We start from the raw sequence: 72,089 nt of genomic DNA, 5'->3' as shown, positions 1-72,089 counted from the left end.
CGCCAACAGGCTGGCGGTGCATCCATGGGCATTCTGACCGCGGCGGTAAAGCTGCAGTCAGAAACGGAAAACCGGCGGTGTCCCGCCGGTTTCCCGCTGCCCTGTGGAATCCTCCATGGCGGCGCTGGGGATTCCGACTCCCTTACCGCCAGCCTGGCTCTGGCGATTTTGACCGCCAGAACCTGGCTGGTGGTAACGGGTGTCGCGGGGCCCCTGGGGGCCCCTGCAGTGCCCATGCCACTGGCATGGGCACTGCAGGGGCCCCCTAACAGGGCCCCACCAAGATTTTCAGTGTCTGCCAAGCAGACACTGAAAATCGCGACGGGTGCAAATGCACCCGTCGCACCCCTTCCACTCCGCCGGCTCCATTCGGAACCGGCATCCTAATGGAAGGGGGTTTCCCGCTGGGCTGGCGGGCGGCCTTCTGGTGGTCGCCCGCCAGCCCAGCGGGAAACTCAGAATAACCGCGGCGGTCTTTTGACCGCACAGCGGTATTCTGGCGGTTCCCGCTTGGCAAGCTCAGAATGACCCCCATAGTACAGAGTGATGTGTCATCTCTACATCATGGACAGAGTCAGCTACAGTCCATTATGCAGTTAGTTTGGACACTACTAACACTGAAAGCAGGTCGCGTTCCCTGGCAACACGTTAGTGCCAGGGAACAATTTTCAACATTTAATTTAACGTTACAGCAATAAATAATGGCTAAGAAGGAAGTGACTTATGTCATGCTAAACACTAAAAATGAGAAATGTTGCCTTTTACTGTGGCCGAAATACCATCTGCTGAATGGCTAATACATGGGGTTATAAATTTGCCTATTTCAACACTTCAAGTTACATTCTGTCTAAAAACACATTCCAGTTTGCAGATATGAAAGGCTGGGAGAAGTTACATACACGAGGTGTGGGAGTTGCCCTTTTTGGACAAGTGTTTCAATGGCATGAAAGAGGTCTTTCTAAGCGGTAGTGAATGAGAGACGTCTGTCAGCCATTTAATGGTTTGGAAACAGCTGTCCTTGCACGGAGCATGCAATGCCTCGGCGGCAAATTTGGATTGTCATCTGAAGGGAGTTCCAATCCCCTTGATTAGACCTGCATTCCAGGTGCTCTCAAATGGCAGCTATGAGCTCCTTAACAGTGAGAGCTGTTGTGGAATGCGAGCCGGAATAGCTTATGTTGTTTCCGTATCCCAAATTGTAACATGTTGTGGGAATGTCCTTTTTCCCCCTGCACAACAAAGAGGAGTAGCAGACATTTGGCCTCATGTTGCTACTTATGATGTGAATTTTGATAAATTAAGCAGACTCAAGGCTTTATTGTTTCAAAAGCATGTGGCATTTACATCTGCACGCAAGACCTATGCATTTCAGGTTGTGAGGTCATCGGCAAAGATTCAGTCCCTTTTAAGCACAAACTTTCCAAGACACTTTGGTGAACTCATGGGACAAATATTCAACGCGCCCAGTACTACTGGAATTGTGCATTTCTTTAAGGCTGTTGGTTCTGGTTTCATTCACACGTTCTCCTCTATATTTGGCTTAATACCTTCAGCCATACACTCAATATTTTCAAATATTTTCTGGGGAATTCTGATTACTTTGGCTATAATGGGTGGCATCTTGCTGTTGCTACTTTTTCTGCACAATTGCTGTCCCTTCACAGCAAGGAGGACTGACAGTGCCTCCACCAGCAAAACTGTGCGATGATTGCATGATGCAGTATTTCGAAGCACTACTGCTGGAGCAATTGGAGTGTGACTGGTCTTTGTCATTCCGACCAGTTTTGGATTGTGTGCAGCCCGTGTTTCAATGCCTTTAGTGCATTTGTTAATGTACACTGAAAGTCTGTCTTTCTACGAAATGCTTATTTTCATTGGATGCGGATCTGTTGATGTTCTCAATGAGGGCTCAATGCCAGACATGCGGGTTGAGTGTACTATTGCTAAGGGAAGCTGTGTTTCAGTTGCCCTTTATGGATACTGTGTCTCTTAACTCAACATTAGGCACAACACGTAATGCTGCTGCTCCAGCTGGAGCTCAGGCTTAGGAACAAGAGTGCTCTGTGGTTTTCCTTGGCAACGGTTTGTATACTTTACCACCTGCTGAAGTGGAACATTTCCTGGTGTTAATTGTCTCTGATATAATTGCCAATTTTCAAAATGATACTGAACTTTGAATTTGGCTTTCTTTGGCACCAGTATCCCTCTTTTCATTCATGCTCAAGTGTCTTTTAACTTGTCCTTATTGACAGTTATGCTTGTATGCTTTACTGATAGATTTTTGGCTTTCTTTTCTTTAATTTAGGCTTTTAAACCACCTTTTCATGCAAGGGGAGGGTGTTGTATAGCTTTTTTAGCCATATTTTAGATACATTATTTTAGTAAACCAGGCCTCTTGTTGTGCACTCTAGCCCATTTACATTTTATACAGCATTGTTTTTTGTTTTTTTTACCAATCTAATTGTTATTTCGCCTCAGAAAGCATTACGTTCTCAGGACATTCATTTCACTTTGTGCTTTTTTAAAATCTGCAGGGTTGCCAGCAAAAGTGGTGCGCTGTGTCTCCAACATTCATAGAAACACACATATTCCTACATAGGGACCCTTTCTTAGAATGTCAACTGTTTTTTTATTAAAAAAACTCCTTTTACCCACACATGTTAGATGGAGATTCTAGCCAGATGACCACAACTGCATGCTGATTGCTGACTGCCTCACTACAGCTGCTTGCTTAGACTGCCGAACCCCTGGCCTACATGGGGACGGTGTCTCTCTAGACTACAGGCTTCCTTACTCAGGTCTGAGGAATGATGTTTTCCCAGGGGAGAAACATGAAGGTCGGATTAGGCTTATTAAGCTGTGTTCCAACATAGCTTAGGTAGGAGAACTATATATCAATCCTAGTGACAGTATGGTGGGACTGTTTTTGTGTTTCACTCTCCTTGACACAACTTTGCTTTCATTGTTTTATCATCCTAGTCATTGCAATACATTCCATTTTATCTAAGATGCAGTTAGTTCAATAAATCCTTATTGAACTATATTCTGCCTCTGTTTGTCTTTGCCTGTATGAGACTAATGCAACTGAGAGAAAGGGATGAGATCTGATCGACCACGATTCCCCTGAGGAGTCTTTCTTGTCATGTGCCCATTTGCCACAATCATCCCTGTTCTTGGACAGAGGTGAGGTGCTGCTAGTTAGCCGGGAAACACAGATTGGGCTGACAGGTGTCACATAGGCCCTCATTTTAAACATGGGGGTAATGACCACACCTCCGGCAGTGGCGGTCATTACCGCCTACGATATGGCTTTGCAGACCGCCATATAATGATGACACACACCCCCATGCACGCACTCACTCAACAAACATCCCCCTCCCCATCTTCCCTCTCGGGCAGCACTTACCTTTTCCATGGCGCTGCTCCGGGAGGGAACAGGCTCCCTGGATGCTGCTCCCCCAGCAGCGCTTCATCTCCTTACACTGCCATGCCTTTTATTGCCTCACAATAGGCGTGGCGGTGTCTGGACTGACATGGCGGTGAGGGTGGAGCAGCATCCACCCCCACCACCGACCGCCAGCATGGCAGCCCTCACTGCCATCAATGGCGGTGAGGCTCCAGGTGTCATTATTTGGCAGGATGCCTGCTGCTGCCACTGGCGGTCTTCTGTCGACCGTCAGCACAGTTGTCGGCATGGTATCCCGCAAAATTCAAAATGACCACCATAGTGTGGAATTGTACCTAGTACCCACAGTCTATGCGATTCTGCCACCCAAATACAGTGGCCTCATTAGGAAAATAAGAACCTATGTAACAGTAGGCTCTGGTTAGTCTCAAAGGCAGGATGTACTGTATTTAAAAAGTTGGATATGCACATTTGAGTTTAACATGTTCAGGTAATGAAAAACTCTTAAATTCATGTTTGACTATTGCAAGGACAATCTAGACTAACATCGGGGTTACCTTGAAACATCTTTTTAGTGTAATTTCCCATTAGGGAAAGATACACAAATGAAATTCATTGTCTCTGGACTCACAATTTAAAAATACATCTTTTAGTAAAGTTATTTTTTAAATTGCAGTTCAGGAAATGCCACATTTAGAATGATGTTAAAAGAACAGATGATGGACGGAAAGCTGAACAATGCAAACATTCAACCCCAGTCACAAAGATCTGGGTTTAATCCATCGTTTTTTTGCTCACCACGCCACCCTAGTTTGGGCCCAGCCATATGCAATCAGTCTTGACCCTGTTCCTGATGGGTACAGTCCAGAACTGCCAAGCCAGTTCATCCCTGGACCGGAAACAAGCATCCTACGACCGGTTTCAGGGTATCACCCTTCATCAGCTAGGCTAACTTGAATCCGGTGGCGTAGTGACTTTCAACACAGACAGATCTGTGACTGGGGGTGAATATTTGATTGGTTCTACATTCTGTCGATCATTTGTGTTTGTTTACATTTAGAATGATGGCATTTTCTTAATGTAACTATTCTGTATCCCATCCTGTCTCTGACTACATGTCTGATTTTAGGTATTCTTTCCAGACAGCCACAAATAGGATGGACTGGGTGTAACAGGAGATACATCTGCATTCATCTACATACTAATAGTCATCCTGGGTATGGAGATGGAGAGGTAGTTCACACTTATATCTAAATAGGTTGTGTCTTGTCTGGAGCCAGGGCTGGGTAAAAGAGATCTTTGTGCACTTCAGAGAATTAGTTTGAAGTTATCCCTACATCTTTGCCTCTTTGGGTTAATGTACTGGGCCTCTGTCGCCATATATTCAGAACATTTCTGGACTGAGGACAATCAGCCAGGAAAAAGGACTGCTGTGCTATCAGGGGAGACTGCCACTTTGCTGTTAGCTCTCCTGTCCTGGTCGGCTGCCTGCAGCTTATTGCTTGGGAGTGAGAAGACTGTATCCCATAATCTCCATCCTTCAATCTAAAGTTTCTCCAAGGACCTAACTGAGCTTGCCTCCTGTTTCTGAAGTCTCAGTGATCTCAAAGACTTCCCTGCATCTTGTTACCAGCAGCTGGGCTCCTGTGCTGTGAGTCCTGCTCAGCCAAGTGGTGCCAAATTCAGTCCTGGGTCCTTGGAGATGAGTGTGGTGCTGCAACACATGAGCTGACGCGGCACTTGGAGCTGATGTATTCCGCTGTAGAAACAATGCTTTGCCACTGCCTGTACCAAAGCCATTGACACTGCTTTGACTACACGAAGCAACAACCCTGACTTTCAACACAGTCAACAACGCATCTTCAACAAGCATTGACGCAACAAAGGTACTGTCAGGAGGTCTTCGTGACGCCTGTACCCAGCCCCTGCTCTATCATGGTTGGACTGAACTTTTGGATTTGCCCCAATCCAGCAAGATCAGATAGCCCTGGTTTGAGCTATTGTCTTCTAAGCACTGCATTCTGATTTATTATTTGAAACTTGATTTATGTATGTTCGATTTTTGTCATTTTGGTCTTGTTTGACTCAGATAAATATTGGCTATTTTCCTAAACTGGTGTGAAGTACTTTTTGGTATTTTAACTGTGTTACTGTGTGTGTGTGTGTGTGTGTGTGTGTGTGTGCACAAATACTTTATATATTGCCTCTTTAGTTTAGATTGACTGCTTTGTGCCAAGCTACCCGAGGGTGAGCACAGGTAAACTTTTAGTGTGTTTATTACTTACCATGACTAGGATTGTGGCCCCTACATGGACAGAGTGCAAACCTCTGCCAACTAGAGGCCCAATTTCTAAAATACACATAATCCTCAGTAGTGGACAGACCGCCGCCTCATCCTCTTTGACCTTTCCACCACTTTAAACACCATCTTCCCCACATACTCATCCCCAAACTACGCACAATGAAAATACAAAGACCAGCACTCTAATGGATAGCTTGCTTCCTCTCCCGAAGAACAGAACGAGTCAGGCTCATGCCATTTACATCAGAACCCAAGAACCTTATCTGTGAAGTCCCACAAGGAGCATCACTTTTCAACATATACATGACTCCTTTGGCTAACATCATCAGTCCCATAGAATCAACATCATCTTCTATGCTGAAGACACACAGCTAATTTTTCCACTCTCACACCACCACTCCCAGGACAAATTTCAAACAATGCTTGACCAGTGTGGTTATTTGGATGGAAGAGAAATGACTCATGTTCAACACTGACAAAACTGAAGTGCTGATCTTTGGGCATAAGAGCTCACTTTGGGACTCCACCTGGTGTCTGCTAACCTTGGACCCACACTCACTCAAACTGACCAAGCTAGGAGCCTAGGCCTCAACCTGAACACCAGTCTTACCATTAAGTCCAAGGTCAGTGCAATTACCTTTGCATGCTTCAACATTGTTAGGCCTGACAGCCTTAGGGTAGTCTCCTCCTCAACATTTTTCTTACCACCTCTACCTTTCTGACCTTGTTTTTGATGGCTTTTAGATTTTGTGCACTTTACCACTGCTAACTAGTGCTACTGTGCTTGCGCTCTCTCCCCTAAATCATGGTACATTGGCTTAACCCAATTGGCACATTTAATTTACTGATAAGTCTCTAGCAAAGTGCACTACGTGTGCCAAGGGCCTGTAAATTAAATTCTACTTGTGGGCCTACAGCACTGATTTTGCCACCCACTTAAGTAGCTCATGTCTCAGGCCTGCCATTGCAGAGCCTGTGTGTGCAGTAATACAATGCCATATTTACCTGCCAAAATAATCATTTTACCAGGACCATTACTTCAGTTTCTATGCATATTAGTAACCCCTAAGGTAGGCCCTGAACAACCAAGAGGGTAGGGGGCTATGTATTGAAAAGTCAGGACATTTACTTTTAAGTTTTACATGCACTGGTAGTAAAACACTCCCAAAGATGTTTTTTACTACAGCAAGGCCTATCTCTCCCAAAGGGTAACATTGGGTTTACCATCCTTCATCTTCTATGTGTAATTCCCAATCTGGAAGAGATTAGTTTATTGAGTTTGGTGTCTCTGAACTCACACTTTAAAATCACAACTTATACCAATGTCAGATTTTAAATTGCATTTAGAAAAAGCCACTTTTACAAAGTTGGCATTTTCTTACTTGAGCTACTTGGTGCCTACTCCCTGTCTCCAATACACCTCTGGGGTAGGGTGACAGCTGGACTTTGTGCATTTCCTCTAGACAGCCTCATGGAAGGGGAGCTTAGGTGTGTCTGATGTGCCATCAGCATCCTGATCAGGATGGGGAAAGAAGCTGGCACTTACACCTGAATAGGCAGTGTGGAGCCAGGGCAGGAAGGGAGGACATCTGTGCACTTCAATGAACTGTCTTTGAAGTCTCACCGACTTCAAAGGTACAACTGGGTACAAGTACTGGACCTCAGAAAACACCAATACAGTACACTTCTGGACTTGTGGATACTCTGCCAGGCTAAAGGGTGGCTGTGCTACTACAAAGACAGCAACTCTGCTGAGCTGCTTCTCGGCTGGATTCCTGCTTTGCTGTGTTGACCTGCTGCCATGCTGCCTGGGAGTGAGAAGGAGTGAACCTACAATCCTAAAATCGAGAACCCAGAGTGGCTCCAAGGGCCAGATGACTGGTCTCCTGTTTTCTGTAGTCTCGGGGACACAAAAGACTTCAACTCATCCTGATGCAGTACCTTGACTTTGCTTGCTGCAAGTCTTGCTATGTCAAGCGGTACTAACTCAGTCCTGGGCCCTTGGAAGTGGGTATAATGTGCTGTCTCAACCAGAGCCCAAGCATCCTCATCAGAACCAGTGCATCCTCACCTTTGCCTGAGTTGGAAACAGTGCACCCTCTTCATTGTGTAAGGTGGACCTGGGGTATTGCCCTTTGAACAAGCGCTTCGCCGTTGGATTTGATGCATCACCTACTACAGGAGCAACAGCTGTGCATTACATTTGGAACCAATGTATCATACTAAGAACAGCCGCATCTCCACAGTTTCGTGGAGAAAATTGACGCATCTCGACCACTGCATGGCTAAACACCGATGCATGCCTTGCATCTTCGTTGACAGTGACGGATTGCACTTTTGTTCAGCGGGCCCAAGGGGGGTCCCGGTATCCAGGCCGCGCTTTATCATGGTTGGCCTGAACTTTTGACTTTGCCCAGGTCCAGCCCAGCTTATTGCTTCTAAGCACAATTTTTCTTTTACTCTCTAAAAATTCATATATCGGCTTTTACTTTAATTAGATTTAATTAGATTTTGTTGTTTTAAGTCTTGTTATAATAATATAATTTAGTTCTATTTTGTTTTACCTGGTGTGGCTAATTTTTGTGTTCTGTTTTCACTGTTTTACTGTTTGAAGTGTTACACAAATACTTAACACACTGCCTCTTAAGTTAAGTCTGACCCTCTCTAAAAGAGGTGAGCATGGGCCAACCTAGTATGTGTTTATGACTTACCCTGACTAGGATTGTAGTTACTGCTTGGACAGGGTGCATACCACTGCCAATTGGAAACCCAGAACCCAGCTTCTAACACACATCCTCATCATGCTATGTAAAATATTAAAGTGGTCCCCACTGGACACCAGACGTACCATCAAGCATGCCCACATAACCAATAGGTTGGATTATGATAATGCACGCTATACTGGCATCCCAACCTTTCTTCTTCACAGACTTCAAACCATCCAATACTCCGCCGTCATACTCGTCCTTGACCTTCCGCACCAATCCCATGCCACACCACTTCTCGTCACTGGCACCCCATCCAAAGGGTATTCCAGTTCAAACTTCTCACACATGCATTCAAGTCACTACACAATACAGAATCTGCGTACCTCATTTACCAGCTTCACATTCAACAACCTACCAGACAACTTTTCTCAGCATCACTCTCACTGCAAACACACATACCCCACATCCACAGAAGCGCAACAGGAGGTTGTTCATTCTCCTACCAGGCTGCCAGATCTTTGAATGACCTCCCCCAACACAACTCAATTACTCACTTCTTGAATTCTGCATGAAGGGGAAGATCTGACTTTTCAATTAGTCTTCTTGCAGTACCATCATGACTTCTTCTATTCATGCCCAGTGTTGGAAAATGGGTTATTGGTAAGGGCAGGTAGGTACCTACACTTAGCAATAGGCCACTAACCTCCACTTAGGTTCAGTTAGGTCTCAGTTAATTAAACCCAGCTCAACCCTTCTCCGGATACGCGATGTGGGAATCCTCGGTGTAGGTTTTTACCTTCGGACTTAGTCGTTTTTTCGAGGTGAAAATCCTTCGACCGGGGTAAACCTGGATCTTGATCCGACGTCCCTGGAGCCCTCCTCAGATATGCTGGCTGGGAGGTCCCGGTCAACTTTTTACCTTCGGACTTAGGGGGTTATTTCAGCTTTGGAGGAGGTGTTAATCTGTCCCAAATGTGACGGATATACCACTAGCCGTATTATGAGTTCCATAGGATATAAAGGACTTGTAATACGGCTGGTGGTATATCCGCCACTTTACCGTCACTTTTGGGATGGATTAACACTTCCTCCAAAGTTGTAATAACCCCCTTAGTCTCTTTTTCAGAGATTTTCTTTACCAGGACGAACCAGCAAATCAGGCCGGGTCGCGGTTGAGGCAAGCCGGCTACAGTTGCCGCGGCAGGTCGTTCCTTCTATGGAGCTTTTTTTCAAAAGTTCTCCAAACTTCTCCAAACTTCTGGGGCTTCTCCCAGATGTCCTTTTAAGTTTCTTTTTAGGTCCACAGCTCACCCCAAGGGTCCAGAAGTTCTGAGATGGTCCTTGGGGGGTGCAGACTACAACTCCCAGAATGCACCTGGCGCAAACTCCTTTTTGGCCACTGGGCAGTGGCCAGCTGGTTGATTTCCTCAGGAGTTGGTGCAGGGGACTCTGGTTAGCAATTTTTCACCTGTAGCAAATAGGGACTCCCTCCTTGAACCAGTTGAAGCCAGGCAAAGTCCTTCTTGTGGTGAAGCCCAAGTGTGCAGCTGGTGCAGTCCTTCTGAGTGCAGGTTCCAGGTGCAGGCCAGGGGTCCAGCAGGGCAGTCCTTCTTCTCCTTTGGTTCTTCCTTGTTGGAATCTGATGGGGATCTGAGGTGTGGATGCAGGTCTGCCAGTTTTATCCTTGCTCCTGGGTGAAAAGCAGGGGGGTCCTGGTTCTCCAATCAGGTGAAGGGTCCTTCCCCCTGTGATGACCACTTACTGGGAAGTGTGGCAAAAATCTATCCCAGGAGGCAGCATTCTCCAGAAATCCATCATGGCTGAATCTGATTTTTTGAGATTACATCTGGCTGAGCCCACCCACTGATGTGGCTAAAAATCATAAACACACCCCTCTCCTGCCCTCTCCTAATCTAATCAAGGGGGCACCTAGTTGTCTGGGGTTGCAGGATGTGGGGGTGTTGCTGGTTGCTCCAAATGTCCTTCTCTGCCTTTAAAGACCAGTTTGGCAGCCCTCCCCCTTCCTGCCTCACCATCTGCTGAGGGGAGATTCCCTCCCACAGGCACATTCCTTTGTGTAAAGCCAGGGCACTTCACATCTCATCAAGGCAGCCTGGCCAGGCTGCTAGAGGCTGGCCAATGAGAGCACAGCAGCAAAAACAATGCAGGGCTGAAATTGGCAACTTTTCAGGTAAAGTTTTAAACTCTTTACCTGAACAAGTTATATTAAATCCAACAACTGGAAGTTGTGGGCTTTATTACAACAATTAATTTGATACCAAATTCTTGGTATCCATCATTTAAGGAGACTTTAAAAATTAAAATAAAGTCTCCCCATTCTAGCCTATGAAGGCCATTTACTACTATGAGGGAAAAACGAATTTGGCTCTTTTTACCTCACCAGGGCTTATACAACTATTTTTATAAGGTCCCTGCTTATAGTTACATGGCGCCCAGCCCTAGGGGCACATAGGGCACACCTTAGGGGTGGCCTATATGTAAAAGATAAGGTAGTTTAAGACTTTGGAACTACTTTTAATTCCAAAGTCGAATTTGCATACAACTTTAATTTAAAAGCAGCCAGCAAGGAAGGCCTGCCTTTAAAATGACACTGGGCACCTCAGCAGTGCACTATGCTGTGGTCCCTAAACCTACATGCCCTACCATATACTAGGGACTTATAGGTAGGTTAACTTAAGCAATTATAATTAGCCTAATTTGCATATCCATTTTACACAGAGCACTGGCCCTGGGACTGGTAAGCAGTACCCAGGGCATAGCCAAGAGTCAGTAACCACCAGTACCTGTCCAAAAAGTGTGGGGATGACCAGGGCAAAAAGGAGGGCTTTCCTACACCCAGCCACACCAGACACCTACTCTCACCTACTAAACACCTGGATAACCTCACAGGTGACAAGCAGTGCTCTACAAATCCACCTTACCTTACAGACCTCTGCCTGACTGGTAATGGTTTTTGAAGATGAAAGTCTTTCTTCTGTCATAGGGTCTCCCACTTTATCATTCGCCTTTTCCTAAATAAGGCCCTTTGTTAATCAAGCCACCTGTTTGTGTTTTCCTTTTAGTTAGATATACAGAAACGTGCAATAAAAAGTGGCATTCTAGGTAAAAAAAAGTTTGATAAACTCCATACCCATCTTCAGACATACCAGTTACCAAACTCAAATTAAGGTTTTTTGTCAATCAGACCACTGTTTGTCTGTTTTCTTCCGCTTACTCAAATGTACAGAGACATGTAACCAAAAATAAAAACATCAGATAAAATTACTTGATAAATTCGAAGAAATGCTTGGCCAGGGTATAGGATAAATTAAAATGACACTGTTTACCTTACAGTAATAAGTCACATACAAATCATAACAAGCAGTTGCAATGCAGGGGGTCTCACATTTGCCTGCGTTAGAGCTATTAGAGGTGTCAATTCCTAACCGGACTTTTCTTGCCACATGAACTGAAAATGAAAAGTAATACAATTTCACATAAGGGAGCAAATTTAAAGCACCACTCCATGAGCATGACGGTGACTAATCAGAACAAAAATACTGGTCCCGTTTTGCCTTTGCATAGTAATAAAATAAACATACGTGATTGCGCTGCGTAAAACCTTGAATTCGCAAAGGAGCGCTAGAATAAACAATAGAATTAAACTGGTAGTCATGAAAAGCCCTCCATTAGTACCCAGAGAGATCACAATCCCCATGAAATAAAGAGAAAAAGTAGCCCAGAAACCATATGAATACATGCAGCCTTGTATGTTTTCAGTAGTTGGCCAGCGCTCTCGAGGAGGGCTTAACAGCGGAAAAGACATGATGTATGCATGCCTTTCACTAATGAAATCAAACGAATTTTAAAAGGCAAGCACACGAACCAACAAAACTGATGGGCATGAGATGGGCGTGGTTAAAAGCCCACAGAGAGATTACAACAGGGATAGAGCGCTTGCGCGCTCGACCCTAAAAAGAAAACTGAAATTTGTTTCTGCATTTAACAGGTTTGAGTAGGAAAACTGGCCATACACCAAATGTCGTTCCAGGTAATCTAATAGAAATTCATCAGAACTGAATAAAACTATCACAGTATTAGGATAAGGCACTAGAACACTATTGTTGAATAATTTCAATTAACTAAGAACATAATGTAATATTCTGTGTTTAAAAATTCGAATTAAAGCACCGATGTTGACAGAAATTAAGCTCCGAGTGTCACATTAAATGGATCACGTCAGAAAGAATGAGTATACAAAAGGAAGAGCATGGATATGTGCGTTCCCTTACTGTGGTTGAATTAAGATTCCAATTTATAATCTGAACATTTCTAGGTAGCTCAGAATATATAGAATTTGGCAATGAGCCACTGCTTAGCAGTGGGAAAGTTGACACCGTCGTGCATTTTATTTCCCTCTGGTAGCCAGAAACGTACTGCATGCAAGGGATTTCTCAAACAAATTAAAAATACTTACATTGAAAAACTCATCCATAACCGAATAAGGCCCACGTTAATAGCAGCAGAGAAAAATTGTAAAATCAACAGAGCAGGACACGTTTCAATGCTGGCCCAAACAAAGATTATACATCACAATGCTGCATGTTACAAACTGTATACCATACACATTAAGAGGCACTGGTTAAGTTAATCCCACCTACAAACACATTCGATTTTAGTTGCAAAAAGTAGTATTGGACGGATGGCTAAGTGACAGAAATAGGGTACCTTCCCTTTATAGTCACCATGTATGAGTGAACTTAGGGGCATACTTGCAAGAAAGTGGTGCATCAGCTATGATGCGCCACTTTTCTTGCGCCTCCCTAAGGTCACCATTTTAGCGCCATATTTACAATATGGCACACCATGGCTCACGTTAGCACAGTAGCAGCAAAATATTTAGGCCCGTATTTATACTCCGTTTGCGCCGAATTAGCGTCGTTTTTTTCGACGCAAATTCGGCGCAAAACTAACGCCATATTTATACTTTGGCGTTAGACGCGTCTAGCGCCAAAGTATGGGCAAATAGCGTCATTTTTTTGCGTGAACGCCTTCCTTGCGTTAATGAGATGCAAGGAAGGCGTTCCCGTCTAAAAAAATGACGGCGACGCAAAGTCGTATTTATACTCCCGGGCAAAAATCACGCCCGGGAGGTGGCGGGTCAAAAAACCCCGCATTTGCGCCACTATTTAACGCCTGGGTCAGGGTAGGCGTTAAGGGGCCTGTGGGCTCATTTTGAGCCCACAGGTGCCCTCCCCTGCCCCCAGGGACCCCCCCTGCCACCCCTGCCCACCCCAGGAGGACACCCAAGGATGGAGGGACCCACCCCAGGGACATTCAGGTAAGTTCAGGTAAGTATAATTTTTTATATTTTTTAATTTTTTTGGGGTGGCATAGGGGGGCCTTATTTGTGCCCCCCTACATGCCACTATGCCCAATGACCATGCCCAGGGGACTTAAGTCCCCTGGGCATGGCCATTGGGCAAGGGGGCATGACTCCTGTCTTTACTAAGACAGGAGTCATTTAAATGGCGTCTGGGCGTTGAAAATAATGGCGCAAATCGGGTTGAGGCGATTTTTTTGCCTCAACCTGACTTGCCCCATTTTAAGACGCCCTAATGCCATTTTCCCCCTACGCCGGCGCTGCCTGGTCTACGTGGTTTTTTTCCACGCACACCAGGCAGCGCCGGTCTGCTAGCGCCGGCTAACGCCATTCCATAAATACGGCGCCCGCATGGCGCTTCAGAATGGCGTTAGACGGCGCTAAATTTTTTTACGCTAAACTGCGTTAGCGCAGTTTAGCGTCAAAAAGTATAAATATGGGCCTTAATGCTTTTGTGGCGCATTGGTCGACTAACGCCCAAAATTATGCCACTAGTCCAGCAATGCGTGGGGAGGCCCTTTGGAAATAATGGTAGCGTCACTTTAATGCCTGCCTTGGGCAGGCATTAAAAATAACCGGAAAAATAGCGCAGCGAATTCTCGTAAATTTAACTGCACTGTTTTTCGTGGGCTCCTAACAGAGGAACGCCCCACCTTGCATACATTTTGCCTGGCACAGGCATAAAGTGGTGCAAGGGGTTACAAATTGGCGGAAAGCTTGCATTGAGCCAGTTTATAAATCCGTTGCATGGAAAAGGCCTCATTGTCACCGCCTTAGCGTAAAAACAAATGATGGTAGGGCGGCGCAACGGGCTTGTAAATATGCCCTTTATTGTACTGTAGAAAATCCCTGGAACACGGATGAATCCCCATCTTTATTATAAAATGCTAAAGTTACCTCTGTACGATTTAAATCGTTGTGCTAAAACTTACTTTAGAAATCCAGATTCACCTGAGAGTATCCATTTAAAAAGTTTAATTTAAAAATTGAAATTCACATTAACTTCAGAATCTTTTTTATCGAGAAGGGCTAGTACAGAGTTGTTATCCTTATGTTAGGGCTGTCTTTATTCTGTCTTCTTGTCATTCAGAAATGTGCGCACTCTAAGAAGCATGTTTACTTTTGGCCGTATGATTCTGACTATAGCTATATACAAGTAATACTGAGAGGTTTCTTAGTTTAAACATACAATGCACATATACATAAACGTTTTTAAAAAAGGTATGCAGATTTTTTGCAGTTTTTTTTTTTTTGGCGACTGATATTTTGCCCCTGAGTTGCAGCACCCAATTAAACTGCGCTGCTGCTAAAGTTGGCAAAATGCTCGTGGACAGGATGGGGAGTTGAGCGGCAGTACAGGGCACCCCCATAGAACAAACAAGCATTTGCAATGTAATAGCTCTTGCATTTTATTGAGTTAGAGCTACTGGCATTGTAAATTCATAACCAGACTTTTCTTGCCATATAAATTGGTTAACCCTGCCTCATAATTTCATCTTTTCCTGCCATATAATTCCAATGGCCCTGCAAAACCTAAACCACTTCCACGTACCTTCTTCACCTATCTGCAGCAAAAGATGAAAATGTTGCTATTTAGCAACGTTTAATTGGGCAATGCTTAATTGAAGCATGCTACTGTTGGGTTTACTGAAGGCAAATATGGGCTTACAAAATACACAATTTCCTCTTAAAAACTATAGTCGAACCACGGAACACATTGGCCACACGGAAAATAAATATTTTTAAAAGCTAATGCCTGCATATTAATACAATTGTGTCTTTTAATATTTATGTGTATGTGTTGTTTTACTGCTGTGCCCCATATGGTGTTGGCTGCAATTTACACTGTTTGGGTGTGATTCACTCCACAAAGTTTTATAGCATCTGATAACATCACTGCTGTCTACACAGCAAGCCAGACAGCCGGTCATTTACACTGTTTCTTCTGGGTGATGCTGCCCTTTAATGAACACATGCTAATGTTTCTGCTCTGTGTTTTTCGTCTCCCCAGCAGTCTTCTTTTAAGTTAATTTGCTGTATTTCACAGTGTTTACAAGTAAAGAGTGATTCATGTCCTTGTGTTAAAAAATGTTTTCTAAAACATGATAACATCTTGCTGTTTAAACTTCCAGCCTGGCCGCTTGTTTATAGTTTGGACCAAAGGACATTTTCACATGTTGGAGTTTGCATTTCTAATAAATTCTTCTTTATTTTGCCCACAGTAAATAAGTGAGGCAGAAACATAACTGATGGCCCTTTAACAAAAAGTGTTTGTGCCCTGCATCAGAACTCACTGGCTCAAATTAAGAACTGCGAACATTCTTTAGATCCAGCTGTTACTCTGCACAGAAGGCTGATTTTTATTCCTTGATAGCGAAGCCATAAGCTTTATGTTCTTAGCTTACAAGACCCACAATTGCCTTGTTAGCATGCACAAAAGTATGTTTTTTCTAGGTTAAGCTGTCTCTTTACACTGCACGCTAATAACTGCTGCATATACTTTTACGAGTACTGAATACTAAAGCAGGCTAATATGAAAGTGCAAAGAAGCTAATTTTCCGTGTTTGTGTTGCGCTTTCAATTTGTTATGACTTTCTCAAGTGTCTCTTTTGAACATACTAAATGCAGCGCTGTAAGCAAGAGATGAAGCTTGGAATTATTGTAAGGCAGTGCAGAGGATTAAGGTGGCTGCTGCAAAGAACGTGTTGTAGGCAGATCACAGACTGCATTCAGTCTTCAAATGTTATAATAACTCTAGTGATTAATGTTATTTATGAAGATAGAACGTACTTTTCTCTAGTAGGAGCTTGGACTAATTATAAAATAGCGCAAAAGGTTAATGTGCCTGCTGCGAGGAACAAGAACTAGGCAGATCTGAACGAGCAACTAATGTAACAAGCTCACACGAAAGGCAATATTTACGGGCTGCTGGCAAGCAGCTGAAACTTCACTGGAAGGACAGATGGGGATTGTTTTAGTTAAAGCTCAGGTGTTTCTGAAAGCAATTGAAACCAGGGGCCAGCTCAGCCCCTTCACTCCTGATAGCCGGGGAGAATTTTGGTTTGTGCGCCATTTCTAAGCACACGAGCTGCTCAGAATGAAATATTCCCAAAACCACAGGCTGATCGTCCGTGCCCTTAAGACCGAGGCTTTTGTGAGAGGAAGAAATGGCATAAAAGAGAAATAAGTACAACACACACAAAAGACATGATCAGTAAACAACTAATAAAAAAATTAAAGTAATACAGTTTCACATAAGCGAGCCGACGGCCGCCATTAGCATCAGCGTGAAGAGACACAAAAGGAAAAGGAAGTCTGCTCGCAGTCACACATATCGGTAAAAGTGCAATTAGCCATATAACAGGGGTGATGGCCAAGGTGGTAAAAAAATCACCCTAAGGAGGGACAAATGTAAAGCATTTAGCAACGAAAATAAAGGATTTTTGAAAAGCAAGCCCATGAATGAGTGATAGTGATGGGAATGCGGTGGGTGTGGTTAAAAGACCAGATACATACCAACACGTCGGAAAAGCAGCACTTGCGCGCTGCTATGCTCGGCCTAAAAAGCGGTGGTCACCTGTGACCACAGCGTGTCATGAAATGTCCACAAATCTGTAAAAAAGCAAGACTATGGAGGTATGTACAAATAATCTTACTACATGTTACATTGTTTGAAGTTTATATTTATGTGTACATGAAGTAGACAGAATGGAATGCAGCACACAACACAAATAAATTGAGTACCATTCTCAATGGGGTGGAACAGGACACTAGTCACACCTGACCACAATCACACACTAGGCAGAGATAGTCATCGAAAACATATGGATGCATCTTACCTTGAGATGCATGTCATTTTGGAGCCACATAGCATCAGCACCACTCAAAGAGGAAATTCACTGAGGAGGACTCGGATGTTTTGGTCAGCTTTGTTGTTGAACAATAGGTGAAATATGTGGTCTACCTCCAAATAACCTCAGTGGAGATAAGAAGCAGCCATTCGTCACTAAAAAAGTTAATGCATTGGTGGTAGAGGTACGCACTCATGGCAGAGATAAAAAACAAGCATTTGCAATGCAATGGGTCCTGCTTTTGCTCGAGTTGGAGAAGTAAAACAGTTGACATACGCAAGCCAATTCAAAGCACCACCATGAGCGTGAAAGAGACACACAAAAGGAAAAAGAAGTTAGCTCGTAGTCAAAGTTATCGGTAAAAGCGCAATTATCCATGTAACAGGGTCAATGTCCAAGGCGGTAACCGAACCGCTCTAAAGAGGGACAAACAGAAAGCAGTCATCAATGAAAAGAAAGGATTTTGAAAGGCAAGTCCACAAACCAGTGATAGTGATGGGCCTGGGGTGGGCGTGGTTAAAAGCCCATATACATACCATCATGTCAGAAAAGCACCACTTGTGTGCTGCTATGCTTGACCTAAAAATGGCAAGTTGAGATGAGGTGTGAGCATTATAGGTTTGCATGGGAAGAGGAGACTACAGTGTTTCCCAGTGAGGGACTAAGGTCATGCCTCCTACTCATCTCCAGGGACAAGCATATCCTCTCAGCTACGCATCCCTACCGGCTTCATGGTCTGGCAGTTTTGGAAACCTCAATCATCAAGGCAGGTAAGGTCACACATGTCCTGATATGAATATATGGAATGTCCTGCAAATGTATCAATGTCAGCATACAGTTCATGTCCATCAAACACACAGGTCCAAGGATCACACACATATTTGTCCTGGTGACATTTTAAGTATACTGGAAAGATCACCAAAATTCCTGAATTTGTAAATGTTTAAAAATATAAGTAATAAAAAACACCCAAAACCTCCAAATACCAAACTCCCTCAAAAAAGAAGTAACAACAATCAATTAAAAAATAATAAAAATGCAATGTAATACACTACTTACCCAAACACCCATAAAACCCAACCACACATAAATGAATTACATTTTCCCATTCAAACTAATATCTGAAAAAAATCTAAAACAAAAAATACATAATTAAATATATGTATTTTTATATATATATATATATATATATATATATATATATATCCAAAATAGAAACTCAGAACTCCAGGAAACTTTCTATTTATATTTATTAGATTCAAGAGTGAAAAATAATACCATCACTGATGCATTTCGATTTACAAAGTTTTGATCACACTTAGTGAGTGCATCTTCTAGGGCAACCATATATACGATCCCATCATAAGCCCCTATGCAGCATTCTGGGCTACGTGGTTCCAATCTTTTCACCCATATAAAAAATATATGTCTCTGTAACATAAATTGACTGACAAATGCTAACACATGCTCAATGCCCGTTTTCTCATTTTCAGACATCACATTGTTTTTTTTTCCCTCTCTTTGTCAGCAGAGTCATAATACATCAATCATAGACACAGTATATTTTCTATGCACTGCACATCCAAAACTGTATTCCACTTTTTTGTTGTTTTTTTCATTTAGCAGGATGGGTTCTAGGTGCCTATTTGAGCCCTTAATGTAGATATAAACAATTGAATGTGTTCAGAGTATCTCTGATTGAGCAACATTCCCAGATACTTAGTTATATCCTATAGATGTCAGATGTTATTGTTTTCATACCCATCAATGATTGACCTGGTACCTGCAGAACTCAGTTATTTGCATTCTGATCAATTTGTTTGAAACAGACATCGGGAATAGTACCCTGATCATACAGTACTGATGACATATGACTCTCTATATCATCCAATATCTAATTCGACAGCGTCTCCCAGCTCTTAGTTGAATCCAATAGATGTCAGATGTCGTATTATTTTCATGCGACATCTTTCTATCTATCTATCTATCTATCTATCTATCTATCTATCTATCTATCTATCTATCTATCTATTCACAGTTTTCATACAAGATCTCATCAATGAAATAATAGGTGGAGTAATTAACTGTGCATGGCAAAGGTGTGAGTTATAGTTACCTTAGGGTGTGAGTTATAGTTACTTAAAAGAACTCGAACTATAACTACTCAATTTCTATGGCTTTATATGAGTAAATTCAGAACCTAACTACAACGTCCTTGTATCCTTTGTTTTTTTCATTGAATTTCTATGGTTTTTTAATGTAAAGCACATGTTATTCCAATCGATGACCGTGGATGGCAGGGATTGGTCACAAATCCTGGCCTCCAGCCAGACCTTGCAGCAAAGCCCTTATAACCACCCAACCCCATGCAACAAACGTCCTTTGGCTGCGGGCAGCAGAGATTGGCCACAGGGCGTGTCTCTGTCAGTGGATCTGTGAGTGCGTGTGTGAGTGTTTGAGTGGGTCTGAAAATGGGTGTCTGAGTCAGAGAGGGTGTGAGGGGGTGCATGATTGCCTGAGTGGTTGTGTGAGTGGACGCATGAGTCTCTGAGTGCATGTAAGAGTGAATGAATTAGTGTATGAATGAGTCTGTGGTTTTGCTTTCCATGATCCATATTTGCAAACAATTCTCAAATTTTTTTGAATTTTCACGAATATCATCCATGGTGACACAAAATTATTTTAAACCCATAATTTGCACCTAAACACATCTATACCACACCCCTGGGGTCAGGGTACCTTCACCCTGACCCCTTATGCCACATTTAATTTGGATTTTCACCTGGGGGGACTGTGTCCCTTGAAATAAAATGGCGACTGCAACTTTGTAGTAAGGTTGCAGTCAGCTAATTGCAATGCTTTTTTTCGCACGCGTATTCTCAAAATATTTGTGAATTTTGTGAATTATTTATAGCCAGAGATATACACATTTATTGTCCCTTTCATATGTCAAAAACTACTGAACAGATTCACACCAAATAAGCGAAATGGTAATCTGCGTACCAACATCTAGCTTTCTGCCCAATTTGGTGTAATTCTGTCCAGTGGATTGACCTGTAGTCGTGTCTAAAGAATCCTTTGAAAATTAACATGGGAAACACAACCTGTTTGAACCCCCTTTTTCTCAGCCTCTGCTTGACAGATCACCCCAAACCTTTCCATGAGCAACAGGAATCAGCGCAACACTTTTTTGGGAAAGTTTCATTTTCATGCCGATTCGTCAAAAGGTGTCAAAGATATAGGCAAGTCAAAAAATGCTTTTCCTATGGAAGCATGGTCCTAACTGAAGCTACATAGTGACGACAATATATATGTATATACATATTATATATATATATATATACATATATATATATATATACAAATATATATATATATATATTTATGGATATATACATGTATGTGTGTGTATATGTATGTGTGTGTGTGTGTGTATATATATTTATTTTTTATTATAACAGCCCTGCAAAAATGATGGCGTCACGAAACACGTGTTGGCTGTGTGATTTAATTTTATATATATATATATATAAAATTAAATAACACAGCCAACACGTGTTTTGTGACGCCATCATTTTTGCAGGGCTGTTATAATAAAAAATAAATATATATACATGATGGCGTCACGAAACACGTGTTGGCTGTGTTATTTAATTTTTTATATATATATATATATATATATATATAAAATTAAATAACACAGCCAACACGTGTTTCGTGACGCCATCATTTTTGCAGGGCTGTTAAAAAATAAACATGTTTAAAAGCTCATACATATCCTTCTCCACATAAAAAATGCATGATTATTGTTCAAACTAAATAATCTTGCCACACCAAAATCCTAAATATGCAGATTGAATATTCACAGATGAATTTCTTCATAATTAACATCACCACTTTATACTTTTTTCTTGCAAAATGAATGTGTGCTTTTGCAACACTGTTACATAAGTTTGATCAACAAAATGTGATCACAACCATTGACATTAAAAAATGGATACCCCAAAAAGACGAATGCATTATAAAACTATATCTATCAAAGTATGAAAATTAAATATAATTAATAATTTAAAGTACTTTTGAAATATTATCATACATTTTTTAAGGTTTATATATAAAACTTCAATATTATTGTATAAAATACAATACCAATCATAATATATACCTCAATTTAATCATACAATATTCTGTCTTTTTTTTAGTATAATATTCTGACTTTGTCATCAAAGGTACACACTAATTAAATTGTATTTATAAAATGACTTGAACATTTTGAGAGAGCATGTTAGACAGTGAAAATGTTTAATTGCTCAAGGAATATTAAACAAGCTATGCATCCAGTAGCAAAAGCACACTGGTAAAGATTTGTTAAGGGTTGTGTTAATAGTCATGTGGCACTGAGCAATTGTGCACTGTGCCTGCAGGTTTTCCTAACCATAAAAACCAATGCCTTGCATCAAAATGACACATCAATGACACAAGAACTCTCTTTCAGGAAGGCCCTAAAAACATGGCTGTTTAGAGCCTGATTTCCAGGGTATTGTTGTGTGATGTTACTGTTCGGTGGTTCTGTGCACTGTGAGGCCCCTGGGCAGTCAGGCGCTATATAAATCGATATAACATAACATACCATAACAAAATGAGGGCCTTTGCAAAATATTAATGTCAGATCAAGAGAAGACCCGACATGGCTTGGTGTCACACTAAATTGCAAATATTTAGCGTTGATGTGATATGTATGTGGTGTGTTAATGAATTTCTGAGCGGTGGTTTGAGTCCACTATGCCACAGGGTCACTTACTGTTTGACACCGAGAAGGGCCATGACAGCCCTTGATTCCAACCCCAACCAGAGTGTTGTATACCTAATGTATTGAATACAGCAGGCCTATGATGTACCTCTTTGCTAATACAACTAAGCGAAGCATACATGTGTTAGTACATGCTAGCAGTGATTACAGCTGTGTAGTATGTTTCAGTTAATCATTAATTGTACTTTGTCTTCCACTAACTATTTGGTTGGACATAGCTGATAGATCTACTGTTGGACTTGGCTTTTTGACAGGGACATCCCCAAACTTTTTGCCTCCTTCCTCCTATTTTTTCTGACCTGTTGTTGTTGGCTTTTGACCTCTGGGCCCTTTACCACTGCTAACCAGTGCTAAAGTGCATATGCTCTCTGGGTAAATTGTACTACTGATTGGTTTATCCATGATTGACTATTTAATTTACTTGTAAGTCCCTGGTAGAGTGCACTACATGTGCCTAGGGCAGGTAGATTAAATGCTACTAGTGGGCCTGCAGCACTGGTTGTGCCACCCACCTCAGTAGCCCCTTAACCCTGTCTCAGGCCTGCCATTGCAAGGCCTGTGTGTGCAGTTTCACTGCCACTTCGACTTGGCATTTAAAAGTACTTGCCAAGCCTAGAACTCCCCTTTTACTACACATAAGTCATCCCTAATGTGTGCCCTAGGTAACCCCTAGAGCAGGGTGCTGTGTAGGTAAAAGGCAGGACATGTACCTGTGTAGTTATATGTCCTGGTAGTGTGAAACGCCTAAATTCGTTTTTACACTACTGTGAGGCCTGCTCCTTTCATAGGCTAACATTGGGGCTGCCCTCATACACTGTTGAAGTGGCAGCTGCTGATCAGAAAGGAGCAGGAAGGTCATATTTAGTATGGCCAGAATGGTAATACAAAATCCTGCTGACTGGTGAAGTCGGATTTAATATTACTATTCTAGAAATGCCACTTTTAGAAAGTGAGCATTTCTTTGCACTAAAATCTTGTTGTGCCCTTCAATCCACGTCTGGCTAGGTTTAGTTGACAGCTCCTTGTGCATTCACTCAGACACACCCCAAACACAGGGTACTCAGCCTCACTTGCATACATCTGCATTTTGAATGGGTCTTCCTGGGCTGGGAGGGTGGAGGGCCTGCCCTCACACAAAGGACTGCCACACCCCCTACTGGGACTCTGGCAGACAGGATTGAGCTGAAAGGGAACTTGGTGCATTTCTTAGAGACTCTTTGAAGTCACCCCCACTTCAAAGGCACAACTTAGTATAAAACAGGGCCTCTGCCCTACCTCATCAGACACTTGCTGGAGAAGAAACCTGAACCAGAAACTACATCCTGCCAAGAAGAACTGCCTGGCTGCTCAAAGGACTCACCTGTCTGCTTTCTACAAAGGACTGCTGCCTTGCTGTTGCCCTGCTGCCTGGCTGAACTCTTGTCTGGCTGTGAAAGTGCTCTCCAAGGGCTTGGATAGAGCTTGCCTCCTGTTCCTTGAAGTCTCAGGGCCAAAAAGACTTCTCTCTTTTACTTGGACGCTCTGTGCGCCGAAAATTTCGACGCACAGCTTGTTCGGCGGCGAGAACAACGCTGCACACCGACGCTGATCGACGCGACGCTCATGGGACGATCGAAAATCCGACGCACGGCCTCGCAAGGACAACGCCGCCCGACCTCTAGAGGAGAAATCGACGCGACGCCTGCCGTGAGATCGTAATTTCAACGCGCAGCCCCGCAGATCGACATCCGGAGGAGAAATCGACACGACGCCTGCCGTGAGATCGTAATTTCAACACGCAGCCCCGCAGATCGACATCCAGAGGAGAAATCGCTGCGACGCCTGCCGTGAGATCGTAATTTCGACGCGCAGCCCCGCAGACCGACACGCAGCCGGAGAACAAGCAGGAAAATCCACGCACAGACCCGGGACATCTGGTAATCCCCGCGATCCACAGAAAGAGACAGTCCGCGCGCCGGAAAACGACGCCGGCCTCCCCGCGTGGAAAATAACGACGCAAGTCCGTGTGTGCTGGGGAGAAATCGACGCACACACCCTTTTTCCGCGCACCTCTTCTCTTGTGGCCCTCTGAGGAGATTTTTCCACGCTAAACCAGGTACTTGTGCTTGAAAGAGACTTTGTTAATATTCTAAAGACTTAAGACACTTTATATCACTTTTCAGTGATATCTTTACAAATTCGTATTGCAACTTTGATCATTTTGACCTGAAGATACCCAGATAAATATTATATATTTTTCTAAATACTGTGTGGTGTATTTTTGGGGTGTTATGCTATGGTGTTGTATGATTTATTGCACAAATGCTTTACACATTGCCTTCTAAGTTAAGCCTGTCTGCTCGTGCCAAGCTACCGGAGGGTGAGCACAGGCTGATTTTGGATTGTGTGTGACTTACCCTGACTAGAGTGAGGGTTCTTGCTTGGACAGAGGGCAACCTGATGCCAACCAAAAACCCCATTTCTTACATCTACCTTCCTACATCAATAGATACAGAAAAAGGCAGTAAGGAATTTCATCAGCAGTGAGCCTCCCAGCCCCTCTCTCTTTCTCTCTCTCTGTCATGTTCCTCTTTCCTGTTTGGCTTCTCAGACCACCACCTGTGGGGGGTTTTGAGCTGTTTGATGGAGAAAGGCTAGGGTGGTGTCTTTTGGTATAATGAGAATGAGTAACTTGAGGAAGCACTTGGTTGGATGTGTTTATCCAATGATCCATTGATTTGGGTTGTCAAGATATAATTTATTGATCTCATTCTCAGATGATTAGGAGTGTCTAAGATGAAGCAGAGTATTGTCTTTGTACTGCTTGATACCCATGCTGCCCCCTTTACTACTGGCCCCGGGTGTGGTATTCAGCCCATCAACCCATTGAGTAGTTTTGCAACCTGTATTATAGGAATTATGATGGTCCTGCATGATTGATCAACTTTCCCTGCAACTGCTCCTTAGGAAATGGGCTGGTGCATATGAGAATAAAAGTTTCATGATTCAATTCAGGCCACTCGAACAGGAGAAGATGAAAAACAACTGTAAGTGCACTGAAAGATCAGGTGCTCAACTAAGTCAGAAAACGTTAGTACTGTCAGGCAGACAGGTTGTCTCTGACACGAGAAATAACCACCTCAAAGGTCAAAATAATAATTTCATGCCAGCACCTGTACCTATTTACTATACTTCATACTAGGCAGGAAGGTGGTTAGGAAGCCAAGGCTGATTGCTCAGTTGTTCAGTTGGGGCAAATCAGGAATGGGAACGAAGGAGTGCACCACCCATGCAGAACTATACAAAGTAGCTTCTAGGAGTGGACATTCAGGGAGAGTCTGTGCACACTGCAGATGCCCAAAAGGTGCACAGAACATTGCATCTAGTCATGGTCAATTTAATGAAAGTGAGGGTTTGAGCAGCATTATTGTACTTTTTTTTACATTTGTTGATGCAAAAAAAGCTTCAAACACAGGTGTCTTTTGACTGTAGCACTGTTTCATGTCTAAAGGAAGTTGACAACATTTCAAAATGGAAGCTAGAAAAACAGCAATATTTAAAGAAAAGAAAGCAACAGGAAATGTCTCTGGAGTCATTTTGTGGTTGAAGGAAGTTGACAAAATATCAAAAGGAAGTTTGAAAACATCAATATTTTGATGTTCAAGAGCAAGATAATTTTACTTTTAATGTGTGATCCCTTCAAAAATCTCGGGAGAGATTTTAGAAGGCTGTTTTTTGTCTTGTACGAAGCAGTACCTTCAATTTGCTGCCTTGGCTGCAGCTTTAGCAGTGCTATTTTGAGATATAGGGTGATCACAAACTGCAGACGTGGTCCTTCCTGTATGCCTTTTCCTGCTTTAACTAATTGACTTTCACAGGATTGTGTGCTGCTGCAACAGAATTCAAAGCCAAAATGTCACTCTCAGATTCCATGCATCATTCAGCACCAGGTAGACAGTCCAAATATTGCATTAGATATAACAGTCTTTGTTGGAGGTGTAGTGGTCTGCTTGGCTGGGGCAGGATCCTAGCCAGGCAGAACCCACCACTCCTTTCAAGGGTGGGTGATTACACTTACTGTATTACTTGTGCTCAACCTTGGGTACCTTGGCACAGAGCAGTCAGGCTTATCAAAGAGGCAATTTATAAAGTAAAAACACATCACTTCCCTATCACAGCTGCTCTGTGTGGCACAAAGGAGACTTCACACACACTGTATGTATAAAAAGATTGTATTCAACACACACCCCGTCAACACAGTACGGGTATAATGTAACTGTGGTCCTATGCCCCATTTTCAATAGAAGTCACGATATCAGGCCCAGTTGTGTTAAACACTACTACTGTATGTACACATGAGGAAAATGCTACATTTCCTCCATGCACCCACATAAGGTGCCAAACATCAGCACAAGACCCATCCTAGAATTCCCCACAATCAGTGTACCATATAATTTTCAGGGAGCAATCCAGTTCCCAACATTAGCAGGAAAATGTACATACAAGGTTTCCAACACTTTTGCGTGGCATTCTGGCTGAAGCCAGACTGTAAGAACTTCCTGAAAGGATAAATGTGACTAGCAGCAACACGGTACTGCCTTTGCATTCACCTGCACTCACTCCCGCACATCCACTCTGCACTGCTTTGCTGGGCCACAGGTTTCATTCGCCATGTGCACACACTCACTTGTACATACTCACTCCCAGCCCCCTAATATGGTATCCTAATAACCAGATAGTGGATGTCACAATATTTTCAAGCACCCTGGGTCCCTAACCACCACTCCCCCACCAACCAGCTGCAGCTATCCCGCCCCTCCATGAACCAAAGATTGCATCAACCTTCTCCTGGTAACTATGCTTCTCATAGCTAAGTCACTGGTCTCAGGGTTTCGGGGTCAAGGTGGGAGAAAGGAAAGACAGCAGTTGGTAAACAATTAAGGTGTTCAGGCTCCACACACGAGGTTCACTCAGAGGTCTCCAAAGCACAGGTGGAGGGTCACTGGAGCCACCGTTGGACACTGAGGCACCCAGCCCCGCCAGACAGTTCAATGTTACTAAATAGTTACCAATTTCAGCACCACACCAGACCCTCCCGGACTCTCCCATAAAGGATGTAAATCCTGCATCACTCTGGGATGCCCAAAGTCTAGCACACAATGACTTGAGTCACATTAGACCATCGAGTCACACTAGGAACTTGGTTTCTGTACCTCTCTGGGAAGAGGCACACTATCTAGAACACGATGACTTGTGGTTGCACCGGACTCCCCAGTCACACACTTCAACGTAAATTCAGTTGTGCCATATGAGGCCAAGTACACCACAACTCAGGTTCCAGCCCCACCTTTGAGTGTTGCAACCAATGAACATGGCACCTCACACAATAAGCTTGCACCCGAGGCTCACACAAGAGAAATGCAACATACTTGACAGAAACGTGCCCCGCAGGGTCCTACACCAAGTGATACTGTTCACACCAACAAAATGTTTCGGTGCGCAGTAGTTCCCACAATGAAGGGCCACTCACCTGAAGTTCAGGCAGTCCTTTGCCAGCTTCACACCAGGCAATTCAGGTCTCCATACACGATACTTAGGCCACGCTACTGCTGCTACCACAAGGTGAAGTCCAGCATCTGATGTAGATGCAGCAGAGGGCACCGCTCTCCAGATATTACCGGTCATCGATGTAGGTCCCTCCCAGCAGGTCTTTGATGTCCCTGAGACCTCCTCAGAGAACGGAGGCAAGCCAACCTGCCCTTGGAGAGTTACCCTTCGGAGTGCTACACAGCAGCAAGCAATCAATCAGCCTCAGGCCAGCCTCTAAGTGGGAAGGGGAGCATGGATCCCCTCCTCAGACAGTTATCCTCCGGGACACATCAGAATTATGTGGCAGTGTGCCCACAAGGTCAAGCAGCACCAGTCCCGCATCACCGTAAAGGTTACTCTGCCTTGTAGACATTGAGTACCCCTAGTTATACTAGATGGTTCCTTTGACGTTGGGGAGGTTCAAAGGGTTCTCCTTTGAACCATAGATGTCCCCTTAAATTTCCTCCCTGTCCACCCTGAGGCTCTGAAATGCAGATTTTCATCTTTAGCGGGGCCATGCCCCTGCTTTGAGAGTCCAAGTGTCAAATGCCTCTCTCCCCAACTTATCTATCCAGGCCCCAAATGGCAGGGATCTGTCATTCTGGATGCCCAAGTTTTATAGCGGTCACTTGGGGAATGCACAGATCTGCTCTACCCCCTTGACCCGTAGAATGAAGCTGAATTTACGAGGCACCTGAACCAGTTCAGCACCTAGAAATGCCCACTTTCTAAAAGTGTCATTTCTAGGGCATCATTGACACCTTTCCCCTCAGAGGGGGGTTCGTCATTCTGAACTCAACAATACTAAACATCATGAGGCTGCTCCCCTGGCGCACAGCCATGCCTGCTGGGGCATGTGGGACACTTTCTTTAAAGTCATCACAAAGGAGCAAGTGTGCCAATACTGGCCTGGTTTATCAGTCTCAGTTCCTATCTTAGACTACCCTTGCGCAAATGTGCACACCCTGACAAGCAATGCCTGCTCCAGTACCTATATAGGAAAATCATTAGTGTGCAAGCTGCACACCCTGGCGAGTGTTACTTTTAGGTGGATGGAAGGATGGTGTAAGCACTTTCACACTGTAGTTCCAGTGGGGAAGTGTCCAGGGACTGTTGGTCCTTTGCAAGAACCACCAAAATCATCTTAGAGCAAAGCAAAAGATTTGGAGGAACCACTACCTCCACGTGTCATGCCTAACAGTCTTTCTCACTGATGTATTAGAGGTAGCTGCCATAGCTCAGAACCTGGAGATCCTTACACTACTAGAAGACACCTAGGTTGACATAGGGCTGAATGTTAAATTGGTTGCAAAAACTCTGCAGATTAGACTCCATCCAAGACTATTTGTGAGATGTTTTAGCGTTCAGCACCATAAAAGAGTCATAATACTTAACAGTTTAGAAGCATTTGTAAGCACTCATTTATTACGTAGCACCTTCAGTGCAACAAAGTGCAAGAAGATGTAGTGGTAATTGGCCCCAAATCTAACCCAAATTGATGATTAAAAAAGCAATTGAAATAAATTACAATTGACATTGCTTTTACATAGTGTCTACTACACCTGACAAGGTGTGAGAGTGCTTTACAGTGAGTAGCATGCTACCCAAGTGCACAAAGTTGGCGGTCAGTCCATTGGTTATTGGGGTTAGTCTTATATGATATAGGAAAACCATTCCATGCATTTGCCCCAGTTTCCTTGGGCTACATTAATTACTTAGGTGTTTTCATCAGAGGGGGCTATGTGAGAAGCAGATATTTGCTGGAAATAACAGATTTTGTTAGGTGGCAGGGCTATACTTTCACAAAAAGAGATTAAAACAGAAAGCATGAGATTTAGGGTAGTTTAAATACAAAAAAGATCGGCATAAGGTAGACGAAGGGAAGAGGTACACTCAAAATAAATAAGAGAGGGAAAACGTTAAAGTTGAATGACCAAGGTCAAATTTTCATGAAGGATTTTACGGAATATGGCAAGTGGAGATAGTTTGCGATAGCATGCAATCTATACCTATAGTTTTACACTGTGCTCTGTATGGATGGGGCTCCTACCAGTCATTCTCTAGAGACACTTTAACTCTTAGAGTGGTGGCCGATAGTTTACTCTTTACAAAAAGCAATACCAACCGTTGTTGAGTTCTCTTTGTGAGTGACCATCAGGCAGTGTGATATTTAAGCACACCCCAGGGCTCATATTTTCAATATCTATACCACCATTGCCTCACTGTATGCAATGCAAGCAAGGCTTTCAACCCAGAAAAAGCTCTGTGTGTACCTACAACAGCAGTATATTCAATACTAAAAAGTACTATTACAGTTTATGTAAATGATTTTACACCAATAATAAACTAAGCATGTGATATAAACATATCTTCTGTAAACATCTGCCAACTTAAAATGTAGTAAGACAGTTGATACACACGTTGCAGCAATCATAAACAGATAACTCAGTGCATGTTTATCTTTAACATTCACTATGTGGTGCGGAAGGGTTGATCCCCTGTGCCCAGCAGTCCACACAGAACGGATAACATGCTCTGCAGAATGGATATGTCTGTGGTCATTTTGCGTAGCCATCACACATTTGTTTTCGCTTTGCTGAGCAGTGGGCAGGACACTTGCCAAGTGTTCTAGGCTTTGCTGGTGCTCTTAGGCTTCCACTGGAAGCTGACTCGATGGCTGCTGAGCTCTGAAATGTTGGAAGGGCTCGGGACTAGTCAGTAAAGCTGGTACGAGCAAGCCTTCTGGTAAACTTGAAGAACAGCTGCAGCTGATGGAAGTTACTACATGCTAGAAAATACATGTTCCCTTATTTTGTCAGTGACCGGGGTTGTCAAGCTGACCTTTACACCCAAATTAATGGCCCTGTCCCCGGAGGCCTACTCACTCTTAGGAACCGTGTTGAGTTTTAAAAGATAGCCCAGAGAGGCAGCCCCTAGTAATGATTTAGAATTGGACCTGTTAAATGCTGAAATAAATGCACAGTGGTACACAGCATCATTCCTGAGATCTGCATAGCTTCCCTACATTCAGGATGTCTTTCTTTGTCTAATATGTTACGACCAAGTGTCAGAAAAAATGGCACGATTTTGAGGGAACAAATTTATTGTGAAATGCTGCAGCAGAGGGGGCAAAAAGTGGTCGTAGTAAAGCAATTACTTTTATGCCCCACCACCTTCAAAAGTCACAGGCTGTTACTGAACTAGAGGGCTCTTACATTCGTACAATTTTCGTTCACATAATATTGCGACATTTCTGCAAAATTATGTGACATTACGAATAATCATGTAAAACGCAAATTCATTACTTGCCAAAATATTTTAGTGAAAAATGCATGGTTGCATCAATTTCGATACAAGGAGCCTGAAAATATAGAACGGGAAATATAAATTCTGTGCTTGCGTAATAGTTGGTCGTATCATTCCTGTGCTTCTGTGCTACAACATAATCACTCAATGTGAAATAATGATGTACTTTCACCAAACAAGCATACTGCACAGTAATGTTTCGCTTCCTGATCTAGGAATTGCTTGAAAGGAAAATAGTTTATTTCATCAATGTAGTGTGTATTTGAAGACACAACTATATCAAGAAATAAAGGGAAGCAGCATCAACAACTAAGGCTAAACAACGGGATGCCTTTAAAACGAAGGCTTTACAGTGAAAAAACATTTACCTCAAACAAAGGTACTGTGCATAATGCAGCACTAGTTGAGCTGGTTTGCCACTTATAGCCCTCTCCCTTTTTTAGGTCGAGCCTAGGTAGCATGCAAGCGCTGTCTCTCCACATGTTGTAATCTACATCTGTGGGCTTGCAATACGAGGATCTCATGCCCATCATTTTAATTCGGTCCTTGGCCTGCTTTTCAAAATTCCCTTGATTTCGTAGGTAAATGCTTTCCGTTTGTCCCGCCTTGAGGCTGCTTTGTTACCGCCTTTGAGATGGTCCCCGTTACATGGATTATTGCATGATTGGCCATATACCTTGGTGTGGTGCACTGCTTTTTCCTTTTGCCTCACCGATGCATGGCTGCATGTTGTTTCTTCCTCTTCCTTGTTTTGGGAATTCCGCTGTTTCTTTGTGGTGTCTGTGCACAGAGGATGAACGCTAGGGGGGTGTTCTTTTTTATTTGTTTAGTAAGTTTTCTTTAATGTTCATATAGCGCAAACTTGATTGGAGGAGCGCTTTACGTTAGGTAGTGAAGTTTCATATAGTGCAAACTTGATCGGAGGAGTGCTTTACATGACTATGTGAAGTTTCGTATATTACAACCTTGATCTGAGGAGTGATATGCATGAATACCGCTTAACAAGTTTAGCTGTTGAAAAATATACAACCTGGAACATTTACAACAGAAAAAAACACAAAAATCCTCAAACTGGCTCTCATGGCACAGCAGGAGAGCCGATCCTACCATGCTCAATGTACTTGGGAAATTTGAATCATAATACTTTGCGGGGCATTTTCCATCAAAACGTTCAGCATGAGACACTCTTTCTGACTAGGTCGTCTATGGGTCCCCACACTAGGTTGAGAGGGAACCCAAAATAGTAACCTTTCACACCATTCAATGTCTTTTTAAGCTCTCTCATGGCTGCAATTTTTGTTCTACAGCTTGGAACAGTTTGTGTTTTAGGGGGCTTATTTGTAATAGTATTGCAGTAGGCCTGCTAGGCATGAAAATGTGTACAGCACATTTCCCTTTAGGGACTACATACATGGTTACAGTGCATTACTTTCTGCCATTCTGTTTTCATGTCGTTATGCCAAGGGACTGACCACATGCTATTTTTATTATGGTGTCGTATAGGGGCTTTTTTGAGCATTGCAGTCAATATACTACAATATTCGATGCACTCTAAAACTCATCCATTAATGCTTTGTGGACATTCTATTTACAAAACATTTTTGCCCGTAACTTACTGCACTATTTGCTCTTTCTGTCTAGGTCATCTCTGGGTCCCCCTACCAGGTCAGGGGAACCCAAAATATTAATATAAAAATATAATAAATAATGGCAATATTTTCTTTTTTACTGCATATAAAGGAAGAAGATAAATGGAAGTAGTTTAGTCATATTCAGGGACACTGGAACTATCTGGCAGAGAGGACCAAAATATGCAACTGGGTTGACCAATTTATGTGGCAAGAAAACTCCAGTTAAGCATTTTCAATGCCAATAGTTCTAACTCAAGCAAATGCAAGACCTATTACATTGCAAATGCTTGTTATTTTTGCCTACACATATCCTTCTACACCTTAGTACATAAAAAGACTGTAAAGTTTCCTGTTCATGATTTTTAACACTATTTATAACACTATCCTAAAACGTCAGCAGTGCAGAACGTAAAACGCAGCTGGGATATGTAAACATCATCTTTCCACCATCGTCCATATTACAAGGGATGTTTTATGCACATTAATACGTAGGAAATAGTGTATTACTCCAGTTGTATTCACTAGTTTCACCTCAATCTTAATAGTCATAATTACCTTGAGTACTAAAAATAAAAATGAGTTTTAATAAATGAATGGCTCATTGTGCGGATATCTATGTTTCCTTTACTAGCAGTCCTGGATCTATAAAATAAATGAAAATATTACAGCTTTCTCCAATACTTAGTACACAAATTTGAGGGTAGTTAATTATAAAAGGACTGACTTGTTCTTCAATAACCCACATCTCAATCATTAAATTATTTATAAATGAAGTAGTGAAATACCGGGCACTATGGGGCATTCCATGGATGAAAGGGCATTGACTCCTGGACATTCATTTTCTCCACAGCATGGAGGGGAGAGAGTGCAGGGAAATGTAGAGTTCTAATTTACAACATATTAATCACAATAATCGCTGCAAGGAAGTAAACATGCTGCATAAGACGTGTTCTAATGCTATCAAAGTTTCCTTGGCAGAGGCTGCCATTTCAATGACCAGTAATCTGGTGAGAACTTCTTTTCTGATTTCTTCTTTACAAAGGTTTAAAATGTGCACAGTTCGTATCTGAATGGGTGAGAAATTTGAGCACAATATGGAGTCCCCTAGACTTAGACTTTGAAGAGCAGGGAAAGTACTTAAAATAGAGATCATGCTACTTATAGGGACAGTTAGTTCTTTATATGAGTAGATTAAGATAAATCAATCAGTAGGTTTGTAAAGTGCTACTTGTCATCAGTGAGAATATCCAGCCCCTGGCAGGGTCCAGTTGATTAGCCAAATAGCCAGGTCTTCAGGGACTTTCAGAATTTTGTCAGTGATGCGGAGGTCTGTAGATGAAAGGGTAGCTTGTTCCATTTCTTCGCTGCCAAGTAGGAGAAGGAGAGACATCCACATCTGCGATGTCAGATGCTGGAAGTGAGGGTTAGAGAAAGGGACGCAGAGTGAAGGTGCCTTGTGGGCTGATGGAAGTCCATGGGGTAGTAGAAATAGGCCGGTCCGCAGTTGTATAGGGCCTTGTATGCATGGGTCAGGACCTTGAACTAGTATCTTTTCTATACAAGGAGCCAGTGGAGTCCTGTGAGATAGGGGTTGATGTGGGTTCAGCTAGGGAGATCCAGGACGAGTCTGGCTGCAGCGTTCTGTATGGTCTGTAGTCATTGGAGGATGTGAGCTGCAATCCCTGCATAGGGAGCATTACTGTAGTCCAGTTAGCTGGAGATGAGGGACTGGGTGATGGTGCATCTGGGGTAGCCATTTGAGTATCTTATAAAGAATGAGAAGGATGAAGAAGGAGAAGGAGGCAACAGAGTTGACCTGAGTCATCATGATTAACTTGCTGTCCACAATGATGCCTAGGTTCCTAGCATGGTCAGTGGAAGTAGGTATGAGGTCCACCAGGATGTGTCCTATGGGGATCTTTTGTTTCTAAAAACCCATTCATCTGTCTTCTTCGTGTTGAGCTTCAAGCAGTTGTCGTTCGTCCAATTGGCGACATCTGTCTTGGAATTGTGGAAGTTGAACCTGGTGTTGGCGGTGTCTGTGGAGAGGGATGGGATGAATTGTGTGTCATCCACATTGGATATGTTGTTGAGGCTGTAAGTTTTGGCGATGCTTGCCAGAGGGGTCAGATATGTGTTGAAGAGTGTGGTGCTGAGCAAGGATCCTTGGCAGTACTCCACAGATGATTTAGTTGGGTTTGGAGGTGAAGTGGGGGAGGCAGCCTTTTTGCACTTTTCTGGTGAGGACAGACGCAGTTCATCTGAGGGCAGCTCCTTCGATGCCTATGTTGTGCGGCCTTGTGATGAATGTGTGGTGAGAAATTGTAATGAAGGCTGCCACAAGGTCTAGGAGGATCAGAGCCGCAAAATCTCCTCGGTTGAATAGGGCTCAGATGTCCTCCGTAGCTGCAGTGAGGGATGTCATGGTGTTGTGGTTGCTGAAGAATCGAGATTGGGAAGAGACGAGTAGGAGGTTCCATTCCTGAATTGAGGAGAGTTGTTGGTTGATGTCTTTTTCAAATACTTTGACTGGGAATAGGTGCAGGGAGATCAGTCGGTATTAGTTGAGTTCACAGGAGTCTGCTGATGGTTTCTTTAGTAGGGTGTTGATTTCTGCATGTTTCCAGTTCTCTGGGAAGGCATCCATGGCAATTGAGGTAGTGAGTGCATGACTGATTCTGGCTTCGCCTAGGTTGAAGATGTTGTAATGGCATCGGTTGATTGGGCCCCCCCGAGTAGACCGAGTTCATGATGGAGGTGGTATCCTGTGCAGCGAACTGTCTCCTTTTGGTTAGTTTGATGTTTGCGGTGGTAGTGGGGTCGTTGTGTTGCTTGAAGAAGTCAGTGCCCTTTTGCTGGTGGTTTGAAGTTTCTGTAGATGTTAGTGATCTTGTTGTGGGTGAAGTTTGCAAGGTTGTTGCAGAGTTCCTGTGAGAGGGTAATGTTGTTTGTTGCAACAGAGGGGTTGGAGATTCTTCGATGATGGTGAAGAGTTCTTTGTTGTTATTGGAGCTTAATTTGAGGCATGAGGCTAAGGCCTTTTTCTTCTATTCTCTAAGCTGTCTGTGGTAGAGGTTGAGGGCTGTCTTGAAGGCAGTCTTGTCAGTTGTGTCCTTAATGGTGTGCCATTTCTTTTCCATTTGTTTCCAGCAGTTCTGAGGTCTTCAGTGTAACAGTTAGCCTGCTTGGTGTACCTTCTGTGGGTGTAATTTCCGATAGGAGCAACCCTGTTGGTGCAGTTGGTGATCCAATTGTTGAAGTCTCTGACGTTCTGGTCTAGGTTGTTGGAGGAGATGGGATGGTTGATGTTGAGAGCATTGATCCATGTGTCCTTTGAAACTTTGCTCTAGCTGCAGTAGGGAGCGTTGGGCTGATTGGGGACAGAGTACTGTGAGCTGGTGATGTTAAAGTGGACGATGGAGTGGTCCAGGTGAGTTCCGTGGTGTGCCTGTACCTGATGCGGACACTCGAGGTGAAGATGGGGTCTAGCATGTGCTCTACGGTGTGCATGGGGTCATGGACTAGTTGGGTGAGTCTGATTTTGCTGTTGAGAAGAGTGGTGGTGTTGATATAATTGCGGTTATCGAGAGAAAGTTGAGGTTGCAGAGGAAAATGTAGTTGTTGCAGGCTATGGCAAGGGGACGTTGAAGTTGGTGATGAAGTTGCAAAAGGTTGGACCTCATTCTGGAGGACAGTAGGCGAGTTTGAAAGTTGCATGTTTTAGTGATTAAATAAAGAAGGTGGGGATGTTTCTGATGGAGACAGGAAGTAAACTCCAAATCCTCAATGCACTGGTATAACAATGACATTTTGGAAGAGATGTATGTGAAACATGAATTAAGGCCTTGTTTTTTGACGGATGGAATACTCCATCACAAACTTGGCAGATATCCCGTTAACCATACTATAACCTATGGTGATATGATACAGCGGCCATGATATCTGTCAAATATTGATGGAGTATCACATCTTCCAAATTTTAAATAATGCCATTGACTTTTTCTTTTAAATAATTTATGAACTCTCAGTTATCTTAAACGTTTATACTAGGTATATAGGAATATTTCATGTTTGTGCATACTATATTATGCAAAGCATTTTCAGTGAACATTAAACTTTAATTGTAGACCATTTGAGCGTAGAAGAGACATCAGTAATGTGATAGTATATTTTTGGATTTGGTTCACCGTCAAGAATTGCTATTTGAATGAAAAGGTATATTTTAAAGAGTCCAACAACAAAAACACTTCGGTAACCAAGAAAAGAGGTGACTAGGACTAGGTTCAGATAACATTTCAGAATCCTGGTGATCTGCAAGTAAAATCTTGCTTGTTTGATTAGTGGCAAAGTGAAAGCAGTGGAGGCTCTCATTCAATGAGAAGCCAAGGATTTTTTTCTACATGTCTGCTTTCAGAGAGAGGCCAGCACCTTTTGCTGAATTAGTTCAAGGGTATGTCATGGTAATATTGGTAAGGGTAAATGGTAGAACCAAAGTCAATTTTTAATCTTAGTCATAGTGGTGTGTTTTTCTCACTCATTTGAATAAGAAACTACTCAGTTTACCAGGGTCTAGGGCTGAATTGCACAAAGAAGAGTGTGTAAATATCCTCAACCATCTTATTTATGCCTGGATTGCTGGCATTGTGGTGCAATGTGATGGACAAATGTGCTCTTTAGTGACCTCTTAACATGACAATGAACAACCAAACAGGGTTCTGTTATTTCAACTATTAGTATAGTCAGTGTACTTCTCTTTTGTGCCATTCCCTAGACATATATTTATTTCTATGCTTATTCATGGTTGAGTATTAGGACTTCCCCAGTGCATTTTTAGTTTTGTTCCTCAATTGGGCCCAATATATTAAATAGCAATTTTCCAATAGGTTAGCTGGTCAGTGTCAAACGAATATCTAACAATATACTAAGTGCAAAACACACACCTAATAATTACCTTTCTCGTCTTATTGCACTGACAATACATTTAGCTGAATCTAAACTACTTAATGTTGACAGTGTGAGAGATATTTGCAGGCAGACTTTAGACTCTGGTTTTGCTACTTGACAACACTCGTGCATTGAAACAAATTGATAGACTATTACATTGATTTCCTAATTAATAAGCCCCATAGTGAAAATATCAATATCATCACATTGGCCTAGTTGACAATTTTGCTTGAGAGAAAACGTAATTGGACTCAGTATACACATATGACAGCTGTCAGTTTCTTTGTGACATTCATACTGCCCTTGAAAGAAATATTTGCTGGCAATGCCTCATTGTAATTCTTCTGATTAACTCAGGTTTAGAGTTCATTCAGTCTCACTAGTTTCTTGAGTCCCATGACTCTTTTGAGCGTTCTACACTAAAGACAGCTTTTCATGTCTCAAACTGCTGAAGACAAGGCTGGAGCCCTTGTTACTTCCCTGTCAAGAACCCCAGTGTCACAATCTGAACCATATGGAATTAAAAGTTGTGTGGCATTAAAATCCCCATCCGTCTAGCTGTGCTTACTGAATGCTGCACAGTACCTGAAGTGCATCTCTGATCCACAAGTATGTCAACAAAACACTTTGTAAATGTTCTTACAACTGCAACACAGTCATACTGTAATCACCCTCAACCCTGTTACATTTTGGCTGCTACAAGGTGTTTCTGCTTAATGGACACACACCGCCCAGCAATAGTTCAGTCATGTAGGGGCTGTACCAACCATCCTTGTTGGACTTGCTATCTCTGCAGGGTCATCTCCAAACTTTTTGTCTTCACCCTCCTTTTTGCTAAGCCCATTTTTGTTGGCTATATGACTCTGTGCACTTTACTACAGCCAATGTGTGCAAATGTGTTTGTGCTTTCTTCTTTAAACATGGTAAAACTGGCTTATTCCCAATTGGCACATTTATGTTACTTGTAAGTTCCTAGTTAAGTGGTACTACAGGTACCCAGGACCTGTAAATTAAATACTACTAGTGGGACGGAAGTGCTTATTGTGCGACTCACTTCAGCAGCCTTTTTAAACAAACATGTCTCAGGTCTACCATTGCAGCTGGTGTGCAGTTCTAAACTGCCATTTCGACCTGGCAAAATAAACGTTTTGTGAGGCCTCAACTTTCCTTTTTTAATGCATATCAGTCAGCCCAAGAATTGGCCCTAGACATCTCTTAGGGCAGAGAAGAGTGTATTTAAAAAGTTGAATATATACTTGTAGGGGAAAGTTCTCAAATTCGTTTTTCACTGTTCTCTGCCATAGGATAAACTTGGGTTAGCTTCCTACATTTTGTAAATGATACCCTTTGTTTGAGAAGAGGTCAAATGTTGTGTTTGGTCTCTAATGAATTGTAGTGTAAAACTCTCTTTAACTGTAACATTGAGTTTGACTTACAATTCTGAAAATCCCATTTTTAGAAGGTTACCATTTTCTTGTCCTGACCAATTGCTTCCTGTATCCTAGGTTACATGATGATGTGTAGTTGGCAGTTGACCTTTGTATATTTCCCTAAGACAGTGATTCAAAGAGGTCAAAATAGTTTCTCCCACTTCAAAGCTAGCACCAGGTATAATTATTGGACCCTGAGAATGGCTAATCAGAACAAATATGGACCTTTAGATACTACAGAAGAAGGACTGTGATGCTGTCAGAGAACTGTCCTGATGCTTGAGGCCCGTTGCAGAAGAAGAATGGACATACTCCCTCCATCCCAGGCTACCTGAACAATTCCAAGTGTCGAATAGGTGACCTCCTTTCTGAGCTACAGGGATACATCAAGCTCAAGAGGCCACAGTGCAACTGCCCAGCAGTCCTGCTACAATTGGACTTGCCTGGAATTCCCTGAGCCCTGTTGGCCTTTTCAAGAGGAAGTCCTTGATCCCCAAGTGATGCCTCCCCAGATCCTGGACCCTTAGTTGTCATCAGAGTGCACTCCTCTGGACACAAAGGATAAATCATGAAGTTTTTAGCTCTTTGTGACTGTGAATAGGCCTGTTCACACCAAGATTCTGCTGCCTGCAATGGCAGCAAACACAAAACTCCAGTGAACCTGGTTCTTTGCACTACACTCCTGTAATGACTGGCAATGTGAGAACTGCACTTCACTACAGCATCCACAGCTTGTGGTGACCACCAGTGCAAAGCTCCAGCAATGACCATCTTCAACACCCAACAGGATCTTCATGCTACCGCGGTGACCATCTGTGACACTCTTTCTGCTCCTCGTGGCCTTCTCCACTGTGAACTGGACTCTCCACGACAGATTTTGAGAGGTAATTTTTTCTGTGGGACTAGCCCAGGCCTTCGATCCAGACTGCTGTCTATCATGGTCGGCCTGAATTTGTTACTTTCCCAAGTCTATCACACATGAGTAGCATTTTGTGCTTATATGCACTATACTTACCAACATTTTTGAAATTGCATGTCCCTAGTTCTCCCGATTGGACTTTGGTCATTTTGGTGTCAAATCATTTAATAAACTTTACTGTTTTATTTTTAATTCATGTGGGAATTTTGTTGTGATGTGTTTTCACTTTATTACTGTTTGTGTGTTGCATAAATACTTTACACATTGCCTCTAAGTTAAGCCTGGTTGCTTTTGTGCCAAGCTACCAGAGGGTAAAGCACAGGATAATTTAGTAACCCTTATGGTTCACCCTGACAAGGATTGTGGTTGTTGCTTGATTAGGGTTTCATCCCCCCAACCAAAGACCCTAGTTACTCACAACAACCCTCTAATGAAGATATGCATGTGCCTAAATTCTTCCTTGAAGGGCTAACAGTGCTTAGAAGCCATACTTTTAGTGATAGCTGTGCTCAAAATAAATGCAAGGAAAATAAAAATAACAAGTGATGCTTCAGTGAAATGTTTCTCAATCAAGAGCAAACATTTGAGATTACAGCCAGGCAGTCCTGGAAAATAATACAATTATAATGACTGAACACTGCTCTGACGGCAGAGTTTGTGGAATTTAGGCACTTTGTGATACGCAGAATAGCATGGAGTTCCTGAATTCCACACTCCTGTGCGGAGCGGAGTTTGTTTGCGCTTGCAAGATAGGGTTTTGACACTCTCTCACGCGAAGACACTCCTGAGCTGCTAGTGAGCACAGTGGTGTGACTTTACGTTCACTTGTGCTGCTTCCAGCCGTGCTGGTGGCCAAAACAGGGTCACTTGCAAGTGCGATCTCACTTCTGAATTCGATTTTCAACTTCAGAGCCACTAAATCTAGTCAAAAAGAGATTTTGACCAGATTTTTTTCCCCAATGGGCCCTGCAATTTGTTTTTTTCAGATTGAGAAGCCTTTTGTTTGCATACAGGAAGGAAGTGTGTCAGAGACTCCAACTTCGTGTTCCTGTCCAGCAGGCTTCTCCCAGTGCTTTATCAATCTCCTGGTCATTTTTAACGTGGGTTCCAATCACTCTCTTTGTCTCCTGGTAATACCTTTGGGTTTCAGGACTTTTTTTGTTGAATCACACAAGTAAATTCAAAAACTTTTGTGTAAGTGTGTTGTTTGTTTGCTTGGGCATGCACGAGTATTTCCTTGTACTTTAATTTGATATTTGATTTTAAAATTGTATAGTGTTGGTTGGGCTGGAGTTGAAGAATGGGCCTAGTTATTATTTACTTTGCATTTCATATATTTTTCACCTTCTGTAAAATAAAATGTTTGCATTGCTCAGTACCTGTTCTACGTTAGTAACAATTGCAATAACAGTTTAGTATGTGGCCTACATTTCCAAAGGGCCATTTAGTCAGTAGGCCCAGTACTAGTAGTTATCAGTGCATGAAATAAATGTTACATTGGCATGTGTTTTTAAAGCTTCATTTAAGACAGGGATGGCATTGGAGTGCATTTTAAATGTTGGCTATAGTTTGCATTTCATTTTGTTTTGCAAAAAGGGTATATATTGTTGAGTGATAATATTTGATGGCATAGGAGGATGATTTGTGACCAGGTGGCTGGCAGCCATTTTATACACTCAACTACTGTCCTTTTGCTATAGGCTTGCTTGTGTTCTTCTTTGTTCTCCTTGCTTCTTCTTGTTGTTGATTGGCTAGGTGGTTGGCGTCCATTTTGTGCATGCAGCCAGTGTCCCTTTGTCATAGGCTTACTTGTTTTCTTGTTTGCCATGCCTCCTTGTTCCTTGTTGTTGTTGTTTGACCATGTGGCTGGCAGCTATTTTGTGCATACAGACAGTGTCCCTTTGCCAAAGGCTTCCATGTGTTCTTAGTTTGCCATACCTCCTTGCTCCTCTTTGTTATCTGATCATGTGGCTGGCAGTCATTTTGTGTATGCAGCCAGTGTCCCTTTGCCATAGGCTTGCACGTGGTCTTTGTTTGTCATGACTTGTTGTTATTGTTTGACCATGTGGCTGGTAGCCATTTTTGTCCATCCAGTCAGTGTCTCTTGCCATAAGCTTGCATGTGTTCTTCGTTTGCCATGCCTCCTTGCTCCTTGTTGTTGTTTGACAATGTGGCTGTCTGGCAGACATTTTGTCCATCCAGCCAGTGTCCCTTGCCATTGGCTTGCATATGTTCTTTGTTCTCCATGCCTCCGTGTTTGCCCTTGTTGTTTGACCATGTGGAAGGTGGCCATTTTGTGCATGCAGCCCGTGTCCCTTTGCTATAAACTTACATGTGTTCTTTGTTCCCCATGCCTCCTTGTTGGCAGTTTTTAACCATGTGGCTGGCATCCATTTTGTTCATCCAGACAGTGTCGTTTTGCCTTAGGCTTGCATGTATTCTTCTTTTTCTCCTTGATCCTTGTAGTTGATGTTTGACTATGTGGCTGGCAGCTATTTTGTGAATGCAGCCAGTGTCCCTTCACCATAGGCTTGCATGTGTTCTTTGTTCCCCACGCCTTCTTGTTCCTTGTTGTTATTGTTTGACCATGTGGCTGGTAGCCATTTTGCCCATCCAGCCAGTGTCCCTTGCCATAGTCTTGAATGTGTTACTTGTTTGACATGCCTCCTTGCTCCTTGTTTGACCATGTGGATGGCTGGCAGCCATTTTGTCCATCCAGCCAGTGTCACTTGCCATCAGCTTGCATGTGTTCTTTGTTCTCCATGCCTCCTCCTTGCTCCTTTTTGTTGTTTGACCATGTGGCTGGCTGGCAGCTATTTTGTGCATGCAGCCAGTGTGTTCTTGACGTAGGCTTTCATACAGACATCGTTAATTATTGATTATTTGTTTTTGAGTTTCTATTTTTTTTTTTTCTAAATTAATTTCTTTTTTTATTTTTTATTTACATTTGAATGCCATTTTTATAGTTTTACTTTTTTTTAACTTTTTTTTTAATTTTAAGATTTTTGGTATTTTCTTATTTTTTTTTATTTTTTTTATATGTTTTTATTTTTATTTAATTTCTGCATCTTGTCTTGATCCATCCATCCACATCCATATGATCCATTCCTCCATCCATCCATCCACCAAAGATTCACTGCTACACTACAGCATTCAGTTTCCTTAGGTGTAATTCCATTTTCTTCAGGACACCCTGGCTGCAGATTATGGCAGACAAATCAACAGCATAATTCATTGTGTTAATGATTATTTCATTTCCCCTGGACCACTTTGCTGACACAGGTTATTTAAAGGAATATTCCATCTACCCATGCACCTCTCTCTGACTACCCCAGGTGTCTACTTTAAAAGAGATGAAGATAAAGCAATGAGCTAGATCTGCCTGTTGTGCTGAGAGAAGACACCCAACATCACCCCCAGTACTGCCAAAATGAAGGCCTTACAGTTACTTCAGTCCATAAGCACCAAACTCTTTTGCTTGTGCATCTTAGTTCCACTGCCAATTTAGACGTTAAGATGGCCCCAAAGGAAGTTGCTCCCAAGAAAGTGGTCAGTGAGAAGAAACAGCTTTCCACCAGTGGCATGCCAACCGCAAGCTTTTTCAGAAAATGTGTGCTTGCCACACCACCCTCTAGGGAGGAACCTGGGAACAGCACTCCCACATCAACAGCACCACTCCAACCCCAGTCCAAGACCATGCTTGTCAGTGATGTAGCCCCTGCAAACATGGCAACACAAACGAGCCGTGAAGTTGAATTGGATTTGTCCCTTTCGCAAAGTAGTACCCAATCATTTCAGGGAACAGAGCAAACTGCACAACAGCTGTAGCTAGATCTTACCGAAGTTGAAGCAGAAGAGGAGGTCGAGCTTCCTGCTGGGGGAAAAAAACACTTCTTTTAGAATCAATGGCTCCCAGACATCCAGCAAGAAAAAGGAAGGGTACCACTTCACCATCATCTCCGGGCACCAATTGTGATGACGATGGACATGGAATGATCCCTGGCAGAGTCTTGGAGATGCCAGGAGAGGAAAGGGAAAAGGAAACTTCCATTAAGCCTGAGAATCAGGGAAGATGATGACAAACCAGTCATTGTGGAAGAAGGCACAGAGGAGTCCGACATTACTATCCAGCCTGCTCTGAGTGATGTAGCACAGGCAGCATTGCCAGCTCCCATATTTGTAAGGCCCCAGCAGAGACCTGCACCAACCCATACTCAGTAGAAGTATGCACCACCACCACAGAGAGGCAATCGACACACCCATCTACATCCAAGTCTTCTTCATAGATTGGAAGTGGCCCAATAAGAAAGTTCTCACCAGTACTCATTTGCCAGACAAGTTTTCGTCGAGGTAAGCCAGGTTCACTTTAGGGTACTGGAGGTCACATGACTCATATGAAAAAACATCACACAATCCGGTGAGAGTAGCACCTTAAAAAAATGGCTCAACATGGTTTCAGTGGTGAAGGTGAGGAGAGCCAGGAAGCATCAGCTATATCTGGTCAAATCACAGTGAAAGGTGAAGAAGTAGAGGGTGACATCCTCATGCAAAGCAGCTCTGTTCCCAGCAGTACATCAGAATCATCCGCCTCAGCAACCCCATAATGGCACAGGAAGAGCCAAATGGAGACACCACAGCATATGGTGACTGCGCCACAACACACATTGAATCTACTGCCACCTACATCTCAAAAGTAACCTATATCAGTGGCCCCCCAAAAGGAGAAAATCCAGGCTACACTTAGGAGCATGTTTAGGCAGGTAGGGCCCTATGACCGAACCACCTAATGACACATTGTACAATGGGAAGCTGGCAAAAATGTTAGTGCTGGACCTCCTCCATTTTTTGGTGGACGGAGTGAGATCCTCAGAGTTTGTGGCAGCCCTGTGTCTGAAATGGTAGCTTCCAAGTGGGACCTATTTTGTGAGAGTTGCTGTTCCAGCATTGCATCATGAGGTGCTGCAATTGGTTGGGCAAGCTTTGCAGCAAAGTGTCCTCACTATTCACCTGACAACAGACATGTGGACCAGTTGTCAGATGACTGATTACATGTACATCACTGCATACTGTATCTCTTTTGCGTGGGTAAGCAAAAGCTACAGGTCTTGGCCCTGAATACATTTTTAAGAGCATTCGACAGCATGCCGTGTTCACCATGCTGAAATCACACACAGCGGGAAACATCTTTGAGGAATTTAATATCAAGGTGTCTGAATGACTGTTACCCAGAGGTCTTCGAGTTGGATTTGTTGCTACAGACAATGGCAGTAACATAGTCAAGGCCATGGCAGACAGTGGCTGTTTCACGGTTCTGTGTTTGCTGCACTGCATGAAACCTGTTTGTGAAAGACTTTCTTAAAAAAGAAGACATAGCCAGCAACATACTGATCACCTGCAGACAAATCTGCACTTATTTCAGCCATTCTTTTAAAGCACCAAAACAGTTGTGGATTATTCAGGGTGGTAACAGAGTACTGGTTAAAGCCCTGCTACAGGAGGTGCTAACACATTGGAACTCAACCTGTTATATGTTGCAACGGTTGTTTGAGCAGTACAAACAGATGAATAACTATGTCATTCAAAGAGGAGCTGATGCAATTGGGAAAGCTATGACCATGGATGCGGACACTTGGGGTCTAGTCAAATGCCTCGCACAGATGCTGCTCCCTTTTGAGGTTTTCACATGGAAGTAAGGATGACAGTACAATGGGCCAAGCTATCCTGCTATTGCATCTGCTATAGGAGCAGCTAAAGAAGGTATCTGAAAGGTTTCCCTTTGGGTCGCGAACAAAAACCTGGAAGCACATTCCTTGGTTGAGAGTCTAAGCTATCGCTTGACCTGTAATGCAAGGCTGCAAATTGACATAATATCATCCAAAAAGTACATCTGTGCCACCCTACTTGACCTCACTACAAAAAATTCTTTCCACTTCCATTCCTTTTTCTGAAGGGGGTGTTTCATTTTACAAGAGGTGGATTGTTGAGCAAGCAGGAGAACTGAAAGAAGAACGACTGGAACTTAGAGTCCCACTCCACAGGTCTGGGGTGCCAGCTTCAACTTCCAGAGAGGGCAGTCTTCTCTCACATCCGCCAACGCCACCAACAAGAAAACCAGTGAAAACAGAAGAATCAGACCCAACATCTGCATTGGCTTGATTTTCAAATGACAGGTCTTAATTCCAGTGCAGAGGCAAAGGGAAAAGCGGTCAAGCAGGTTGCAGCACCAATGACCATTCAGAGAATGTTTCAGGAGTATCTGGATGACCCGAAAGAGCTGTATGTGGATCAAAACCCAGTGGTGTATTGGTATGGGAAGATGCACCAATGGCCAGAGCTCAGGAGGCTGGCAATAAACTTTCTGGCTTGTCCTGTAGACCGTGTGTCGGCTGAATGTATGTTCAGTGTAGCTGGTGCAGTTGTTACAGTGAGTAGGACCAGTCTCTGGCCTCAAAATGTGGAGAGATTGACCATCATAAAAATGAACCAGCATTTTCTACCATCTGATTACACCGTTCCCAAAACACCGCAGGCGGAGGAAGATGATGATTGGTCAGACTCAAGGGTGTTAGTTGCCCAACTTCTGGGGGAACCACCAGAGTTGGAGGATGAACTCTCTTCTCAGATTGCATATGCCAGTGCCACCAAAGGACCTTTTAATCATTTCTCATTCAGCTTCTTTTTCTGTTTCTCTCTTTGCAAAAAAAACAACACATACTAGTGCAACATTATGTTTGTGTAAAATGTATTCTACACCACCATTGATTTTATAGTCACATATAAGCTCGGATTGGAGTTGGACCTGTGTGCATTGAAGAAGCCACCACATACCCTTCAGGACGTTGGAGACAGTGCTTGCCTCCCTCACATGCTATTGCCTATCCTATTTTTTACATCACCTAGCAGGGCTGCCTTAGAAGATCATTGAATAAAAGATTGCCATTGCCAATGCCTAATTCCAATGTGTGGGTACCATCAAAGAGGAGATATTTTGTGCTTGGATTGGAAGAGGTAACCACTAAGTAACTATTGAACCAATGAGTGGTGATATATTGATTGATTGTGAATTTGTGAGTGATGACTGATGTATGTGGTGGCTGCTCAATACATTTTGAACTTGTTTCTAATGATTTAAATGTTTGGAGGCTGATGGGTGATTAGTTTTTCCTGTAAATGATTGGCCTTTCAAAAGTAGTAATAATTATGTACAGGGTCTACTCCTTTTTTTCTGGTTCCTCAGAACAGACCAGCCACTTTAGTTACCAAATACAAAGCTACACATAAAATACTCCAGTTCTGTTTCTCTATTTGTTCTTCAACAGCAATGCACTTCACAGGTCTACCTTGCTTGGTTTGGGACTGGGATGGAGTTACTCTGAATCTGGTGGAGGAAGATGGAAGGACTCGGGCAGGAATACCTCAGCAGCTAGAAAGGAGAAAGTTATTGACTTCAAAGAGAATCCATGATGATGGTGAAGACTCTGAGGCCTACTATTTACTCACGCCTGTGAACTGGAAAGAGGTGTGTTGATTTGGAAATGCTGCTGAGTATGCGTTTGCTGCATTGCTAGCTCAAACATGAAACTCCTCTGATGTACTTGCTCTGCCTCTTAGTCTTCTTGGTACACTCCTGACTGCTCATGAAGCTTACCTTGGTATCTTTTTTCCTTTTCCTTTACTCTATAACACAGCTGCTGTTTTTTTTTCAATACACAGACCTTCTCCTAGTCCTCTCCTGCATGAACAAAACTTGGAGAAATGCAAGACTCAAGCTTACCTACAGGACAGGTTCAGACAGGCAGAAGAGTGATGGACATTCCAAGAAGTAGGGAAATGCATTTTCCAATTTGCCACAACAGTATCATTTTCCCTTTAAACAATCATAATTTTAAAAACTGGGTGGGTTATATTCAATCTTCCATATTTCCAAAGTAGAAGACATACCCCTCAGAATATACTATGTAAGGTCTTTCTGTGGCAGAAGGACTGTTTCCAATGCATTTACTCAACTGTGTCATACTTACTTATACCTTTGTTTCCTTCTACAACATATTGATGATGGTGTGCTGCTCAGTGCCCCAACAAATTTTGTTGTGGTTTCTTTTGTATAGTATTTGTCTTTGCCAAAACTTTCCCAAAAATCCCCTTTCCCATCCATTAATTGAGCCCCTAACCCTCTTTATCCGGGTTGTGTGATTTATTCAGGTGTGACCTAATTTTACAATATAAATGAATCACACTTGCTGGAGAGTCACTGCATGACCTTCTACCTTCTATTACCTAACCATTATTCTATACCGGACACATCAACGTCATCATTCATGCCTTGTGTGTGTGTTCTGTAAACGCTTAACCTGGTCCAACTACTTTTGAGTCTGAGCCCACTTTTTGTGACTCTATGATTTAATTTCCAAAATGTATTTTTATAGCTCCTCAACATTGCTCAGAAGAAATTGACATTGCTAGATTTTTTTATCATATGGTCTTCTTTGTTGTGTGTCTAATGCTGTCATTGTGATAGTCTGGTCTCAGTCTTTCTAAAGGTATGATACATGACCCACAAACTCGTTGTTATTTTCAATCTAGTTGGCTATGACGGATAACCCTTTAATTATTCCTGCAGTTGCAGTTCACATAGGTGGGAGTGGCACCTTCTGTCTTTCCTGTTAGTACACTAGCCTGCTACTACTACCCCTGCCACCCCCTTAAAATGCCACCTTAGGAAAAATCCTGCAGTAAGAATACTCCCACGCTTCATCTATTCAATTAAGAGAAGAACTATGGATTGAAGTGAACTTGTTTAGTTAGTAATTAACACCTACTGAAGAAGATGTTGTCTGTGTATACTGGGTTTTTGTAAGTAAAATGGGCAATGCAATCATCTCCTAGTGGTCAGTATATGGTTACAGAGGGAAATAGTGCAAGGGTATAAGTAAATTACATACACATTTTTTTTAGCAGATTAAAATAACTGGCTACAATAAAAGCAGCACAAACTAAAAATCTAAAGCACCAAAATAGAGATTGAGATGCAAATGAAGTAAAAAAAAATCTCCTTTAATTATTTACAAATAGAGAACCCTCCATGTCTACCACAACAGTCACACCCCTCTCCCCGAACAAGTAACCCCCTCCCAAAAAAGTCCAACAAAAAGTCCAAAGTCCATTCCAAATCACTCCCCACCTTCTCCACCCACAAGTCCCTCCCACCAAAACAAAAAATTAAAATAAAGAGCTTAAAAGAGGGCACTGTCAATAGGGCTCCAGAGCTGGGTAAGGCTCTGCTCAATGCTGCCAAGTCGGCTCTCCATCCAGTCCATCTGCTGCAGAATGCATCTAAGCAATGCCTGTTGCAGTGGAAGAAGCAACAGCAGGTACAGTCGGGGACCATGACTGCTGGAAGCAGCTCCGGCGATGTACTGGACAGGCAGCAGCTTCGGCCTCTTCCACTCTAGGATCACCTGCTAATCTGATTATGATTAGGAGAACCGCAGGGCCAATATTTTACCTACACATGCCTCACATAAAAAGCATTGACTGTCTGCTAGAAAAGAATTAAGGAGAATAAGACCAGACGACAAAAAACTGTGATTTGTTTTTAAAGGTGTTTCTAGTAACTAAGCAGAAACATTTCCTGGAAAAATAAAAATGAATTACTTTTCATTTACGAAGAATAAGGCATTATGCACTATGGAACACAAGTTGCTATGTCAAATGGTTGGAAGCATGCTAGCCAGCACTTTAAGTAGTTTTCTACTGTCTGCATCTCGTAAAGCTGTAGCTGACAATTAACTATCTTTAATTCCAATGTCCCTGCTCTTCCCCACATGCCTTTCACTTAGTTTAGTTTCTACCATGACTCAAAAGAGGCAGATTAATAAATAAGATATGTCACACATGTCATGTATAAAATATAAAATGCAGATATATTTATCCTGTCTGCCGTAAGTAGACGGGAGGAACAATGCACTGCACTAAAGGGAAAGGAATGGGCCACATAGGTTGTATTTGGCATGTTCGCCACAGAATATCCCCTTGGCCAAACTTGAAATCAAATCCTAGTCCAACTTTACCCACTGGTCTCTCCCACCATCACAAATTCTTTGCAACAAATTGATTTGCTGGGCAGTAGGGAAAGTAAAGAAACTTAACTTTACTGCAGAGTATGGCAGATAGAATAGGCAGTTAGGTAGAGCCTTTGCTATAGAAGAATAGAGGGGCATCACTGTTCTCTCTACAGAAGAAGAGCTCCCTTCTTTATTAATCCAAGCAATTTTTCAATCTTTTTTATTTTTCCCCTCTATCCTCCCATTGGCACCATGATTTAAGCTTTACTTTCTCTCATTCAGACTTCACCCAAATTCACAAACCTGTATCATCCATTCAGTACCCACGATATCCCCCCTTTCTTTCAATCATCCTTTCGCCTATCCATCCATTTACCCAATGCCAATACTTACCCACACATCTTTTCCTTTCTCTCTTTTCACCCATCTTTTGTTTACCTTCTGTTCTTTCACGTTTTCATCAAGCCATAAACTTTAGCATACATTATGGCCCTCATTACAACTTTGACGGGCGGCGGAGGCCGCCCGCCAAAGTTGCGCCGCAGGAATACCGCACCGCGGTCTGAAGACCGCGGCCGGCATTCTGAGTTTCCCGCTGGGCGGGCGGGCGGCCGCTTTAAGGCCGCCCGCCAGCCCAGCGGGAAACAACCTTCCCACGAGGACGCCGGCTCGGAATCGAGCCGGCGGAGTGGGAAGGTGCGACGGGTGCAGTGGCACCCGTCGCGTATTTCACTGTCTGCAATGCAGACAGTGAAATACAAAGTGGGGCCCTCTTACGGGGGCCCCTGCAGTGCCCATGCCATCGGCATGGGCACTGCAGGGGCCCACAAGGGCCCCGCGACACCCCCTACCGCCATCCTGTTCCTGGCGGGCGAACCGCCAGGAACAGGATGGCGGTAGGGGGTGTCAGAATCCCCTCGGCGGCGCAGCGAGCTGCGCCGCCTTGGAGGATTCAAAGGGGCAGCGGGAAACTGGCGGGAGACCGCCAGTTTCCCCTTTCTGACCGCGGCCAAACCGCCGCGGTCAGAATGCCCTGCGGGGCACCGCCGGCCTGTCGCCGGTGCCTCCGCGTCCAGCGGCCCTGGCGGTTACAAACCGCCAGGGTCGTAATGAGGGCCTATGTGTGCTTTTGTTGAGTTATGGATAGAAGAGGCCATAAGTAACCCAACAACCACCGTAGCTGTAATGCTGGGGGTTCATGAATCTGATCACAACACTCTTGTAGTTAGTGAGTAATATTAATTGTCAATAAGGAAGCAAAGTGACTTGCCATCGCCCATCCATGCTGCCGTATCTCCCCCTGCTTCACCTGCTCCTGCAGCAGTAGAACTTGAGCCAGCTCCACTGGTTGGTGTTGCTACAAAAACTGTATACAGTTTTTAGATGCCAGGTATACCTCCCATTCTTAAGTTTTTCAAATACAAAAAAATGCAACCACAATACATTATTACAGTTCGGCTAGCACTGCTGTATCTAATGTCTAAAATATCACTCTGGGCATTTTGTTGGAATATTAGAAAAGCCAGGTAGTCAAGTCAACCAAAAGCTGTGTGTAATAGAGGGGCAAAGGTGTAGCCTATGACTGACAACGACTCAGAATCATTGAAGAACAATGAAGGAGTGGAATACAAAATGGTCAATGAAAGACAGAAAAAAAAGATAATGCAGGGATTACAGGAATGAAATAGAACTTGGATAGGGGAGTTGGAAAAAGGTAGACAGTGTAGAAAAAGTAAACAAGGCAAAATTAAAAGTCGTCTAAATATGGTGAGTGGTAAAAGTTAGGTAAATAATAATAATAATAATAATATGATATAAGAGGACTTACTGGGATGAACTGAGCCATCAGCATCACCACAGGTGATCGGTGCCTACCCAGCTCCTGCCAGACCCACCGGTAGAGTGCCCCTCTTCTTGCCCTTGGGTGCTGATGTAAGAAATAAAGAGGATAAAAAGAAATACATTAGTGGTACCATTATTCTCCACAAAATTGTTATATGATAGGCAAATGCAATAACATTGTACTTAAATCAGATTGCGTATGTTACTATACTGGTATGATCAACTATTGTTGATTTGGCTCATAAAATACCTATTCCTAATTGCCTTAACAAAAACTACATTTGAAACTAATGCATTGCAATGAATGATCTTTCATTCTGTTCTAATTTCTCAAGTCCCTTGATAGACCAGCTCAGTCTCCCTTTTTTGCAATTCATGCATACTTGCATCACTCTGAAATTGCTTGGGGCTGTATGAGCTACATAAAGTCAGAGACATCAATAATTCACTATGGAGACATGAGGACATAGGAGTCTGCGTTGCAATGGCTTCTTAAATAATCATCCAAAAGCGAGTGGCTATAATGTATCCCCAAGCACCTGCCTAGCTCTAACTGGATTGCATAATAAATAATATTCTTAATGAAAATGAAACACAACTTACCTCTCAGTGGAGGCTATTCAGAAAAAAAGTTAGCGTTGAGGAAAACAAACACAATAAAAATATAAAACTCGCCAAGCCCCGGGATCTCAATGCCTAGAAGGTTGAACAGGTCCTGCTTGCAGTCAATTATATCTGCCCAACAGTGTGTTAGCTGTTGTGTGGTGAGCTGAAACTGGCTGGTGGCCCTGACCAACTGGCACACCCTAGCCCAACACTGCTGACGCTCCCCTAGGGGGTAACCACTTCCAGTCCTGCCGCCTGCTGCCTCCATGGAGGGGAGGTGGTGCTGCACATAAAAGACTGGAGCTGCCACCATCCACATGCTAAAGATTGGTCAGAGGCGGCTCCCCTAGATGGCGATATGGCCGACAAGGTAGGCGGCAGTTGTTACCCTGCTCTGCCATGATGCTGGATGCGGTATGATAAACATGAGAAGAAAAGAATCATGAAGAAAAGGAAGGAAGGGAGAAATAAGGGAAAAATCAACAAAAATACAACGTAAAAATAATCAGACACAAAAAATACACTAATAGAATAAATAAAAATAGGGATAGATTAAGTGTAATGGTAGAGGATGCAAATATTGAGGTTTGATGAAAAAACAGGCCAAGCACCATAAACAGTGAAAAAGAAGTTGGACGCACCCATGCAAACTGTGTGGTGCCGTTCACACGCTATTTTGAACGCTAGTATGTACTTTGCATTGTGTTTGACATCAAATGCAATGCAAACAGGTGCAACAGAGAACTCCCCCTGCTCGCTGACCTCCGCATAACATGGTGGAGTTTTTTTAATCCGTTCTGTGCCTTGGACGAGATCACTTCGTCCAAGGCTACAGTTCCCGTGTGCCTTGGACGAGGTCACCTCGTCCAAGGCACACGGGAACTTGGGGGAGCGCTAGCGTGCCCCCCCTGTGCACCCCCTTCCCCGAAGGTGGGGATGGAAGGGGAAGACCTTACCCTTCCACCCCCGACCCCCCCCCCCGGCAATCCGCGCTGACGTCATCAAGTGTTGCCGGACGCGCCGGAAGCCATTTCCGTTTTGGGGGTTTTGGGGGGGGGAAAAAACAGACACGGGGGAAAGGAAAGGGTTTTTCCTTTCCCCCTGTGCCTGTTTTCACAAAATTCCTGCTCCACGATCGCGGGCAGGGCCTCTCTAGACACCAGGGAATTTTTGGGCTATGTTTCTTTTGGGGGCGAAATCCACTAGACACCAGGGAGGCTATTTTTTTACTATTTTGCCCCCCCCCTGGGGCAGATCACCAATTTTGGGCTGATCTGCCCCCAAGGGGGGGGGGCGAAATCCACTAGACACTAGGGATTTTGTTTTTATTGTTTATTTTGGGGGCAACCCCTTGGGCAAGGGTCGCTCCCCTGGGGGCTATTTTTTTTTTCTGTTTCGGCCCCCCCCCCCGATGGCAGACCAGCCATTTTTTTGGACGATCTGGCCCCCGGGGGGGTGGAAGCACACTAGGCGCCAGGGATTGTGTGGTGTGTTTTTGGGGGCACCTCTTGGGCAACAGTCGCCCCCCTAAAGTGGGGAAAGTTCGTATTGGCCATCTCTGCCCCCTTTGGGGGTAGATGGGCCTAGTTTTGTAGGCCCATCTGCCCCCAAGGAGGGCAGAAACCACCAATACGCCAGGGATTTTTTTTGTTTGTTTTGTTTTGTGCTGGGGGTGCCCCCTTTGGGAAGGGTCGCCCCCTAATGGGGGCACAGAGGTGTTGTACATTTCTGTCCCCCTTGGGGGGCAGGATCCACTTAGGTACCAGGGACCACTTCTAAGTTCTTGGTGGTGGGGTGTTTGTCAACTGGCGAAGTATTTGTATTTGTGATTATAACAATTTATTTCTTCTTTTTCTTCTAGTTCAACGCTTTTGCTTCCTTTGCTGTGGATCCTTGCGGTTTTGGCAGTAGTTGTCCTGTGGTTTGCATGGTTGCACGTTTTAGGTAAGTGAAAGCAATTTACTCCAAAGGAGTATTGTTGACATGCATGAATGACATGTTTGTAGGTGGTGTACTAAATGCAGTATTGTGTGTTTGACATTGTCCTTAGATTTGAGCACAGTGATGTTTGTGTTTTCATATGTCTAATTTGCTTTTTTCTTTTTTCTTTTTAGTGGGATATCATTGGTGATTGCTGTGTCTGTGCAGAGTAGTTGCTTGGTGAGTAGCTTTTTCAGGCAAGTAAGTGGTATAGTTTTTTGTAGTACATAACTCTTTGTGATAAAGCTACACTTTGTGTATTACTTATTTTAGAGCTAGTTGTTGTTGGCAATCCATTTGTTGTTAGTGAGGATCATGGCTAGCCGCAGAGTGACCGCTCAGCAGGTTGTTCGCATGCTCTTTGAGTAGTCTTCAGACCATGATTACGACACTGACTCTGCATCTGAGGCAGAGGAGGAAGCAGGAGATTCTGGAAGTGAGTTTTCTGTCCGAGAGTATTCTTCTGATGAGGAAGCTACTCTCAGTGCAGATAAAGGGCCTGTGTTAGAGGAGGACATTGATGTGCCAAGAGTGCAGCAGCCTGGGGCTGAAGGGTTTCCCATTAGAAGACCTGACACCTGGATTGCCCCAAACATGGAGCAGCCACAGTTACCTGCATTTACTGGTCTCCCAGGGTGTAGATTTAATATGGAAAACTTTTTGCCTGTCCATTTCTTTCACTTGTTTATGGACGATGTATTTTTGGAAGAGATTGTGGAGCCGACAAATGTGTATGCAGAGCAATATTTGCGGGACAACGCTGCCAGACTTAAGCCTCAGTCTAGAGCTACTCAGTGGGTTCCCACATATATGGAAGAGATTAAAAGGTTTTTAGGTTTTACTTTTTTGATGGGGTTGATCAGGAAGCCGTCACTGGCTTCTTATTGGTCTACTAGTCCCTTGATGGCAACCGCTATATTTCCTGCAACTATGACACGTAATCGGTATTTGCTTCTTCTTCGTATGCTGCATTTTGTAGACAATGCTTTAGCCTTGCCACAAGATCACCCTGATTGTGACTGTCTTTTTAAGATTAGGCCTGTCCTTGATCATTTTGTGGATCGGTTTTCAGAGGTCTATGTTCCAGGCAAAGAGATAAGTGTGGACGAGTCTTTGGTCCTTTTCAAGGGGCGTTTAGTTTTTAAGCAGTATATTCCTAGTAAGAGGGCACGGTATGGGATTAAATTGTATCTGCTGTCAGAAAGCAGTACAGGATATGTGTATAATTTCCGGGTCTACACTGGTAGGGATTCCAGTATTGACCCTCCCGGTTGTCCGGCCACTTTTGGAGTTAGCAAAAAAATTGTGTGGGAACTTGCTAGATGGCTGTTTAACAAAGGTCACCATTTGTACGTAGATAATTTCTACACTGGAGTGCAGTTGTTCAAGGAGTTGTTTAGAGTGGACACTGTTGCTTGTGGCACAATCCGTTCTAACCGGAAAGGCTATCCAAGGGAGCTTGTCTGTAAGAAACTTGTGAGGGGACAGTGCAGTGCCTTGCGGAATAATGAGCTGCTAGCTATGAAAGTTTCAGAGAGGAGGGATGTGTACATGCTATCGACCATCCATGATGAGAGTACTTCCCCTGTGGCTGTTTGGGATCAGGTTGCGGAAGTGCGCAAACCTGCGTGCCTTTTGGACTACAATAGGCACATGGGTGGTGTTGATAGAGTAGATCAGAGGTTGGAACTTTACACTGCTCTTCGTAAGTCTTATGTGTGGTATAAAAAGTTGGCCCTACATTTATTTCATTTGGCAACTTTTAATGCCTTTATTGTATACAAGGATTGTTCACCTGAGTCAAGGATGACATTTGTTAAATTTCAGGAGTCGGTGATAGAAAGCCTTATAGTGGTGGAACCGGCAAGAGTTCCTAGAGTAGAAGTGGTGGAGGATGTGGCTAGATTGAAAGATCGGCACTTTCCAGATCACATTCCTCCCACTCCCAAAAAAGACTTGCCCACAAAGAAATGTAGAGTATGTGCCCGGAGATTAATCCGGAGGGAGAGCCGGATGTACTGCCCAGAATGCCCTTCAAAGCCTGGGCTGTGTGTGCCCAGCTGTTATAGAAGTTACCATACCCAAAAAAACTTCTGGGAAATACCGTGAGCGTAAGCTGTCTGTTTTATATTTTCATATGTTTCACGGTTGGCATCTCTGTCATGTATTTTGTTTGAGCTTTTGTGCTTGTAGTTTTGTGCTTATTTTATAATTAGTGGTTTCTTTGTTGTTTATAAACAAAAAAAAGGGATGGCGGTGTGCATGGGGTGGCGCTTGGCTGGCGGTGTGCTTGGGGTGGGGCTTGGCTGGCGGTGTGCTTGGGGTGGCGCTTGGCTGGCGGTGTGCATAGGGTGGGGCTTGGAAGGCGGTGTGCTTGTGGTGGGGCTTGGCTGGCGGTGTGCTTGGGGTGGCGCTTGGCTGGCGGTGCCAGCCAAACGCAAGTCCACACTCCCATCAGCTGCTGTGATTCTTGTATCAGGCATGTGGGCGTATGTAAGTGATGGGCCCTTGAGTGGCGCAATCTGTCGATGTGAGTGTTGTAATGTGCTGGGCCCGTGGCTGGCGGTGTGAATGGTCTTGTGCGTGTCATGTATGAAAGGTGTGTGAATGGACTGTAAAGCGGTTGGTGCCTTGTCGCGGCTTTACAGCTCACGAGCTGTGAGTCATTGGTTCAGTTTATTGCCTTTCAGTTATTAACAGTGCATTTCATTTTTGTGAAATCTCTTGTTAATAAAATTTTATCCACTGAACCATCACTCACCCTCGTGCCAAATCCAACCAGTATGTGTAGTAAAAATGACAAAACCTGCTCCGCTGTAATCAGGCGTCGCAACACACCTATGACACGCTAGGTGCTTCGGGTGGGATCCCGATGATGAAGCATGCCACCAACTTGGTTGATGGGTGAGGGGCCTTTTTCACATAACCTAAGTGTGTTTCTTTTCACAATTTTTGTGTTTGGCACATCACGGACGTATGTGCACACATCAAAATGATATATTACCAAAATACCTGTGTTTGGGGGGGAGGGCCCACCTATGTTTTTGGTCCTGGGTGCGGCCTTCATCTAGGGAAACCTACAAAACCCAGACATTTTTTAAAACTAGACACCCCAAGGAGTCCAGGGAGGTGTGGCTTGCGTGGCTCCCCCAACATTTTCTTACCCAGACTCCTCTGTAAACCTCAAAATTTGAATAAAAAAGCATATTTTCCTGACTTTTCTTAGTAGGATCACCGCTCCAGCACAAAATTCCTACTCCCCAGTTTTCCCCTCAGTCTCCCAAGTAAAATGACACCTCACTTATGTGGGTCCCCAAAGCAGAGTCCGTCTAAAGATGTATAAAAGAATATGTCCTTATAAACTCGCTGTGCTATCCCCTCTATCTCTACAAGTTTTGGGCCTTATTCTGTTGCAGGCACCTGGCCCACCCACACAAGTGAGGTATCATTTTTATCGGGAGACTTGGGGGAACGCTGGGTGGAAGGAAATTTGTGGCTCCTCTCAGATTCCAGAACTTTCTGTCACCGAAATGAGAGGAAAAGGTGTTTTTTTGCCAACTTTTGAGGTTTGCAAAGGATTCTGGGTAACAGAACCTGGTCAGAGCCCCACAAGTCACCCCATCTTGGATTCCCCTAGGTCTCTAGTTTTCAAAAATGTACAGGTTTGGTAGGTTTCCCTAGGTGCCGGCTGAGCTACAGGCCAAAATCCACAGGTAGGCACTGTTTTCTTTCAAAAAATGGGATGTGTCCACGTTGCGCTTTGGGGCATTTCCTGTCGCGGGCGCTAGGCCTACCCACGCAAGTGAGGTATCATTTTTATCGGGAGACTTAAGGGAACGCTGGGTGGAAGGAAATTTGTGGCTCCTCTCAGATTCCAGAACTTTCTGCCACAGAAATGTGAGGAACATGTGTTTTTTAGCCAAATGTTGAGGTTTGCAAATGATTCTGGGAAACAGAACCTGGTCAGAACCCCACAAGTCACCCCATCTTGGATTCCCCTAGGTCTCTAGTTTTAAAAAATGCCCAGGTTTGGTAGGTTTCCCTAGGTGCCGGCTGAGCTAGAGGCCAAAATCTACAGGTAGGCACTTTGCAAAAAACACCTCTGTTTTCTTTCAAAAAATTGGATGTGTCCAAGTTGCGCTTTGGGGCATTTCCTGTCGCGGACGCTAGGCCTATCAACACAAGTGAGGTATCATTTTTATCGGGAGACTTGGGGGAACGCTGGGTGGAAGGAAATTTGTGGCTCCTCTCAGATTCCAGAACTTTCTGCCACAGAAATGTGAGGAACATATGTTTTTTTAGCCAAATTTTGAGGTTTGCAAAGGATTCTGGGTAACAGAACCTGGTCAGAGCCCCACAAGTCACCCCATCTTGGATTCCCCTAGGTCTCTAGCTTTAAAAAATGCACAGGTTTGGGAGGTTTCCCTAGGTGCCGGCTGAGCTAGAGGCCAAAATCTACAGGTAGGCACTTTGCAAAAAACACCTCTGTTTTCTTTCAAAAAATTGGATGTGTCCACGTTGCGCTTTGGGGCATTTCCTTTCGCGGGCGCTAGGCCTACCCACACAAGTGAGGTATCATTTTTATCGGGAGACTTGGGGGAACGCTGGGTGGAAGGAAATTTGTGGCTCCTCTCAGATTCCAGAACTTTCTGCCACAGAAATGTGAGGAACATGTGTTTTTTTAGCCAAATTTTGAGGTTTGCAAAGGATTCTGGTTAACAGAACCTGGTCAGAGCCCCACAAGTCACCCCATCTTGGATTCCCCTAGGTCTCTAGGTTTCAAAAATGCACAGGTTTGGTAGGTTTCCCTAGGTGCCGGCTGAGCCAGAGGCCAAAATCTACAGGTAGGCACTTTGCAAAAAACACCTCTGTTTTCTTTCAAAAAATTGGATGTGTTCACGTTGCGCTTTGGGGCATTTCCTGTCGCGGGCGCTAGGCCTACCCACACAAGTGAGGTATCATTTTTAACGGGAGACTTGGGGGAACGCTGGGTGGAAGGAAATTTGATGATCCTCTCAGATTCCAGAACTTTCTGCCACAGAAATATGAGGAACATGTGTTTTTTTAGCCAAATTTTGAGGTTTGCAAAGGATTCTGGGTAACAGAACCTGGTCAGAGCCCCACAAGTCACCCCATCTTGGATTCCCCTAGGTCTCTAGTTTTCATAAATGCACAGGTTTGGTAGGTTTCCCTAGGTGCAGGCTGAGCTAGAGGCCAAAATCTACAGGTAGGCACTTTGCAAAAAACACATCTGTTTTCTTTCAAAAAATTGGTTGTGTCCACGTTGAGCTTTGGGGCATTTACTGTCACGGGCGCTAGGCCTACCCACACAAGTGAGGTATCATTTTTATCGGGAGACTTGGGGGAACGCTGGGTGGAAGGAAATTTGTGGCTCCTCTCAGATTCCAGAACTTTCTGCCACAGAAATCTGAGGAACATGTGTTTTTTTAGCCAAATTTTGAGGTTTGCAAAGGATTCTGGGTAACAGAACCTGGTCAAAGCCCCACAAGTCACCCCATCTTGGATTCCCCTAGGTCTCTAGTTTTAAAAAATGCACAGGTTTGGTAGGTTTCTCTAGGTGCCGGCTGAGCTAGAGGCCAAAATCTACAGGTAGGCACTTTGCAAAAAACACCTCTGTTTTCTTTCAAAAAATTGGAAGTGTCCATGTTGCGCTTTGGGGCATTTCCTGTCGCGGGCGCTAGGCCTACCCACACAAGTGAGGTATCATTTTTATCGGGAGACTTGGGGGAACGCTGGGTGGAAGGAAATTTGATGATCCTCTCAGATTCCAGAACTTTCTGCCACAGAAATATGAGGAACATGTGTTTTTTTAGCCAAATTTTGAGGTTTGCAAAGGATTCTGGGTAACAGAACCTGGTCAGAGACCCACAAGTCACCCCATCTTGGATTCCCCTAGGTCTCTAGTTTTCAAAAATGCACAGGTTTGGTAGGTTTCCCTAGGTGCAGGCTGAGCTAGAGGCCAAAATCTACAGGTAGGCACTTTGCAAAAAACACATCTGTTTTCTTTCAAAAAATTGGTTGTGTCCACGTTGACCTTTGGGGCATTTACTGTCACGGGCGCTAGGCCTACCCACACAAGTGAGGTATCATTTTTATTGGGAGACTTGGGGGAACGCTGGGTGGAAGGAAATTTGTGGCTCCTCTCAGATTCCAGAACTTTCTGCCACAGAAATGTGAGGAACATGTGTTTTTTTAGCCAAATTTTGAGGTTTGCAAAGGATTCTGGGTAACAGAACCTGGTCAAAGCCCCACAAGTCACCCCATCTTGGATTCCCCTAGCTCTCTAGTTTTAAAAAGTGCACAGGTTTGGTAGGTTTCTCTATGTGCCGGCTGAGCTAGAGGCCAAAATCTACAGGTAGGCACTTTGCAAAAAACACCTCTGTTTTCTTTCAAAAAATTGGAAGTGTCCATGTTGCGCTTTGGGGCATTTCCTGTTGCGGGCGCTAGGCCTACCCACACAAGTGAGGTATCATTTTTATCGGGAGACTTGGGGGAACGCTGGGTGGAAGGAAATTTGTGGCTCCTCTCCGATTCCAGAACTTTCTGCCACAGAAATGTGAGGAACGTGTGTTTTTTTAGCCAAATTTTGAGGTTTGCAAAGGATTCTGGGTAACAGAACCTGGTCAGAACCCCACAAGTCACCCCATCTTGGATTCTCCTAGGTCTCTAGTTTTCAAAAATGCACAGGTTTGGTAGGTTTCCCTAGGTACCGGCTGAGCTAGAGGCCAAAACCTACAGGTAGGCACTTTGCAAAAAACACTTCTGTTTTCTTTAAAAAAATTGGATGTGTCCACGTTGCGCTTTGGGGCATTTCCTGTCGAGGGCGCTAGGCCTATCCACACAAGTGAGGTATCATTTTTATCGGGAGACTTGGGGGAACACTGGGTGGAAGGACATTTGTGGCTCCTCTCAGATTCCAGAACTTTCTGCCACAGAAGTATGAGGAACATGTGTTTTTTTAGCCAAATTTTGAGGTTTGCAAAGGATTCTGGGTAACAGAACCTGGTCAGAGCCCCACAAGTCACCCCATCTTGGATTCCCCTAGGTCTCTAGTTTTAAAAAATGCACAGGTTTGGTAGGTTTCCCTAGGTGCCGGCAGAGCTAGAGGCCAAAATCTACAGGTAGGCACTTTGCAAAAAACACCTCTGTTTTCTTTCAAAAAATTGGATGAGTCCACGTTGCGCTTTGGGGCATTTCCTGTTGCGGGCGCTAGGCCTACCCACACAAGTGAGGTATCATTTTTATCGGGAGACTTGGGGGAACGCTGGGTGGAAGGAAATTTGTGGCTCCTCTCAGATTCCAGAACTTTCTGCCACAGAAATGTGAGGAACATGTGTTTTTTTAGCCAAATTTTGAGGTTTGCAAAGGATTCTTGGTAACAGAACCTGGTCAGAGCCCCACAAGTCACCCCATCTTGGATTCCCCTAGGTCTCTAGTTTTCAAAAATGCACAGGTTTGGTAGGTTTCCCTAGGTGCCGGCTGAGCTAGAGGCCAAAATCTACAGGTAGGCACTTTGCAAAAAACACCTCTGTTTTCTTTCAAAAAATTGGATGTGTCCACGTTGCGCTTTGGGGCATTTCCTGTTGCGGGCGCTAGGCCTACCCACACAAGTGAGGTATCATTTTTATCGGGAGACTTGGGGGAACGCTGGGTGGAAGGAAATTTGTGGGTCCTCTCAGATTCCAGAACTTTCTGCCACAGAAGTATGAGGAACATGTGTTTTTTTAGCCAAATTTTGAGGTTTGCAAAGGATTCTGGGTAACAGAACCTGGTCAGAGCCCCACAAGTCACCCCATCTTGGATTCCCCTAGGTCTCTAGTTTTCAAAAATGCACAGGTTTGGTAGGTTTCCCTAGGTGCCGGCTGAGCTACAGGCCAAAATCCACAGGTAGACACTGTTTTCTTTCAAAAAATGGGATGTGTCCACGTTGCGCTTTGGGGCATTTCCTGTCGCGGGCGCTAGGCCTACCCACGCAAGTGAGGAATCATTTTTATCGGGAGACTTAAGGGAACGCTGGGTGGAAGGAAATTTGTGGCTCCTCTCAGATTCCAGAACTTTCTGCCACAGAAATGTGAGGAACATGAGTTTTTTAGCCAAATGTTGAGGTTTGCAAAGGATTCTGGGTAACAGAACCTGGTTAGAGCCCCACAAGTCACCCCATCTTGGATTACCCTAGGTCTCTAGTTTTCAAAAATGCCCAGGTTTGGTAGGTTTCCCTAGGTGCCGGCTGAGCTAGAGGCCAAAATCTACAGGTAGGCACTTTGCAAAAAACACCCATGTTTTCTTTCAAAAAATTGGATGTGTCCACGTTGCGCTTTGGGGCATTTCCTGTCGCGGACGCTAGGCCTATCAACACAAGTGAGGTATCATTTTTATCGGGAGACTTGGGGGAACGCTGGGTGGAAGGAAATTTGTGGCTCCTCTCAGATTCCAGAACTTTCTGCCACAGAAATGTGAGGAACATGTGTTTTTTTAGCCAAATTTTGCGGATTGCAAAGGATTCTGGGTAACAGAACCTGGTCAGAGCCCCACAAGACACCCCATCTTGGATTCCCCTAGGTCTCTAGGTTTAAAAAATGCACAGGTTTGGTAGGTTTCCCTAGGTGCCGGCTGAGCCAGAGGCCAAAATCTACAGGTAGGCACTTTGCAAAAAACACCTCTGTTTTCTTTCAAAAAATTGGATGTGTCCACGTTGCGCTTTGGGGCATTTCCTGTTGCGGGCGCTAGGCCTACCCACACAAGTGAGGTATCATTTTTATCGGGAGACTTGGGGGAACGCTGGGTGGAAGGAAATTTGTTGCTCCTCTCAGATTCCAGAACTTTCTGCCACAGAAATGTGAGGAACATGTGTTTTTTTAGCCAAATTTTGAGGTTTGCAAAGGATTCTGGGTAAAAGAACATGGTCAGAGCCCCACAAGTCACCCCATCTTGGATTCCCCTAGGTCTCTAGTTTTACAAAATGCACAGGTTTGGTAGGTTTCCCTAGGTGCCGGCAGAGCTAGAGGCCAAAATCTACAGTTAGGCACTTTGCAAAAAACACCTCTGTTTTCTTTCAAAAAATTGGATGTGTCCACATTGCTCTTTGGGGCATTTCCTGTTGCGGGCGCTAGGCCTACCCACACAAGTGAGGTATCATTTTTATCGGGAGACTTGGGGGAACGCTGGGTGGAAGGAAACTTGTGGCTCCTCTCAGATTCCAGAACTTTCTGCCACAGAAATGTGAGGAACATGTGTTTTTTTAGCCAAATTTTGAGGTTTGCAAAGGATTCTTGGTAACAGAACCTGGTCAGAGCCCCACAAGTCACCCCATCTTGGATTCCCCTATGTCTCTAGTTTTCAAAAATGCACAGGTTTGGTAGGTTTCCCTAGGTGCCGGCTGAGCTACAGGCCAAAATCCACAGGTAGGCACTGTTTTCTTTCAAAAAATGGTATGTGTCCACGTTGCGCTTTGGGGCATTTCCTGTCGCGGGCGCTAGGCCTACCCACGCAAGTGAGGTATCATTTTTATCGGGAGACTTAAGGGAACGCTGGGTGGAAGGAAATTTGTAGCTCCTCTCAGATTCCAGAACTTTCTGCCACAGAAATGTGAGGAACATGTGTTTTTTAGCCAAATGTTGAGGTTTGCAAAGGATTCTGGGTAACAGAACCTGGTTAGAGCCCCACAAGTCACCCCATCTTGGATTCCCCTAGGTCTCTAGTTTTAAAAAATGCCCAGGTTTGGTAGGTTTCCCTAGGTGCCGGCTGAGCTAGAGGCCAAAATCTACAGGTAGGCACTTTGCAAAAAACACCTCTGTTTTCTTTCCAAAAATTGGATGTGTCCACGTTGCGCTTTGGGGCATTTCCTGTCGCGGACGCTAGGCCTATCAACACAAGTGAGGTATCATTTTTATCGGGAGACTTGGGGGAACGCTGTGTGGAAGGAAATTTGTGGCTCCTCTCAGATTCCAGAACTTTCTGCCACAGAAATATGAGGAACATGTGTTTTTTTAGCCAAATTTTGAGGTTTGCAAAGAATTCTGGGTAACAGAACCTGGTCAGAGCCCCATAAGTCACCCCATCTTGGATTCCCCTAGGTCTCTAGATTTCAACAATGCACAGGTTTGGTAGGTTTCCCTAGGTGCCGGATGAGCCAGAGGCCAAAATCTACAGGTAGGCACTTTGCAAAAAACACCTCTGTTTTCTTTAAAAAAATTGGATGTTTCCACGTTGCGCTTTGGGGCATTTCCTTTCGCGGGCGCTAGGCCTACCCACACAAGTGAGGTGTCATTTTTATCGGGAGACTTGGGGGAACGCTGGGTGGAAGGAAATGTGTTGATCCTCTCAGATTCCAGAACTTTCTGCCACAGAAATGTGAGGAACGTGTGTTTTTTTAGCCAAATTTTGAGGTTTGCAAAGGATTCTGGGTAACAGAACCTGGTCAGAGCCCCACAAGTCACCCCATCTTGGATTCCCCTAGGTATCTAGTTTTAAAAAATGCACAGGTTTGGTAGGTTTCCCTAGGTGCAGGCTGAGCTAGAGGCCAAAAACTACAGGTAGGCACTTTGCAGAAAACACCTCTGTTTTCTTTCAAAAAATTGGATGTGTCCACGTTGAGCTTTGGGGCATTTACTGTCACGGGCGGTAGGCCTACCCACACAAGTGAGGTATCATTTTTATCGGGAGACTTGGGGGAACGCTGGGTGGAAGGAAATTTGTGGCTCCTCTCAGATTCCACAACTTTCTGCCACAGAAATGTGAGGAACATGTGTTTTTTTAGCCAAATTTTGAGGTTTGCAAAGGATTCTGGGTAACAGAACCTGGTCAAAGCCCCACAAGTCACCCCATCTTGGATTCCCCTAGGTCTCTAGTTTTAAAAAATGCACAGGTTTGGTAGGTTTCTCTAGGTGCCGGCTGAGCTAGAGGCCAAAATCTACAGGTAGGCACTTTGCAAAAAACACCTCTGTTTTCTTTCAAAAAATTGGATGTGTCCACGTTGCGCTTTGGGGCATTTCCTGTTGCGGGCGCTAGGCCTACCCACACAAGTGAGGTATCATTTTTATCGGGAGACTTGGGGGAACGCTGGGTGGAAGGAAATTTGTGGCTCCTCTCAGATTCCAGAACTTTCTGCCACAGAAATGTGAGGAACGTGTGTTTTTTTAGCCAAATTTTGAGGTTTGCAAAGGATTCTGGGTAACAGAACCTGGTCAGAGCCACACAAGTCACCCCATCTTGGATTCCCCTAGGTCTCTAGGTTTCAGAAATGCACAGGTTTGGTAGGTTTCCCTAGGTGCCGGCTGAGCTAGAGGCCAAAATCTACAGGTAGGCACTTTGCAAAAAACACCTCTGTTTTCTTTCAAAAAATTGGGTGTGTCCACGTTGCGCTTTGGGGCATTTCCTGTCGCGGGCGCTAGGCCTACCCACACAAGTGAGGTATCATTTCTATCGGGAGACTTGGGGGAACGCTGGGTGGAAGGAAACTTGTGGCTCCTCTCAGATTCCAGAACTTTCTGCCACAGAAATGTGAGGAACATGTGTTTTTTTAGCCAAATTTTGAGGTTTGCAAAGGATTCTTGGTAACAGAACCTGGTCAGAGCCCCACAAGTCACCCCATCTTGGATTCCCCTATGTCTCTAGTTTTCAAAAATGCACAGGTTTGGTAGGTTTCCCTAGGTGCCGGCTGAGCTACAGGCCAAAATCCACAGGTAGGCACTGTTTTCTTTCAAAAAATGGGATGTGTCCACGTTGCGCTTTGGGGCATTTCCTGTCGCGGGCGCTAGGCCTACCCACGCAAGTGAGGTATCATTTTTATCGGGAGACTTAAGGGAACGCTGGGTGGAAGGAAATTTGTGGCTCCTCTCAGATTCCAGAACTTTCTGCCACAGAAATGTGAGGAACATGTGTTTTTTAGCCAAATGTTGAGGTTTGCAAAGGATTCTGGGTAACAGAACCTGGTTAGAGCCCCACAAGTCACCCCATCTTGGATTCCCCTAGGTCTCTAGTTTTAAAAAATGCCCAGGTTTGGTAGGTTTCCCTAGGTGCCGGCTGAGCTAGAGGCCAAAATCTACAGGTAGGCACTTTGCAAAAAACACCTCTGTTTTCTTTCCAAAAATTGGATGTGTCCACGTTGCGCTTTGGGGCATTTCCTGTCGCGGACGCTAGGCCTATCAACACAAGTTTGGTATCATTTTTATCGGGAGACTTGGGGGAACGCTGTGTGGAAGGAAATTTGTGGCTCCTCTCAGATTCCAGAACTTTCTCCCACAGAAATATGAGGAACATGTGTTTTTTTAGCCAAATTTTGAGGTTTGCAAAGAATTCTGGGTAACAGAACCTGGTCAGAGCCCCATAAGTCACCCCATCTTGGATTCCCCTAGGTCTCTAGATTTCAAAAATGCACAGGTTTGGTAGGTTTCCCTAGGTGCCGGCTGAGCCAGAGGCCAAAATCTACAGGTAGGCACTTTGCAAAAAACACCTCTGTTTTCTTTCAAAAAATTGGATGTTTCCACGTTGCGCTTTGGGGCATTTCCTGTCGCGGGCGCTAGGCCTACCCACACAAGTGAGGTGTCATTTTTATCGGGAGACTTGGGGGAACGCTGGGTGGAAGGAAATTTGTGGCTCCTCTCAGATTCCAGAACTTTCTGCCACAGAAATGTGAGGAACGTGTGTTTTTTTAGCCAAATTTTGAGGTTTGCAAAGGATTCTGGGTAACAGAACCTGGTCAGAGCCCCACAAGTCACCCCATCTTGGATTCCCCTAGGTATCTAGTTTTCAAAAATGCACAGGTTTGGTAGGTTTCCCTAGGTGCAGGCTGAGCTAGAGGCCAAAATCTACAGGTAGGCACTTTGCAGAAAACACCTCTGTTTTCTTTCAAAAAATTGGATGTGTCCACGTTGAGCTTTGGGGCATTTACTGTCACGGGCGGTAGGCCTACCCACACAAGTGAGGTATCTTTTTTATCGGGAGACTTGGGGGAACGCTGGGTGGAAGGAAATTTGTGGCTCCTCTCAGATTCCAGAACTTTCTGCCACAGAAATGTGAGGAACATGTGTTTTTTTAGCCAAATTTTGAGGTTTGCAAAGGATTCTGGGTAACAGAACCTGGTCAAAGCCCCACAAGTCACCCCATCATGGATTCCCCTAGGTCTCTAGTTTTAAAAAATGCACAGGTTTGGTAGGTTTCTCTAGGTGCCGGCTGAGCTAGAGGCCAAAATCTACAGGTAGGCACTTTGCAAAAAACACCTCTGTTTTCTTTCAAAAAATTGGATGTGTCCACGTTGCGCTTTGGGGCATTTCCTGTTGCGGGCGCTAGGCCTACCCACACAAGTGAGGTATCATTTTTATCGGGAGACTTGGGGGAACGCTGGGTGGAAGGAAATTTGTGGCTCCTCTCAGATTCCAGAACTTTCTGCCACAGAAATGTGAGGAACGTGTGTTTTTTTAGCCAAATTTTGAGGTTTGCAAAGGATTCTGGGTAACAGAACCTGGTCAGAGCCACACAAGTCACCCCATCTTGGATTCCCCTAGGTCTCTAGGTTTAAAAAATGCACAGGTTTGGTAGGTTTCCCTATGTGCCGGCTGAGCCAGAGGCCAAAATCTACAGGTAGGCACTTTGAAAAAAACACCTCTGTTTTCTTTCAAAAAATTGGATGTGTCCACGTTGCGCTTTGGGGCATTTCCTGTCGCGGGCGCTAGGCCTACCCACACAAGTGAGGTATCATTTTTATCGGGACACTTGGGGGAACGCTGGGTGGAAGGAAATTAGTTGATCCTCTCAGATTCCAGAACTTTCTGCCACAGAAATGTGAGGAACGTGTTTTTTTTTAGCCAAATTTTGAGGTTTGCAAAGGATTCTGGGTAACAGAACCTGGTCAGAGCCCCACAAGTCACCCCATCTTGGATTCCCCTAGGTCTCTAGTTTTCAAAAATGCACAGGTTTGGTAGGTTTCCCTAGGTGCAGGCTGAGCTAGAGGCCAAAATCTACAGGTAGGCACTTTGCAGAAAACACCTCTGTTTTCTTTCAAAAAATTGGATGTGTCCACGTTGAGCTTTGGGGCATTTACTGTCACGGGCGCTAGGCCTACCCACACAAGTGAGGTATCATTTTTATCGGGAGACTTGGGGGAACGCTGGGTGGAAGGAAATTTGTGGCTCCTCCAGATTCCAGAACTTTCTGCCACAGAAATGTGAGGAACATGTGTTTTTTTAGCCAAATTTTGAGGTTTGCAAAGGATTCTGGGTAACAGAACCTGGTTAAAGCCCCACAAGTTACCCCATCTTGGATTCCCCTAGGTCTCTAGTTTTCAAAAATGCACCGGTTTGGTAGGTTTCCCTAGGTTTCGGCTGAGCTAGAGGCCAAAATCTACAGGTAGGCACTTTGCAAAAAACACCTCTGTTTTCTTTCAAAAAATTGGATATGTCCACGTTGCGCTTTGGGGCATTTCCTGTCGCGGACGCTAGGCCTATCAACACAAGTGAGGTATCATTTTTATCGGGAGACTTGGGGGAACGCTGGGTGGAAGGAAATTTGTGGCTCCTCTCAGATTCCAGAACTTTCTACCACAGAAATGTGAGGAACATGTGTTTTTTAGCCAAATTTTGAGGTTTGCAAAGGATTCTGGGTAAAAGAACCTTTGTCAGAGCACCACAAGTCACCCCATCTTGGATTCCCCTAGGTCTCTAGTTTTAAAAAATGCACAGGTTTGGTAGGTTTCCCTAGGTGCCGGCTGAGCTAGAGGCCAAAATCTACAGGTAGGCACTTTGCAAAAAACACCTCTGTTTTCTTTCAAAAAATTGGATGTGTCCACGTTGCGCTTTGGGGCATTTCCTTTCGCGGGTGCTAGGCCTACCCACACAAGTGAGGTATCATTTTTATCGGGAGACTTGGGGGAACGCTGGGTGGAAGGAAATTTGTGGCTCCTCTCAGATTCCAGAACTTTCTGCCACAGAAATGTGAGGAACATGTGTTTTTTTAGCCAAATTTTGAGGTTTGCAAAGGATTCTGGGTAACAGAACCTGGTCAGAGCCCCACAAGTCACCCCATCTTGGATTCCCCTAGGTCTCTAGGTTTCAAAAATGCACAGGTTTGGTAGGTGTCCCTAGGTGCCGGCTGAGCCAGAGGCCAAAAACTACAGGTAGGCACTTTGCAAAAAACACCTCTGTTTTCTTTCAAAAAATTGGATGTGTCCACGTTGCGCTTTGGGGCATTTCCTGTCGCGGGCGCTAGGCCTACCCACACAAGTGAGGTATCATTTTTATCGGGAGACTTGGGGGAACGCTGGGTGGAAGGAAATTTGTGGCTGACTCTCAGATTCCAAAACTTTCTGCCACAGAAATATGAGGAACATGTGTTTTTTTAGCCAAATTTTGAGGTTTGCAAAGGATTCTGGGTAACAGAACCTGGTCAGAGCCCCACAAGTCACCCCATCTTGGATTCCCCTAGGTCTCTAGGTTTCAAAAATGCACAGGTTTGGTATGTTTCCCTAGGTGCCGGCTGAGCCAGAGGCCAAAATCTACAGGTAGGCACTTTGCAAAAAACACCTCTGTTTTCTTTCAAAAAATTGGATGTGTCCACGTTGCGCTTTGGGGCATTTCCTGTCGCGGGCGCTAGGCCTACCCACACAAGTGAGGTATCATTTTTATCGGGAGACTTGGGGGAACGCTGGGTGGAAGGAAATTTGTGGCTCCTCTCAGATTCCAGAACTTTCTGCCACAGAAATGTGAGGAACATGTGTTTTTTTAGCCAAATTTTGAGGTTTGCAAAGGATTCTGGGTAAAAGAACATGGTCATAGCCCAACAAGTCACCCCATCTTGGATTCCCCTAGGTCACTAGTTTTCAAAAATGCACAGGTTTGGTAGGTTTCCCTAGGTGCCGGCAGAGCTAGATGCCAAAATCTACAGGTAGGCACTTTGCGAAAAACACCTCTGTTTTCTTTCAAAAAATTGGATGAGTCCACGTTACGCTTTGGGGCATTTCCTGTTGCGGGCGCTAGGCCTACCCACACAAGTGAGGTATCATTTCTATCGGGAGACTTGGGGGAACGCGGGGTGGAAGGAAATTTGTGGCTCCTCTCAGATTCCAGAACTTTCTGCCACAGAAATGTGAGGAACATGTGTTTTTTTAGCCAAATTTTGAGGTTTGCAAAGGATTCTTGGTAACAGAACCTGGTCAGAGCCCCACAAGTCACCCCATCTTGGATTCCCCTAGGTCTCTAGTTTTCAAAAATGCACAGGTTTGGTAGGTTTCCCTCGGTGCCGGCTGAGCTACAGGCCAAAATCCACAGGTAGGCACGGTTTTCTTTCAAAAAATGGGATGTGTCCACGTTGCGCTTTGGGGCATTTCCTGTCGCGGGCGCTAGGCCTACCCACGCAAGTGAGGTATCATTTTTATCGGGAGACTTGGGGGAACGCTGGGTGGAAGGAAATTTGAGGCTCCCCTCAGATTCCATAACTTTCTGCCACAGAAATGTGAGGAACATGTGTTTTTTAGCCAAATGTTGAGGTTTGCAAAGGATTCTGGGTAACAGAACCTGGTTAGAGCCCCACAAGTCACCCCATCTTGGATTCCCCTAGGTCTCTAGTTTTCAGAAATGCCCAGGTTTGGTAGGTTTCCCTAGGTGTCGGCTGAGCTAGAGGCCAAAATCTACAGGTAGGCACTTTGCAAAAAACACCTCTGTTTTCTTTCCAAAAATTGGATGTGTCCACGTTGCGCTTTGGGGCATTTCCTGTCGCGGACGCTAGGCCTATCAACACAAGTGAAGTATCATTTTTATCGGGAGACTTGGGGGAACGCTGTGTGGAAGGAAATTTGTGGCTCCTCTCAGATTCCAGAACTTTCTGCCACAGAAATATGAGGAACGTGTGTTTTTTTAGCCAAATTTTGAGGTTTGCAAAGAATTCTGGGTAACAGAACCTGGTCAGAGCCCCATAAGTCACCCCATCTTGGATTCCCCTAGGTCTCTAGATTTAAAAAATGCACAGGTTTGGTAGGTTTCCCTAGGTGCCGGCTGCGCCAGAGGCCAAAATCTACAGGTAGGCACTTTGCAAAAAACACCTCTGTTTTCTTTCAAAACATTGGATGTGTCCACGTTGCGCTTTGGGGCATTTCCTGTCGCGGGCGCTAGGCCTACCCACACAAGTGAGGTATCATTTTTATCGGGAGACTTGGGGGAACGCTGGGTGGAAGGAAATTTGTTGATCCTCTCAGATTCCAGAACTTTCTGCCACAGAAATATGAGGAACGTGTGTTTTTTTAGCCAAATTTTGAGGTTTCAAAGGATTCTGGGTAACAGAACCTGGTCAGAGCCCCACAAGTCACCCCATCTTGGATTCCCCTAGGTCTC

Source organism: Pleurodeles waltl, chromosome 9 (genome assembly GCF_031143425.1).
Source record: "Pleurodeles waltl isolate 20211129_DDA chromosome 9, aPleWal1.hap1.20221129, whole genome shotgun sequence".
Taxonomy (NCBI): Eukaryota; Metazoa; Chordata; class Amphibia; order Caudata; family Salamandridae; genus Pleurodeles; species Pleurodeles waltl.
Note: the sequence above shows the minus strand (reverse complement) of the source record.